Genomic DNA, 72,089 nt, shown 5'->3' with positions numbered 1-72,089 from the left:
ACTACACATCTCGTGGGGAGAGCTGAGTAATGTACAGAATGGAGCCACGAAGTTGTAGGCCTGAAACTAGTGTAACATTGTATGTTGACTATACTTCAATAAACATTAATAGGGATTAGTGATAGAAATCATGGTGGGTCCATGAAAGGCAATGACACAGCTGTTACACATATGAAGGCACCTCTGCAGAGATGATAAAGATTTCTCAAATATCTTCAATGATGATTATTAAAAGATTTGAGAGAGCGTATAGTGGAGGGGCAGAGGGCAAGGGAGACTCTGAAGTAGACTCCCCACCCAGCCAGGGCCGAACCCCACATGAGGCTGCACACCACAACCTCGAGATCCTGACCTGAACCAAAATCAAGTGTCGACGTTTAACCGACTGAACCTCTCAGGAGCCCCTCAAATGTTCTTAAGTGCAAAATCCAAGCTGTGAAACCTTGGGGTTGGTAGGACAGCTGGGACACAAGGCTACGTAGAAGGGTGGGAGGCCTGGAGGACCTGTGGGTGGGAACTAAGGACTTGGGGGGAGGGTACCTGCATACCCTTCCCACGCAGCGTGGTGACAGGACCTCCCCTCACAACCTTGGCCTTCAGGGTGCAGGCTTAAGTGCTTACACGACCCCGCCAACATACAGTGATGACACGTTAAGCCATTGTGGGCGGAACCCTGGCGCCCCAGGGTTCCACTGCTGCCTGGCGCTACTCTGCATTCCCAGGCAATAGGAGGCACTCGTGCTTTGGATCTGGCTCACAGTGCCCGAACTATCCCACTCTCCCCAGTACCCCAGTGTATAAAGTGTAGATGCTCACACAGCGACAGGTCACAGATGAGTGGGAGTTTCTCCCTGCTCACCTCGAGTCACTGTGGCTCCTGTGGGTACCGGTAGGGGTGCTGGCTTCCTGGGTTGGGGTGAGAATGCACCGACCCCCACGTGATGCCCATGAGGCAGCTCCTGCAGCCCTTCCCCAGGTCCACAAGGTCAGGTCTGCCTCCCTGTTCCCCAGTCCAAGAAGGAGTTTGTGGTGGAGACTCGGGCACTTCATCTCAGACACCCACTCCCTAGTAAGCCCTGTTCTTTGCAGGGAGACCCATGCCATGACCTTCCCAGCCCATGTTAGCTACATGGAACCCAACACCTGATGACCAATCCCCCCACACTGTGTCCAGGGTGGACAGAGCTTCTGGGAACTCCTGGCCCATGAGCAGGCTTGCTCTTCATGAACTAGAAAATAGAGGCCCTCGTGTTCCTCCCACAGGCCCCCTCAGGCTATTCACAAATCATTGCATTCAGTGTGGGTAGTTTGGTCACACTTTGGCTGGCATAAGTTTTTAGTTTTGATTAAGTCCAGTTCATTGTTTTTTCCCTTTGGTCATTGCGCTTGTGGAATCTAAGAGAAACATTCCGTCTGCTCCAAGCCCACAGGAACACTCGCTGGCAGGCCCACCACCACAATCTGCGCACCAGCCCTGGGCTGGGAGACGTCACCCCAAGCATCAGGTCAGTAGTTCCCCGCAGGCTCCTGGGCCTCCTTGTGTTTCTGATAAGGGGGTGGGAGAGCTCTGTCCTCTCATCATGATGGCATGTCCTGGGACAGTGGCTGGGAAGGTGGACTGCAGGTGGGTGAGCTACAGACTGTAAGTGCCCATGTGTGATCCTCCAGCCCAGCACATCCCCCTTGGATCTATGGGATTGTCTCCTCCCTCCTTTCAGACAGATGGGGACCTGCCCACAGGAAGCACACAGATGCATGTGTCCTCTGAAGCTTTTCACGTGGTGTCATCCTTGGATGTGTTTGGTTTACAAAACCATGGAAGAGGACATGGAGAACCTGCTGGTTGTGAAAGGGCTGATATCATAGGCAAATACCATCAGCTGAGGCCCAGCTAAGTACCATTGACACTAGAGCACCCTCGAGAGGTGGGGACCACATTTGCAAGAGCAGGAGAAGCCCAGGAGGGGATCAGAGCCAAGGATGAACCAGGTCAGCCCAGACAAGTACCATAGTCACCAGGAACAAGGGAGACTCTGGGGATGGACATGGGAATCAGTAGCAAGTAGATCCTGGATCTTAGTCATCAGTAGCCCATGAGCCCAGGTGGGGGTCATAGTCACCAGATCCTGATGAGGCCCAGGTGGTGCACATACTCAGGTATGTATAAGCAGCAAGGGCCCAAATGGTATCATAAGCAGCCTGAGCAATTATGTCCCATGTGAGGATCGTAGCAAAGTCCAGTCAATGAGACCCAAGTGGGTGTTGTTGCCAGTAGGAGCAGGTAAGGCCAGGTGGGGATCATAGTCCTCAGGAGCACGAGATATCTGACGGTGTGTTAGCCAGCAAGTAGAGGTGAGACCCAATCAGGGATCCGAATTTAATCTAGGCAGTGAGGGCCCAGGCAGAGATGAAAATCAGAGGAGCACTGAGGGGGGCACTTGATGGGATGAGCCCTGGGTGTGATTCTATATGTTGGCCTATTGAACACCAATAAAAATAAATTTAAAAAAATTAAAAAAAAGGAAATCAGAGGAACAGAGCATGAGTCAAAGTCTGGAGGCATTAGAGCCAGGTGAGGCCCAGCAGGGGATCAGAGACAAGGATGAGCCTGGTCAGCGCAGACGACCATAATCACCAGGAACAAGTGAGACCTTGGGGACAGACCCGGGCATCAGGTGAAGTCAGGGACCATCTTGGCTCCTAGTGATCGGTAGCCAATGAGCCCAGGTGGGGACCAAGGTCACAAGGTCCAGGTGAGGCTCAGGTGGGGACCAGAGTCACCAGGACAGGTCAGGCCCCAGTTGGGATCATCACTGGTAGAAGCATGTAAAGCTGTCAGGCTGCTCCCATTGGGCAGAGGGGCCCTTCCTCTCATGCCCGGCCAATCTCAGAGGGTCCTGATCTCCCTAAGGACTCAGTGGAGAGGAGCCATTCTGCCCCCTCCTTTCCCTATGTCCCTTTCACTGATCAGTCCCACCACGGGGTCCCCTCTGTTTCAGCATGCCAAGTATCATCTCCATGGGACCTTGAGATGATGCTGACCCATCACTGTGGAAGGTCACAGACAATGAGATCTTTCTGCAGTAAGTTCCCCGGACATCCCTTCATCCATCTCAGGAGGCGGTTTGCATTTGCAGGAATGTCACTCTAGAGGCTGGTCTATTCCCCTGGGTCAGGACCTGACCCCTGGTGTGCTTTGAGGGCCATGTCTGCCCTGGGCTGGAGCAGAGAGACTCAGGAGGCAAACCTGGGAAGTGGGTAGGAAGGGAGCTGGGTCTGGGGGCACAGCCCCTGGGCAGTCAGATATGTGGCATCCATGCCTGCTTTGGGGAGGGCCTGGTGTCTGCCTCCAGCATCAGTGCGGGGGGCGTCCTGTCTTCAGCAAGGGATCCAGAGTTGAGACGCTCTGGGACAATGGCCTGCTTTCTACAGGAGGATGGTCTGGTCTGTGACAAATCAGCTGGGGGTGCTCCTCACTCATACCCCCAGGCCAGGGCTTCCACAGTCCTGAAGGTTTCTTCGGAGATGCAGATAGATGCCAGGGACACAGCAACGTCAGGTAGGGAGGGTGGTCAGCAGAGGAAGGGGCCCACCAGCTTGGGCAGGAAGAGGGAAGAGGAGGGGGAGGAGGCCACCTTGGGTGGCAAATGAGGGAAGGATGACAGCCCAGTGGCCTTGGTCAGAGGGGAGTAGGATTCTGATTCCTGGGCCCCACAGTAAACTCAGGAGGCTGCAGACCATATGGGGCCAACAGGGCTGCCCCTGGCCCCCTCAGCCCTGTTCAATGCCCACTGGCTGCTTGGATGGATCAGAGGTGGGTCATGCTCAAGGCTGTGACAATAGGTTCAATGGGTCAGAGTAGCAGAGATGACAGCAAGTGGAGTGGAGTCAGTGGACAGCAGGTAGGACGGCCAGGGTGCAGGGGGAGGCCGGCTGGATGCCGGGCAGTCAGGCCCTGGGAAAACAGGGGGGCCTCTGCTGAACAGTCCCTGTGCAGCATCTTCCCACTCCTGGGTGCCCGCATCCTGAATCTACAACCCCAGCAATTACCGTGCACACCCATCATCCTCCTCGTGGCCAACACTCGCTGCCTCTCGGTGCTGGGTACCCGGCTTCCCCCTTGGTGGCCACTGCAGGAAAGAGGGTCCTGCATCAGGCGAGTTTGGTCCTCAATCCAGGGCTCCCACCCTGCGGGGTCTCTGAGAGGACAGGGGTCTCTGGACACTGCCGCACCTAGCCAGAACAGCAGTCCTGCTCTCTGGAAAGACCGGGTCCATTCAGGGCTTAGAAGGCTGTGGGCCCACTGGGGTCAGGGCATGGGGGAGGAGGCCCCTGCCAGGATGCCTCTCACTGCCCGCCTGGTGCATGAGGAGACCCTGATCTTTTGAGGTCTGGGGCCTTCTCAGACTTCTTCATTCCAGGATTCCCCAAACTGCTGAGTTTCTAGGCCCATCACGATCACATTCTAGACAGAGCTCATCCCAAGCTGAAGAAGCACATGGGGAGTAGATGCTCCCCAGGGGCTCTCTGCCCTTCGCCCCGGGGCAAGGGGTGACAGCACCGCCCTTATGAACTGGCCCAAGTTTCGTGTCAAGTTCCTCCTCGTGGGGGCCTGGGGTGCCCTCGAGGCAGGGAGGGGCCATGGGGAGTGTGTCCACCTGGATCCACGGGGCCGCAGCATGGGGCCTGAGCACCTCCTGCCCATCTGCCAGGATGAGGAACAGATGTTCACTGGCATTTACACCCCCAAGTGGTTCCTTCATTGTTTCATCACTCAGGTAAGGCCACCCCAGGACCCCTGCTCCGTCATCCTGGCCACTGACCCCAAGGAGGGCCCAGCCCAACCCCTCCCTCCAGACATGCCAGGCCCAACCCTGGGGCCCTAAGGCTGAGGCTCGCAGCCCAGACCCATCTGTAGAAGCCCAGAGGGTCCCTGTAGGAGGTTCCAGGGGACAGGCTGTCTCTGCCTCAGCTCCCCCAGGGAGGCCTGGTTAGCTTGGGTTTTGGATGAGCCCTTGGCCCATTTTGCAGTTAGCCTGGGGTCTCTCATGGCATGTTGGCAGAAATGGGGGCAGCATCTGTGCCCCCCAGGTCTGTGGGTAGTGCTGGCCAGGATCAGAACCTGGCCCAGTAAGATGACATTGTAGGGATCCAGATACCTTTCCTGCCCTATGGCTATAGAGCTCAAGTCCCTCGCTGGACAGGGATAGGCAGGGCCAGGCCAGAGTCAGGACAGCACTGTACCCGCAACCCCAAGACCCCACAGAGTCCCGGGGCCATCTGACCTCTGCCTCCACAGGGAAGCTTGATGCACCTGGGATTCTGCAGCAGAACGAAATGGTGAGGGTGTGGGCCCTGAGGCTCTGACCAGCTGACACCATGAGCTGCCTCATCTCACTGTCCTTCCTGAGGGCGCCCCCCACAAGGCAAAAGTCCCTGACCCAGAAGGCCCTTGGTTGGCCTCTCCCCAGGCTCTGGGAGGCAGCGTCGACATGAACCCCACTAGAGTCAGAATTCCAGAATGATGGGATTGAGCCCCCTGTGGCCCTGACCTGTTCTGGATTCTGCCCCAAAGCTGAGCGACCCTGCAGCAGGATGTGGCCTCCTGGGACCTGGGCAAGCCCCACAGATCCAGGTCGCTGACCTAGGAGAGCACTGAGAATAACAGGACACCTCAGGGCAGGGGTAGCAGGGGCAGGCCGCTGGGCCACACCCTCATCCACACTAGGATCTCCACATGCTGGGTGTCCAGCAGTCAGTCTCCTAGCACCAGTGGGCCAGAGTCCGGGGTCCAGCTGGCCTGCTGGGACCCAGCGAAGGAACCTCTAAGTTGCAGGTCCAGGTCAGGTCTACTGTCCTCAGAACTGCCTCTCAGGCCCCAACCTCAGGACATGTGCCCCGATTCAGGGTTGGCACAGCCTTCCAGCTGAGGGACTCTAGCACTCACTCTCCCATGTGATTTTGACTTTCCTATAAAGGACAAGATGGTCCCTCTCCCGAGGGGAAAGCGTGCACCCTGAGCAGACCTGAGCCCCTGTTTGCTGTAGAAAGTTCAATAAAGTGAGGTTGTGTTAAAATGCACAGCAAGCTCGTGTTTGCATCTGCCAGAGCTCTGTGCAAGAGGAGGGGATAGATCCCCAGAAAGGAGGAGGAGGCCCTGCCCAGTTCCCTGAGCTGCCCCTGCACAGGTGCCACCAGGCACACAAGGCCTACCTGCCCCCATGCCTTCCAAGGTCGGCCAGACGCCAGGGGCTGGACCATCACAGACTTACTGTGACTCAGCCCCTGCCCCACAGGCCAGGATGGGGCTGGGATAGAGTGTCAGATGGGGGCTGGTGGCCTCAGTTCATGACGGTCTCTGCAAAGTGCCCTGGGAGGTCTGTTTTGCGTCTGTCCAGGGAGCCTGGACTGGCCGGGCTCCCGGTGTGCTTCCATCCTTCTTCACCCCGAACCTGTTCTCCTGGGGCACACAGAGCCATTGGGGCGGGCAATGTGGCCCTGGAAGGGAGGTCAGGACAGCAGGCACTTGCAGCTCACGCTCCTGGGGCCCCCTCACCTGGCGGACTCAGTTTATGAACCTTGTGCTATGGCATCTCCTGCTCCAGAATGTGGAAGGATCCTCCACGTCCTAGGGAGTAGGGTCTAGGGGAGAAGGGGGCTCAGCCTGGGGGCCTGGAGCACAGGGGACTGAGGGACCCTGGCCCCAGCTGACCCCCAATGTCCTCTCACCACCAGGGCTCAACCCCTATGTCCTCTGTCCATACAGGGTTGAACCCCGTATCCCATCCACACTCAGGGACACCCACCATGTCCCTCCCGGCCCAGGGCTGACCCTCAGCCCCCTCCTCGACCAGGAGAGCTGAGCACAAGCCTTCATGCAGGCTCCACAGGCACGGTGGGCACCTGTGCTGTCCCTTGCCACACAGAGGAAGGAAGGAGGTTTCTGAAGGACACACTCACATAGTGCCTAGCAGTGCTCCTGCTTAGGATGGCTGTTGGTGACAGTGTTTTGTGTCCCTGATGTCCCTGTGTCATTTTAAATCAATCGTCAGTAAAATGACTACTGGTGAGGAAATTGTCAACTTTTAATGTATTGGCCCCACTCCCTGGATCCCAGGGAAGCTATGCTTTCTTTAACATTTATCAACATCCAAATGACTCTACCAAACCTCAAAATGTGAGCTCCATTTCTGCCCTGACACATGTTGTATGTTTGGTTCAATTAATAGATATGAATCCATCACAGGGAGCCTGGCCGGCTTAGTGTGGTTGGTAGAACAAGTGATGCCTGATCTCCCATTGGTGAGTTCAAGCCTCATGCAAAGTGAAGAGAATACAGAAAAAGAAAATCTAAAATCAATCAATCAGTTGACCTGGGGAGACACAGCTCCAGATCCCACAGGGGCAGGGAGCCACCTTACAGGTCTGCGCACAGGATCATAAGCAGCAGAGCACAAATTCAGAACTTTCAGTAGTTGGCCAGTGTGGGGGACACAGCAGCCTTAACGGTGCTCAGGTAGTGAAGTGAGAGTCAGCCCCAGGACCTATTGGGTGTGTTTAGAGTCCCTGGGGTCACAAGGACAGTGGCGCCAAGTGTGCCCAGGCCAGGAATGGGAAAACCAGCTGAGAGCAGTTGGTTTAGAGGACAGCTTTCTGCTGTGTGTGGCCATGAACTGCAAACCTCTGTGCAGTCATGGGACTGCTTTACTCGGACGGAAGAAGGAGGTGACCCTCCAGGGCAGAGAGAGCTGAGGTGTCCACCAGGGGAGGCCCTACATTTTGGAATTTTGAAACTCAGTCGCTCATCTGAAATTTAAGTTAAAAAAAAAAAAGCTCAAACACAGGCAGGGTGGACGCAGGGTTCTGACACAAACTGCAGAGACAAGAGGGCTTGATGGCTCTTCTGTGAAGCCTCACTGCAGACTGGGGGGCGGGATGTTCAGCTCCAGGGCAGGGAACCTAGGGCCCCCACCCTCATCCTTCCCATCAGCACTGAGAGTCCTCAGGGAACAGCACAACGCCGCCAGGTGGAGACCAGAGGCGCTTACACCGAGCCTGCCTCTGAGCCCTGCAGGTGCATCTCCACTAAGACAAGTGGGCACCTGACAATCATGGCAACGACCCCTTCCCAGAGGCCTGAACAGACCACTGCATCCCACCAAGAGAACTGATCACAGAGGCCTGCAAAGCTTCAGCTCAAAGGGGAAAGTAGGATCTGTCTTCCTTTGTACTTTTTTCATTATTTATTATTTTTCATTTATTATCTTCAATTATTTTTTGTTAATTTCTTAATTTTAATTGTCATGTACATACTTGTATATTTCTTATTTTGATTGCTTTCATTGTACTTTAATTTTCTTTTTATTTGGGACTAGATTCTTCTAATAATTAATTAATAATTACCAATCAGGCTAAAACACACCAGGGTCTTGTTTTGGGGGCATGTTTTCTGTTATTCTTGATTTCCCGGTTTTTTTCTTTTTCTCTCTACCTTCTTTTCTGGAAAAAATAATGAGGTGGAGAAATTCACCTCCCAGAATAACATAAGATAGTACTCACAGCCAGGGATTTAATCAATGCAGATAAAGGTAATATGTCTGAACTAGAATTTAAAACAATGATTATAAAGATAGTAACTGGGTTTGAAAAAGAGGTTAGAAGACACTACACAATCCCTCACTGTAGAGATAAATGAACTAACATGTAGTCAGTTCACATTTAAAATGCTATAACTGAGATGCAGTCCCAAGTGGGAGCCCTAAAAACAAGAAACGAAAAGGACCAGAGAGGCAGACTTAGGAACTCAGACTCTTATTAAAGCAATAACCTTCGTATCATAGTAGACTCGGAACATGAAGAGAGAGATAAAGGGGCAGAAGTTTTATTTGAACCAATTATATAAACTTGTCTCATGTGAGGAAGGACCCACACACTGAAACCAAGAGCACAGAGAGCTCCCATTAAATTCAACAAAAGCTGACCATTGCCAAGGAACATCGGACTCAAATTCACAAATACACAATCACAGTTAGAATCCTAAAAGCGGTGGAGGGTGGGGAGTGAGAGTCCTTAACCTACACGTGAGGATGAATCCAGTTTACAGATCTGTCCACACAAACATGAAAGTCCAGAAAGCAGGGGAAGGAAATATTCAATATTTTAAATGGGAAAAGTATGCAGCCGAGAATTCTTTATACAATAAGGCTATCATTCAGGATAGAAGGAGAGATTAAGAGTTTCCCAGAGAGACAACAAAGAAAGCAGTTCATGACCAGTAAACTAGTCCGGCAAGAAATTTTTAAGGGGGACTCTTCTAGTTGGGGAAAAAAAAAGACCAAAAGCAACAAAGACTAGAAAGGACCAGAGATCAACAGAAACACCAACTCTACTGGTAACACCAAGGCACTCAATTAATATCTTTCAATAATGAAACTGAATGTAGGTATACTCACTTTAGACCAATAGACACCAACATATTGAAAGTCAGGGGATGGGAAATCATGTATCATGCTAATGGACATCAAAAAAAAGCTTGAAGACACCTATTTATATCAGACAGACTGGATTTGAAACCAAACCTTGGGGACACATGGTGGCTCAGTGGTTGACCATCTAGTATTGGCTCAGTGTGTGATCCCAGGGTTCCAGGATCAAGTCCCACATTGGGCTCCCCTTGGGGAGCCTGCTTCTCCTGCTGCCTACGTATCTACCTCTGCTTCTCTCTGTGTGTTTCTCATGAATAAATAAATAAAACTCTTTTAAAAAAGAAAAAAATGAACAAATACTGGACCAAGAGAGCAGAAGGGCACTAATTCTTAATTAAGTAGGCTATCCCTCAAGAAGATCCAACAACTGTAAATACTTATGCCTCCAACATGGAAGTACCTAAACATATAAACCAATGAACAACAAACATCAGAAACTCACTGATAGTAATGCAATGACAGGGGATTTTAACACCCACTTATGGCATTGGACGGATAATCTAAGCATAAAATCAACAGGGGAGCAATGGTTTGACACACTTTACCAGGTGGACTCAACAGATATATTCAGAATATTTCATCCTACACAAGCAGAATACACATTCCTTTCAAGTGCACATGCGACATTCTCCAGAACAGATCACATCATGGGCCACAAGTCAGCCTCAACAGGTACAAGAAGATTGAGATCATACCAGTAACATTTTCAGACCACGACACTATGAAACTTGAAGTGAACCACAGACAAAATTTGGAAAGACCTCGAATATGTGGAGATTAAAGAACATCCTACTAGTGAATGAAGGAGGCAACCAGGAAATTAAAGAAGAAATTTTAAAAATATATGGAAACAAATGAACATGAAAACATATTTGTCCAAACAACTGGGATGCAGTAAAAGCAGTCCTAAGAGGGTAGTACATAGCAATACAGGCCTACATCAAGACACAAGAAAAGTCTCAAATACACAACCTAATCCTATACCTAAAGGAGCCAGAAAAGCAAAAGCAAACAAAGTGTAAAGCCTGCAGAAGAAAGGAAATAATAAACATGAGAGCACAAATAAGCAAAACAGAAACAACGAAACAGTAGAATGGAATAACGAACCTAAGAGCTGGGACTTCAAACTAATTAATAAAATGGATCAAACCCTAGCCATACTTATCAACAAGAAAAGAGTAATGACCTAAATAATAAAATCACAAATTAGAGAGGAGACATTTCCACCATAAACAAAACCATTATAAGAGAATACTATGAAAAACTATATGCCAAAAATTTGGGAGACATGAAAAAAAAGTATAAATCCCTAGAAATGTACAAACTATCAAAACTGCAACAGAAAAATAGAAGGGCAGCCAAGTGGCTCAGTGGCTTAGTGCCATCTTTGGCCCAGAGTGTGATCCTGGAGACCCGGGATGGAGTCCCAAGTTGGGTTCCCTAAATGGGGCCTGCTTCTCCTTCTGCCTGTGTCTATACCTCTGTCTCTCTGTTTCTCTCTCTCTGTCACATGAGTAAATAATATATAAAATCTTCTTTTTTTAAAAAAAAAAAGGAAGAAATAGAAAATGTGAACAGACCCATAACTGGCAAAGACATTGAATCAACAAGGCACCTGGTTGCCTCAGTGGTTGAGCATCTGCCTTTGGCTCAGGACATGATTTCAGGATGCTGGATAAATCCCACATCAGTCTCCCTGCAGGGAGCCTGCTTCTGCCTGTACCTTAGCCTCCCTCTCTGTGTCTCTCATGAATAAATAAATAAAATCTTTAATGAAATACCTATCAACATAGCAATAGCATTTTTTTTTTCACAAAGCTGGAACAAATAATCCTAAAATTTGTTTGGAAACACAAAAGGCTTAAAATAGCCAAAGCATGTTGGAAAAGAAAACCAAAGGTGGGCCATCACAATTCCAGACATCAAGTTATATTACAGAGCTCTAGTGATCAAAAAAGTATGGTGCAGGCACAAGAAGAAGACACGCAGATCAATAGAACAGAATGGAAAACCGAAACACCATACAAACCAGTAATTCTATGCTTAATTAATCTTCAACAAAGCAGGAAAGAAAAAGCAATGGCAAAAAGACAGTGTTTTCAACAAACGGTGTTGGGAAGATTAGACTGCCACATGCAGAAGACTGAAATTGGATCACTTTCTTACACCATATGCCAAAAATAAATTCAAATGGATTAAAGACCTAAATGTGAGACCTGAAACCATGAAAGACAAGAAACGATAGGCAGTAATGTGTTTAACATTGGCCATTGGATCTTTCTAGATATGCCTCTGAAGCAAGGGAAACAAAAGCAAAAATAAACTATTGGGACTTCATCAGGTTGAAAAGGTTCTGCACACTAAAGGAAACAACCAATGCTAAAAGGCAACAAAGAAAATGAGAGAAGATACTTGTAAACCACATATCTAGTAACGACCTAGTATCCAAAATATATAAAGCAAATATACATCTCAGCATCATAAACACAAATGATCTAATTGAAAATGGGCAGAACACGAATGGACATTTTCTCTAACAAGACATCCAGATGGCCACCACACACATGAAAAGACACACAACATCACCCATCATCAGGGAAATGCAAATCAAAACTACAATAAGGTATCACCTGACACTCATCATAATGGCTAAAATTAACAACACAGGAGACAACAGGTATCGTTGAGGATGGGGAGAAAGGGGAACCCTCTTACACTGATGGTGGGTATCAAAGAGGTGCAGCCTGTTGCATACTGTGGAAAAGAGTATGGCGATTCCTCTAGAAGTTCAAAATAGAACTACCCTACGATTCAGAAATTGCACAACTAGAAGATCAAAAGTACAGATTTGAGGGGGACATGCAGCCCAATGTTTATGGCAGCATTATCGACCATAGCTAGCTAAATTATGAACACAGCCCAGGTGTCCATCGACAGATGAAAGGGCAGAAAAGATATGGTAAATATACACACTGCGGTATCACTCAGTCATCAGAAAGGATGAAATGAAGCTATTTACAATGACGTAGAAAAAGCAACTAAAATTATGCTACCTGAAAGAAGTAAGAGAAAGACAAATACCATACGACTGCATTTATATGTGGAAACAAACTAGGGGTGGTGGAAGGGGAGGAGGGCGGAGGGTGGGGGTGAATGGGTGATGGGCACTGAGGGGGGCACTTGATGGGATGAGCACTGGGTGTTATTCTGTATGTTGGCAAATTGAACACCAATAAAAATAATTTTATTATAAAAAAATAAGAAACAAAACAAACTGGCAAAGGGGGGAGGGAATGAGAGAAGCAAACCAAGAAACACATTGTTAACCATAGAGAAGAAACTAACAAATACCAGAGGAAGGTGATGAGGGGATGGGTAAATGGGGGATTGGGTCGACGGAGGGCACCTGGGATGAGTACCAGGTATTGTATCCAAGGGTTGAATCACTATCTTGTACACCTGAAACTAATATTATACTGTGTTAACAAACATGAATTCAAGTAAAACTTTAAAATAACAATTGTTAGTATTGATGACACAGGTGCACACAAGAGATAAAATGAGTAAGGAAATTGAAAATCCAAATAACGTTTATTTAGAGCCATATACCCCTCCTTAGCTCAGCTCAGGAGATGCCTGTCATGTCTATACTACCCCAGAAGAAGCCTGGAGTTTGATTCTCTGGGGAGGCCTCTGAATGGATGGATGCCAAACACAAACACTAACCCCAAACCTAAACACAACACTTAAAACTAACCCATTGAAGATACTAGGAGTCCCAGTGCCAGACATTCCCAGATCCAATCTCTACCTGTGTACAGACAATAACCTTAACCCTAATCTTAATCCTAACTTTCATCTAGCCTCACACTGGACCTATCACTAACTGAAAACCAAATATGAATCACTAGCCCCTAAACTATATACCTAACCATGACTTCAACCATAACCCTAACCCCAACCCTAACGCCTAACCCCTAATCCTAAACACTGAAAGGTAACCCTAACCCTTTAACCCTAAACCGACCTCTATTGTTATCCCACCCCAAATATGGAGCCTAACCCAAACCCAAGCCGTACTCCCTAACACTACCCCAAACCACAATCCTAACCAAAAACCCTTAACCATAACGATTAACCGATAACCCTCATCCCTAAAACCAAACCCTCCCCCTAACCCAAACCTGTAACCCTAACCCCTAACACAAATGTAACACTAAGCCTAACCCCTAACTCTAAACACGAACCTTAACCCCTAACCCAAAACACTAACCCTAACCCTAACCCTCACCTGAACCCTACCGTTACCCTAATTGTTATCCTAACCCCTGACCCTACCCCTAACCCCTAACGCTAGCATTAACTCTAACGTATCCCTTACCTTCTGGTTTTCAAGAGTCCCTGCTCATGTCCATGTGGACCCGATCAATGCCGTCAGAAGCCTCCAAGGAGGTTCTGAAAGGCCAATTTCCGTAGGCATGTCGGGCCCTACATCAGCCCCCATACTCATCACCCCGGGTCCTGAGGAGGCCAGAGCTGCTGTCAGAGTGGCCGCGGCCCCACGCGCTCCCCAAGCCTCCCCAGCGGGGCGACTCCTGTTCCTGCAGGTGGACAAGGCCCCCTGCACCTGCCAGCCCCCTGGGGCAGCGCCTGCGCTCGTGCGCCCCCTGCAGGGTGTTCAGGCACCGCAGGAGTCCTGCAGGAGGCGGGGTCCTCACTGCCAGGGCCCCACCTACCTGCCTCCTTCCAGGTTCCAGTTGAGACCTAGAAGCTTTGCAATGGCTCACTGGCATGCGCTACAACATCCCGGCTTCTCCAGAAATACTTAAGGAACAACGAATTGGAACCCATAGGATATGAAATGAAATGTGGGCAAAACTTTTACAACTTCCACCAAAAGTCACTCAACATTGTATGTAAACTTAAAACACACAGCTATCAAAACAGCAAAAAGACGACATAAAATCTATGAGACCTTGAGTGTGGTGGTGCGTTTTGACACACAACACCAAACATGATCCAGAAAAGAAAAAAACATAATGTGAACTTTACAAACTTTAAAACTGCTACTCTGAAATCTCACAGAGGAAGACATAGACATGGCCAACACGCACATGAGAAAATGCTCTGCATCACTTGCCATCAGGGAAATACAAATCAAAACCACAATGAGATACCACCTCACACCAGTGAGAATGGGGAAAATTAACAAGGCAGGAAACAACAAATGTTGGAGAGGATGTGGAGAAAAGGGAACCCCCTTACACTGTTGGTGGTAATGTGAACTGGTGCAGCCACTCTGGAAAACTGTGTGGAGGTTCCTCAAAGAGTTAAAAATAGACCTGCCCTACGACTCAGCAATTGCACTGCTGGGGATTTACCCCAAAGATTCAGATGCAATGAAACGCCGGGACACCTGCACCCCGATGTTTCTAGCAGCAATGTCCACAATAGCCAAACTGTGGAAGGAGCCTCGGTGTCCATCGAAAGATGAGTGGATAAAGAAGACGTGGTTTATGTATACAATGGAATATTACTAAGCCGATAGAAATGACAAATACCCACCATTTGCTTCAACGTGGATGGAACTGGAGGGTATTATGCTGAGTGAAGTAAGTCAATCGGAGAAGGACAAACAGTGTATGTTCTCATTCATTTGGGGAATATAAATAATAGTGAAAGGGAATATAAGGGAAGGGAGAAGAAATGTGTGGGAAATATCAGAAAGGGAGACAGAACATGAAGACTCCTAACTCTGGGAAACGAACTAGGGGTGGTGGAAGGGGAGGAGGGCGGGGGGTGGGAGTGAATGGGTGACGAGCACTGAGGGGGGCACTTGACGGGATGAGCACTGAGTGTTGTTCTGTATGTTGGTAAATTGAACACCAATAAAAAATAAATTTATTATTTAAAAAAACTGCTACTCTGTGAAAGACATTGCTGAGAGAACCTAAAGACCACTCACAAACTGAAGAAAATATGTGTTCAAAACACATCGGATATTCAAAATTTTTAATTTTTATTCAATCTACACAAAAAAACCCTCATAACAATAAGAACACAGATAACTTAATTAACGATGGGTGACTATCTGAGCAGACACCTGGACAAAGATGGCACACAGAAAATAAGCAAGCCTACAAAAGTATGTTCTACATCCTCTAGCATTAGGAAGTTGCCAATGTGAATAACAGTGAGATGGTGCTACACACCTTTTAGAAATTTTACTTTTTTAAAAAAATTTTACTCATTTGACAGAGAGTGAGCAAGGAAGTAGGGGTAGAGGTAGGCAGAGGGAGAGAGAAGCAGGCTCCCCCCAAAGCAGGGATCCTGATGCAAGGCTCGATCCCAGGACCCAGGGATAATGACCTGAGCCGAAGCAGACGCTTAACCAGCTGAGCCACCCAGGCGCCCCTAGAAAGGCTAAAGTCCCAAAAAGGAGGATACTAGTTGCTTGAGGGTGATATATGACAGGAACGCTCCTTCATGCTGCGGATATAAATACGGTTGCTTTGGAAGAGAGTTTAGTAGTTTTTTCCAAGGCTCAATTAATCTCACCTGAGGCTCCAACAGTCACACTTCTAGAATCTAGACAACTGCTTTGAAAACAGGTTCCACACAGTTTTTGTAAAATCTAACAATCACTCATGGGAAAGAGTTTATCAGTTTTATCAAAAAAAATAGTTTGCATACAATTACCACATAATTCAGTAATAATTCACATAATTCACATAATTAACTACTGGGAATTTATTCCAGAGAAATGAAAATTAAAACAAAAAAAGCATTTACATAGCCATTACACATATGAAGGCACCTCTGCAGATATGATAAAGATTTCTCATATGTCTTCAATGTTGATTTTTAAAAGATTTGAGAGATCGTGCAGTGGGAGGAGCAGAGGTAAAGGGAGACTCTCATCACACTCCCCACCGGCCAGAACCCAAACCCACGTGAGGCTCCACACTACAACCTCGAGATCATGACCTGAGCCAAAATCGAGTCGATGTTTCACTGACTGAACCACCTAAGAGCCCTTCAAATGTTCTTAAGTGCAAAATCCACGCTGTGAACCCTTGGGGGTGGGAGGACAGCTGGGACACCAGTCTACCTAGAAGGGTGTGAGGCCTGGAGGGCCTGAAGGCGGGAACTAAGGATGTGGGAGGGTGCTTGCATCCCCTTCCCACCTGGCGTGGAGACAGGGCCTCCCCTCACCTTCAGAGTGCAGGGCTAAGTGCTAACTGGACCCCAGACCTACAGTGATGACACGGGGCTCCATTGTGGGCGGAACTGTGGTGCCCCAGGGTTCCAATGCCTGGCGCTACTCTGTGTCCGCAGGCTCTTGGAGGCACCCGTGCTCCGGATCTGGCTCAGTGCCCGACTATCCCACTCTCCCCAGTACCTCAGTGTATAAAGTGTAGGCACTCACAAGGTGACAGTTCACAGGTGACTGGGAGCTGCTCCTGGCCCCCGCTCTGGCCACTGTAGGTCCTGTGGGTCTTGCTGCAGGTGTTGGCCTCCTGGGCTGGGGTGAGAACACACCGACCCCCATGTCATGCCCATGAGGCAGGTCCTGGAGCCCTTCCACAACTCCGCAGGGTGAGGGCTGCCTCCCTGCTGCCCCAGGCCAGGGAAGGAGCCTGTGTTCAGGGCTCGGGCGGCTCATCCTGGACCCCCGCTCCCCTCAAGCCCTGTTCTGTGCAGGAGGCAACAGGTCAAGCCATGACCTTTCCAGTCCGTCTTAGGTGCATGGACCCCAACATGTGATGACCAATCCCCCCACGCTGTGGTCCGGGGTGGATGGTCAGGGCTCTCTTGGTCCTTCTGGCTCATGAGCAGGCTTGATCTTCACAAACTGGAACATGGAGTCCCTCGTGCTCCCGCATAACCCTCCTCAAGCTATTCACAAATCATTGCATTCAAGGTGGGTAGTTTGGTCACACATTTGCTGGCATAAGTTTTTAATTTTGATGAAGTCCAGTTCATTGCTTTTTCCCTTTGGTCTTTCTGCTTGTGGAATCTAAGAGAAACCTTCGGTCTGCCCCAAGCCCGCAGGAATACTCTCTGGCAGGCACATCCATCTCGGGGCCAGCCCTGGGCTGGGAAACATCACCCCAAGGATCAGGTCAGCAGCTCCCCGCAGCCTCATGGGCCCCCTTGTGCTACTGATAAGGGGGGTGGGAGAGCTCTGTCCTCTCAGCATGACGGCATGTCCTGGGACAGTGGCTGGGAAGGTGGACTGCAGGTGGGCCAGCTACAGACAGTGAGTGTCCCTGAGTGATCCTCCAGTCCAGCACGTCCCCCTCAGAGCTACTGTGTTGTCTCCACCCTCCAGTCAGACAGATGGGGACCTGCCCACAGGGAGCACACAGACGCATGTGTCCTCTGAAGGTTTTCATGCGGTGTCATCCTTGGATGTGTGTGGTTTGCAGCACCAGGCAAGAGGACCTGGAGACCCTGCTGGCCTTGGAAAGGGCTGATATCAGAGCCGAATACCATCAGCTGAAGCCCAGACAAATACCATAGACACTAGAGCACCCACTAGATGTGGGGACCACATCTGCAAGAACAGGTGAGGCCCAGGAGGGGATCAGAGCCAAGCATGAGCCAAGCATGAGTTAGTTCAGCCGAGACAAGGACCACAGTCACCAAGAACAAATGAGATCCTGGGGACGGGCCTCGGGTATCAGTAGAAGTGAGAGTCAATCTTGGCTCATAGTCATCAGTTGCCAATGAGCCCATGTGGTGACCACGGTCACCAGGTCAGGTCAGACCCAGGTGGGAATCATCTCGCGGAGAAGCAGGTAAGGCTGTCAGGCTGCTCCCATTGGGCAGAAAGGCCCTTCCCCTCATTCCCGGCCAATCTCAGAGGGTCCTGATCTCCCTCAGGATTCAGGGGAGAGGAGCCATTTTGCTCCCTCCTTTCCCCATGTCCCTAGCGCTGATCGGTCCCCTCTGTTTCAGGCATGCCGGGTATGGTCTCCATAGGACCCTTGGGATGATGCTGTCCCGTCACTGTGGAAGGTCACGGACAATCAGAGTTTTCTGCATTGAGTTCCCTGGACACCCCTTCATCCATCTCAGGAGGCGTTGCAAAACGCCTCTCTTGAGGCTGGCACATCCCCCCAGATCAGGACCTCTTCCCCTTGGGCCCTCTGAGGGCCATGTCTGCCCTAGGCTAGAGCTGAGAGACCCAAGAGAAAAACCCTGGAAGTGGGTAGGAAGGGATCTGGGCCTGGGGTACGGCCCCTGGGCACCCAGAGGAGGGGCCTCCATGCCTGCTTTGTGGAGGACAAGGTGTCTGACACCTGCATCGGGGTGGGTGGTCAGGGCGTGGGGGAGGAGGCCCTTGCCAGGATGGCCCCCCTGCCTGCCTGTTGCAGGAGGAGACCCTGATCTTTGGGGATCTGGGGCCTTCTCAGGCTTCTTGATTCCAGGGTTCACCAAATTGCTTAGGTCCTAGGCGAGCACGTTCTAGACAGAGCTCACCCCAAGCTGAAGAAGCACATGGCGAGTAGATGCTCCCCAGGGGCTCCGACCCCTTGGCCCCAGGGCAGGGGTTGCCAGCACAGCCTATCTGAACTGCCCCAATTTGGTGTCAAGTTCCTCCTCCTGGGGAGCCTGGGGCACCATTGAGGCTGTGCGGGGCTATTGGAACTGTGTCCACCTGGCTCACGGGGCCGCAGCGTGGGGCCTGAGCACCTCCTGCCCTTCTGCCAGGGCGAGGAACTGACGTGCACTGGCATTTACATCCTAAGTGGTTCCTTCAGTGTTTCATCAGTTAGGTAAGAGAACCCGAGGAACCCTGCTGCCTCATTCTGTCCCCTGACTCCAGGGAAGGCCGAGTTCAACCCTACTCTCCAGACAATCCAGTCCAGACCTTGGGCCCGAAGGCTGAGGCTGGCAGCCCAGAGCCACCTAGAGAAGCCCAGAGTGTCCCTGGAGGAGTTTTGAGAAACGGGCTGTCTCTGCCTCAGCTCCCCCAGGGAGGCCTGGTCAGCCTGGGGTGTGGATGAGCCCTCGGCCCATTCTGCAGTTAGCCTGGGGTCCTCTTGTGGCCTATTGGCAGAAATGGGGGCAGAGTCTGTGCCCCCATGTCTGTGGGTAGTGCTGGCCAGGATTAGAACCCAGAGTGACCTGGTGCCCTGATCTCCCTGGGAGGAGTGCATGCACAGGAGGGGCTGTGGTGTCTCCTCGGATGTAGCCCGGCAGGGTGGCAGAGGCTATGGGCAGATGGGAAACCCCAAGGGGCTTTGCTCAGGCCGCTCCTCTCAACCCCCGCTCCCCAAAACCCCTTATCCCTACCCTGAAGCACTGGGACGCGTATATCCTGGACATGGAGCCTGTGCTCACAGCCATGGCTTACATGATCCTCAAAGTGCACAGGACAAAGTGGTCCCCTGGGTGCCCAGGTGTGCCCGAGGCTGGGGGTGAGGGGACAGGGGTGTTGACCCCCTGCTCTGAGCAGCACCCAGGCCTGGGGACGGGGGGACGGCTGAGCAGGCGAGTAGATCAGGACTCCCTGAATGAGCAGCAGGCAGGGCCCTCCCTCGGTCATAGCACTGCCCACGGTGATCCTGCACAGCTGGATCCTCAGCTGCTACCCTTGGGAGGCACCTGGAGGCCACAGAGCAGGGAGCCTCTGGGTCTCACTCACACCCACTGCCCAGAGAGCCTCCTGAAGCTGCCCCTGGAAGGTCCTCAGGAGTTTCTGCAGGACGTGATGGTCCAGCCCTGGGCCCTGGAGGATGAGGTGGTGCTCAGACAACTTTGGGCCTCCACGACCCAGCTCCGAAAGATGAAGTGTGACCTGCCCCCACCCAGGTGTACCTAGGTCCCCATCCCCTCCCGATTCTGCTTGCTGGGGCTGCTCACGTGGATAGGGCCCCTGGGTTTTCCTCCTCATCTCTGGCCCAGACCTTCGGTCTGCCCCAAGCCCGCAGGAACACTCTCTGGCAGACACATCCCCGCCATCTCGGGGCCAGCCCTGGGCTGGGAAATGTCACTCCAAGCATTAGGTCAGCAGTTCCCTGCAGCCTCTTTCCAACAGGAACTGGAGAGTTACCTCAGGAGGCCCCTGGGCCTGGAGTGAGTGTCCCGGCAATTGAGCCTCTCCTCCCTTCTATTACCAAGACGCTGCCCAGAGTGGACGAGCAGGCTTCCCCAGGCCCAGCCACACAACCTGAGCAGTCTGGACCCCCTCCTGGCAGGGCCATCCTCAAGGCCAAGGAGCTGCTGCAGGAGGGAAGCTCCCCAGAGCCCACAGCTGTACACCTGTGTCTGGGAACACTGGGGGCTCTGCTTCTGTCTCAGCTGCCCCCAGCCCAGGACACCTCACTGACCCGGAGGCCCCGTAGCGATAATACCCCCCTCCTCATGCTCCCAGAGAACCAGTACAGTGCAGGCAGGTGGCACCCAAACAAGGACCTGAAGCCAGAACACTGGGTCCCATTCATTTTGGCACCTGCCTGGGCCACACCACAGGCCACACAGCAAACCAGACAATAGAATCCCCCTTGGACGCCCCTCACAGGGTCCACCCAGCCCACTAAGATGACACTATAGGGATCCAGATACCCTTCCTGTCCTGTGGCCACAGCAGCTCAAGTCCCTCACTGGGCAGTGATAGGCAGGGCCAGCCCGTGCCAGGACAGCGCTGAGCCATCTGACCTCTGCCTCCTTGCTCCTGGGCCTCTGGAGGAGCGAAATGGTGAGGATGGGGGTCCTGAGGCCATGGCCAGCTGACACCATGCCCTGCCTCATCTCATTGTCCTTCCTGGAGGGCGCCCCCTCAATAGGAAGAGTCCCCGACCCAGAGGGACCTGAGCTGGCCTCTCCCTAGGCTCTGGGAGAGAGGGTCGACATGAGCCCCAAAAGGGACAGAATGAAGACTGATGAGATTGAGACCCCTGTGGCCCTGACCAGTTCTGGATTCTGCCCCAAGGCTCAGTGACCCACTCAGAGCAGGATGTGGGACCTGTTGTGCCCCACAAATCCAGGTCGCTGACCTAGGACAGCATTGGGAATAACAGGGCACCCAGGGCAGGGGCAGGAGGGGCAGGCTGCTGGGCCATACCCTCATCCACAGTAGGAGGCAGACTCACCCACATGCTGGGTCTCCAGCAGTCAGTCCCCTGGCACGTGAGCCAGAAACTAGGGTCCAGATGACCTGCTGGGATCCAGCGCAAGAACCCTGAAGTTGCAGGTCCAGGTCTGGTCCGCTGTCCTCAGAACTGCCTCTCAGGCCCCAACCTCAGGACACGTGCCCCCATTTGGGGTCAGCACAGCTTTCAAGCTGGGGGACTCTGGCACCAACACCCCCATGTGACTTTGGCTTTCTCCTAAAAGAAAGGAAGGTCCCCCTCGAGGGGAAGGCGCGCACCCTCGGCCCTGAGCTCCTGTTTGCTGTTGAAAGTTCAATAAAGTGTGGTTGTGTTAAAATGCACGGCCACCTCATTTCTGCATCTGCCAGAGCTCTGTACAAAAGGAGGGTACAGAACCCCAGAAGGGAGGAGGGGGCCCTGCCCAGGCCCCTAATAGCTCTTGCACAGGGGCCAGCAGGAACACAAAGCTGACCTGCCCTCCTGTCTTCCAAGGTCAGCCAGATGTCAGGGGCAGGTCATTCAAAGACTTACTGTGACTCAGCCTGTGCCCCACAGGTCAGGACAGGGCTGAGAGAGAGTGACAGCCGGGGGCCAGTGGCCTCAGTTCACGACGGTCTGTGCAAAGTGCCCTGGGAGATCTGCGCTGCCTCTGTCCAGGGAGCCTGGACTGGCTGGCCTCTGGGGCGCTTCCAACCTTCTTTGCCCTGAAACTCTGATCCTGGGTCATAGAGAGCCATCGGGGCGGGCAATGTGGCCCTGGTAGTGACGTCAGGACAGCAGGCACTTGCAGCTCATGCTCCCAGGCCCCCTCACCGGGCGGGCTCAGCTTGCACACCTTGTGCTACCGCATCTCCTGCACCAGCGTGTGGAAGGATCCTCCACGCCCTAGTGTGTAGGGGATGGAGGAGATTGGGGCTCAGCCTGGGTGTCTGGAGCACAAGGAACCGAGGGACCCCAGCCCCAGCTGACCCCCAAAGTCCTCTCACCACCAGGGCTGACCCCCATGTCCTCTGTCCGCACGGGGTTCACCCCCAGTGTCCCCTCCCCCCCAGGGATACCCGCCATGTCCCTCCCGGCATAGGGCTGACCCTCAGTCCCCTCTGCATCCACAACAGCTCAGCACAAGCCCTCATGTAGGCCCCACAGGCACGGTGGGCACCTGTGCTGTCCCTGGCCTCACAGGGGAAGGAAGGAGTTTTCTGCAGGACACACTCACATGGTGACCAGCAGAGCTCCTGCTTAGGATGACAGTTGGTGACAGTTAGTGTTCTGTGTCCCTGATGCTGGCTCCTACTACCCGGTTCTCGCCACAGGAAATGAAGGAGGAAGCCCAGGTCTCCTCCCAAGACATCAAACAGATAGTTCTAGATATCAGCAGAAGCTTCCCCAACCAAATCATGGTCATGTTCTGGGACTACTTTGGGGTCGGGTGAGGCTGCTGGGCCAGCGGGCTTCTGGGGACCCCAGGGCAGGCCCAAGGGCTTCTGGGTAAAGAACACAGGGTGTCTGCAGCCAGGTGGATCTGCGCTAGCAAACAAAACACTGCCATGTGGTAAAGTGCTCGGGATGACCCATGTGTTCCCCCCTGGGTCTCTGGGATGGGGAGGCCACCAGGACAGGGCCTCCAGATGTCACTGTGTGAACTGAACCACAAGCGGGTTTGGAGATGCTCCGTTAAGAGCAGGGCACAGGGGCAGGGGCCGTGTGGGGGCAGGAAGGGGACCTGGGGGCGGGGCAGCACCGCCACAGCTGGACCAGGACACACGGACCCAATGAGGGTCAGACAGGTGAAAGGGACACCCGGCCTCAGTGTTTTTATGTATTTCTGAATGTTGTGCATTGAATTTTAGACAATTTGCACTGCTTATAAACATATCTAGTATGATGAGCCCCCAAATGCCGTCCCCTATCCATCCAGGGTTCTGCGCCGACCACACAGGTCCGCGGCAAGAAGTGTGTCACAGCAAACCCCAGACCTGTGGTCGAATTTATCTATAGCTCATTTGTGTGGCCTTGCACCCTGCTGTCCTTGCCATCTGGGAGCATCCTATGGGAGCCTGGGCAGTGAGGGAGCCATGGGAGCCTGACGTCCAAGAGGGGAGGGCTCTGAGGGGCCTCAGGAGTAGACACCCTCCATCAGGCAATGGCTCTTGCAGGAAGTGGGCTACTGCCAGGGCACGAACCAGATCGTGGCCATCCTGCTGATATTCCTGACTGAGGAGGATGTCTTCTGGGCGCTGGCCCAGCTGATGACCTACGGGAAGCACACCATGCAAGTTAGGGGCTGGATGGGCCGCTGGTCCGGACTACAGCTCAGAAGAGCCTCCTTGCAGGGCCACTCCAGCCATGGGGCAGTAGGGGACCCCCACTCAGCCTGCCTCCCCACTGGCATGGGCACCGCTTCCCCAGGTGGCCCTTGGTTTCCTGGAGCAACGGCCACCTGCACCACCATTTGCAGGCTAGTCTTGCACTCCCGCTGCTCCCTCAGCCCTGTCTTTGGTTGCCTTCTTGCTCCCAGGCCCCCCTTCAGCCCACAGACGACCAAACCCAAGTGCAGCATCTCCCCGCTCCCAGGAGACCCCATCAGGACTCCAAAGCCCCAGAGATGACCATGCCCACCCATTAGTCTCCCTGTGGCCTATACTCCCGGCCCCCTGGTGCTGGGGACCCCAGACTCCTCCCCATGCTGACCACCACAAACAGGCATCCCCAGGGCTCCCTCCATCGGGCAGTTTCCTCCTAAGGATCTCCCCGACAGGGCCGCCCCTACATGTGGCTCCCAGCTTGAGAGGCATCGAGGAAGGAGAGGCAGCCGGCACTCAGCTGGGACCCACTGTCAGACACATGAATATGGCCCAGTTGGACCTTCAACCTGAGCTGACCCTCCAACAGAAATTCACTGCACGAACAAGACCAGGGTTGATCAGTAGATACCAACTATCCACCTAATGCCAGCACCTACAGTGATAAAGATTGTGGATTCAAGCCAGTTAGGTGTTAGGATGGCACAGCCCAAAGTCACATAGCTGCACAGTGAGAGATACACACACACTCCAAAATGAACAAAAATCGGAATCCCCCGCGATGTTGTCAAAGGGCAGCAGAATGGTTACATACTCGATGCTCAGGTCACTGGGGAGAATAGATTGAAGATCCTACAAATTATGACTGCACAGTGGTGTGGGAGGCATGGAGATATGTCTGCTGGGTTCTGATAGTGAGCAAGGAACGGTAGGAAACATCTTAGAGAGGGTGGACTCCCTCTTAGCAAAGGACACCAGATCCCTTCGAAGACGATACATGGTGAAATCTGTCCTCCTCTCTTTCTATTTTTGGTTTTCCCACTATTTGGTTCTTCATAATTCTATTTCAGCCTCCACCTTTCATCCAAGCCAATGACCATACAGGCTTTTTTAGGACATTGGGTCCCACAAGGAGGCACATCTTTCCCTACCAGGTTCAGAAATGATTATTGCCCAGGTTTGTGCTGATCCACCTAACTCGTGCCTTCACAGCTCTTCTCTCCTTGCAGAAGGAGAGGAAACACAGGTCTTACAATGAAAGAAGCCACTCCCACTCGGGTGGGACTGTCACTTGTGGGGAAAGTCATCTGGGCAAAGTAGTGAAAGCAGGAGTACGTAAGAATAGGTTGTAGGTTATCCATAGTCTGGTTCGAGTATTTCCTGATGTAAGCACTTACCTTCAGTATCATGTTTTATATCTTCATCTATTTATTATTTTTAAATATTTTATTTTTATGTAGTCTCTATACACAACATGAAGTTTAAACACACAGTGCTGAGATCACATCCACCGACCAAGGCAGCCAGGCACCCCAGTGCCATGTTTTATATCGCTTTGCTTGCTTGCCTATCTCTGCATCCTCTGGAACCTTGAGTCCATGACGGGGGAGCTTTAGCTACCTCCAAATCCCGGAACCTCCTGCTACACGTCAATCCTAGTATGATGTGTGCCATTGAATAGCATTTTAATTTATTGATTTTTTTATTGGTGTTCAATTTGACAACATATATAATAACACCCAGTGCTCATCCCATCAAGTGCCCCCCTCAGTGTCCGTCACCCAGTCACCCCCAGCCCCCGCCCACCTCCCTTTCTACCACCCGTGGTTCGTTTCCCATAGTTAGGAGTCTCTCATGTTCTGTCTCCCTTTCTGGTATTCCCCACTCATTTTTTTCCCTTTCCCCTTTATTCCCTTTCTCTATTTTTTTATATTCCCCAAATGAATGAGACCCTACTGGCACAAAAACAGACCCATAAATCAGTGGAATAGAATAGAGAATCCAGGAGTGGACCCTCAACTTTATGGTCAACTAATATTCGGCAAGGAAAGACTATCCACTGGAAAAAAGACAGTCTCTTCAATAAATGGTGCTGGGAAAATTGGACATCTACATGCAGAAGAATGAAACAGGACCACTCTCTTACACCATACACAAAGATAAACTCAAAATGGATGAAAGATCTAAACGTGAGACAAGATTCCATCTAATTCCTAGAGGAGAACCCAGGCAACACCCTTTTTGAACTTGGCCAGAGTAACTTCTTGCAAGATACATCCATGAAGGCAAGAGAAACAAAAGCAAAAATGAACTATTGGGACTTCATCAAGATAAGAAGCTTCTGCACAGCAAAGGATACAGTCAAAAAAACTAAAAGACAACCTACAGAATGGGAGAAGATATTTGCAAATGAAGTATCAGATAAAGGGCTACTTTCCAAGATCTTTAAAGAACTTATTCAACTCAACAGCAAAGAAACAAACAATCCAATCATGAAATGGGCAAAAGACATGAACAAAAATCTCACAGAGGAAGACATAGACATGGCCAACACGCACATGAGAAAATGCTCTACATCACTTGCCATCAGGGAAATACAAATCAAAACCACAATGAGATACCATCTCACATCAGTGAGAATGGGGAACATTAACAAGGCAGGAAACCACAAATGTTGGAGAGGATGCGGAGAAAAGGGTACCCTCTTGCACTGTTGGTGGGAATATGAAATGGTGCAGCCACTCGGAAAATTGTGAGGAGGTTCCTCAAAGATTTAAAAATATATCTGCCCCACGACCCAGCAATTGCACTGCTGGGGATTTACCCCAAAGATACAGATGCAATGAAACACTGGGACACCTGCACCCCGATGTTTCTAGCAGCAATGTCCACAATAGCCAAACTGTGGAAGGAGTCTTGGTGTCCATCGAAAGATGAATGGATAAAGAAAATGTGGTTTATGTATACAATGGAATATTACTCAGCCATTAGAAACAACAAATACCCACCATTTGCTTCGACATGGATGGAACTGGAGGGTATTATGCTGAGTGAAATAAGTCAATCAGAGAAGGACAAACATTATATGGTCTCATTCCTTTGGAGAATGTAAATAACAGTGAAAGGGAATAGAGGGGAAGGGAGAAGAAATGGGTAGGAAATATCAGAAAGGGAGACAGAACATGGAAGACTCCTAACTCTGAGAAACGAACTAGGGGTGGTTGAAGGGGAGGAGGACGGGGATGGGGGTTAGTGGTGGCAGGCACTGAGGAGGGCACTTGACGGGATGAGCACTGGTGTTATTCTGTATGTTGGCAAATTGAACGGCAATAAAAAATAAATTTATTATTAAAAAATAAATATTTAAGGAAAAAAATTCTGGAAAGACCACAAATATGTGGAGATTAAATAATATCCTAATAGAGAGTGAATGAGGCTACCAGGAAATTAAAGGAGAAATTTTAAAAAATGTTTGGAAGCAAATGAAAATGAAAACATATTTGTTCAAACCTCTGGGATGCATCAAAGGCAGTCCTAAGAAGGAATTACATAGCAATAAAGGCCTACCTCAAGACATAAGAAAAGTCTCAAATACACAACCTCATCCTATAAATAAAGGAGCTAGAAAAGGACAAGCTAACAAAGCATAAAGCCTGCAGGAGAAGAGAAATAATAAAGTTGAGAGCACAAATACACAATTAGAAACAACAAAACAGTAGAATGGAAAAACGAAACGAAGAGCTAGTACTTCAAACTAAGTAATAAAATGGATCAAGCCTGAGCCAGACTTATCAACAAAAAGATAAAGGTCCTAAATAAATAAAATCCCAAATGCGAGAGGGGATAGCTACACCACAAAGGAAAACAATTAAAAGAGAATACGATGAAAAACTATAAGCCAACACACTGGGAGACCTGAAAGCCATGGACAAATCCATAGAATGTACAAACTACCAAAACTTAAATAGGAAGAAATAGAAATGTGAACAGACCCATAACTAGCAAAGACATTGGATCAGCAAGGCACCTGGGTGGCTTAGTGGGTGAGCATCTGCCTTTAGCTCAGGTCATGATCCCGGGATCCTGGATCAAGTCCCACATCAGGTTCTCCCGCAGGAGCCTGCTTCTGCATGTACCTCTGCCTCCTTCTCTGTGTTTCTCATGAATAAATAAATGAAATCTTTTAATGCAATCCCTATCAACATAGCAATAGCATTTTTTTTTCACAGAGCTGGAACAAAAAATCCTAAAATTTGTATAGAACCACAAAAGGTTGAAAAAAGCCAAAGCGGTGTTAGAAAAGAAAACCAAAGCTGGGCCATCACAATTTTAGACTTCAAAAAAAAATGTTTAGACTTCAAGTTATATACAGAGCTCTAATGATCAAAAAAGTATGGTGCAGGCACAAGAAGATGACACGCAGATCAATAGAACAGAATGGAAAACCGAAACACGATACAAACCTGTAACTCTATGCTCAATTAATCTTCAACAAAGCAGGAAAGAATATGCATTGGCAGAAAGACAGTCTCTTCAACAAGGAGTGTTGGGAAACCTAGACAGCCACATGCAGAAAACTGAAATTGGATCACTTTCGTACACCGTATGCCAAAAATAAATTCAAAATGGATTAAAGACCTAAATGTGAGATTTGAAACCATAAAAAGAAGAAATGATAGGCAGTAATGTGTTTAACATTGGCCATTGGATCTTTCTAGATATGCCTCTGAGGCAAGGAAAACAAAAGCAAAAATAAACTATTGGGTCTTCATCAAGTCGAACGGTTCTGTACAATGAAGGAAACAACCAAAGCTACAAGGCAACATACAAAATGAGAAAAGATATTTGTAAACGACATATCCACTAAAGACTTAGTATCCAAAACATATAAAGCAAATATAAATCTCAGCATCCTAAACGCAAGTGACCGAATTAAAAATGGGCAGAAGACACGAAACGACATGTTCTCTAAAAGACATCCAGATGGCCACCAGACACAGGAAAAGACACTCAACATCACCCATCATCAGGGAAATGCAAATCAAAACCACAATGAGATATCACCTGACTCTTGTTATAATGGGTAAAATTAACAGCACAAGAAAGAACAGGTATTGGTGAGGATGGGGAGAAAGGAGAACCCTTTTACTTGCTGGTAGGAATTCAAACAGGTGCAGCCTGTTGCATACTGTGGAAAACACTATGGGGATTCCTCTAGAAGTTAAAAATAGAACTACCCTACGATTCAGACATTGCACAACTAGGTATTTAACCATAGGATACAAAAGTACAGATTCGAATGGGGACATGCAGCCCAATGTTTACAGCAGCATTATCAACAAGAGCTAGCCAAATTATGAACACAGCCCAGGTGTCCATCGACAGGTGAATGGGCAGAAAAGATGTGGTCAATATACACACTGCGGTATCACTCAGTCATCAGAAAGGATGAAATGAAGCCATTTACAATGATGTGGAAAAAGCGACTAAAATTATGCTAACTGAAATAAGTCAGAGAAAGACAAATACCATACAACTGCATTCATATGTGGATTTTAAGAAACAAAACAAACTGGCAAAGGGGAGGGATGAGAGAAGCAAACCAAGAAACACATTCTTAACCACAGAGGAGAAACTAATAAATACCAGAGGAAGGTTAGCGGGGGATGGGGAAATGGGGGATGGGATGACGGAGGGCACCGGAGATGAGTACCAGGCATTGTATCCAAGGGTTGAATCACTCTCTTGTACACCTCAAACTAATATTATACTGTGTTAACAAACAGGAAAACCCAATAGAGCATATTTAGAGCCATATATCCCCTCCTTATCTCAGCTCAGGAGATGCCGGCCAGGTCATCTGGGGAGGCCTCTGAATGGATGGATGCCAAGGACAAACCCTAAAGAAAAACTTTAACCCATTGAAGATACTAGGAGTTCCAGTGCCAGACACATGCCCCATGCCCAGATCCAATCTCTACCTGTGTACAGACACGAATCCTACCCTAACATTAATTCTAATTTTCACCTAGCCTAACACTGGACTTATCACTAACTGAAAACAAAACACCAATCACTAGCCCCGAATCCATACACCTAATCATGACTCCAACCATAACCCTAACCCCAACCCTAATCCTAACCCCTATCCCCTAACCCTAAACACTGAAACGCAACCCTAACCCTTAACCCTAGCCCTACCTGTGTTGTAACCCTACCCGAAATCCGGAACCTAACCCAAACACTAGCCTAAGCCCCTAACGCAAACCCCTAACCTTAACCCTGCCCAAATGCCCCTCACCATAATCCTAACCATTAAACCTTAACCCCACTCCTAAACTCATACCCTACCCCAACCCAAACCTCTAACCTTAACCCCTATCCCAAATGTAACACTAGCTCTAAACTAACACCTAACTCCTAAACCAACCCCAACCCTAAACCTAACGCTAACCCTAAACACTAACCCTAACCCTCACCTTAACCCTACCATTATCCTAACCCCTACCCCTAACTCTAACATTAACTCTAACTTATCCCTTACCTTGTGATTTTGAAGAGTCCCTGCTGATGTCGGCATGGACCCGACCAATGCCTCCAGAAGCCTCCACAGCGGGTCCTGAAATGCCAATTTCTGTAGGCTTGTCAGGCCCTACATCAGCCCCCATACTCAGGACCCCAGGGCCTGCAGATGCCGGGGCTGCTGTCACAGTGGCCGCGGCCCCACATGCTCCCCAAGCCTCCCCAGCGCGGGGGCTCCTGTTCCTGCAGGTGGACAAGGGCCCCTGCATCTGCCAGCCCCCTGGGGCAGCGCCTGCGCTCGGGCGCCCCCTGCAGGTGGTCAGGCACCGCAGGAGTCCTGCAGGAGCGGGGTCCTCACTGCCAGGGCCCCACCTGCCTCCTTCCAAGCTCCAGCTGAATCCTAGAAGCTTCGCAATGGTTCACTGACATGTGCTACAATATCTGGGCTCCTCCCGAAATACTTAAGGAACAAGGAATTGGAACCCATAGGATATGAAATGAAATATGTGGCAAAACTTTTACAACTTCCACCCAAAGTCACTCAACATTGTATGTAAACTTAAAACCACAGCTGTCAAACATCAAAAAGATAGCATAAAAGAAAATCTACGTGACCTTGAGTTTGGTGGTGCATTTTAACACACAACACCAAACATGATCCAGAAAAGAAAAAAACATAATGTGAACTTTACAAATTTAAAACTGCTACTCTGTGAAAGGCATTGCCCAGGGAACCTAGGGACCTCTCACAAACTGAATATTTGTTCAAATATTTGAAAATATTTGTTCAAAACACACATCTCATATTAAAATTCTTAATTTTTTCAATCTACACAAAACGAACTTCATAACAGTGAGAACACAGATAATTTAATTAACAATGGGTGAATATCTGAGTAGACACCTGGACAAAGATGATAGGCAGATAATAAGCAAGCCTGCTATGTTCTACATCCTCTAGCATTAGGAAGTTCCCAATGTGAACAACAGTGAGATGGTGCTACAAACCTTTTAGAAATGCTATATTTCTATTTTTTATTTTTATTCTTTTATATCTTTTCTTTTTCTATTATAAATTTTTTTTACTGGTGATCAATTTACTAACATACAGAATGACACCCAGTGCTCATCCCATCAAGTGCCCCCCTCAGTGCCCATCAGCCAGTCACCCCCAGCCCCACCACCTCCCCTTCCACCACCCCTGGTTCGTTTCCCAGAGTTAGGAGTCTTTCATGTTCTGTCTCCCTTTCTGATATTTCCCACTCCTTTTTTCTCCTTTCCCCTTTATTCCCTTTCACTATTTTTTATATTCTCCAAATAAATGAGACCATATAATGTTTGTCCTCCAATTGACTTATTTTTTCAATTTTACTTATTTGACAGAGAGTGAGCAAGCAAGTAGGGGTAGAGGTAGGCAGAGGGAGAGAGAAGCAGCCTCCCCCAGAGCAGGGAGCCCTATGGTGGCTCCATCCCAGGACCCAGGGATCATGACCTGAGCCAAAGGTAGGCACTTAAGCAACTGAGCCACCCAAGCATCGCAGCAGCTGAGCCACCCAGGGGCCCCTAGAAATGCTAAACTCCCAAAAACGAGGATACTAGTTGCTGGAGGTTGGCATATGACGGAACGCTCCTTCATGCTGCGAATAAAAATATGGTTGCTTTGGAAGATAGTTTAACAACTTTTTCCGAGGCTAAATGAATCTCACCTGAAGTTCTGGCAGGCACACTTCTAGTATCTAGACAACTGCCTGGAAAAAACAGTTTCCACACAGTTTTTCTAGAATCTTACAATCACTCCTGAGAAAGAGTTTAGCAGTTTTGTCCAAAAAATATTTTGCATACAATTAACACATAATTCAGCAGTAGCACTCCTGGGAAATTATTCCAGAGAAATGAAAATTTAAAAAAAAAAGCATTTACACAGCTATTACACATGTGAAGGCACCTCTGCAGAGATGATAAAGATTTCTCAAATGTCTTCAATGTTGATTTTTAAAAGATTTGAGAGAGCGTGCAGTGGGAGGGGCAGAGGGTAAGGGAGACTCTGAAGCAGATTCCCCCCGCCGCCGGGGCCGAGCCCCACCTGAGGCTCCACACCACAACCTCAGTTCCTGAACTGAGCCAAAATCAAGAGTAGATGTTGAGCTGACTGAACCACCCAGAGCCTCTCAAATGTTCTTAAGTGCAAAATCCATGCTGTGAACCCTTGGGGATGGAAGGACAGCTGGGACACCCAGTCTACCTAGAAGGGTGGGAGGCCTGGAGGGACTGAGGAGAGGAACTAAGGATGTGGGAGGGTGCCTGCAACCCCTTCCCATCTGGCATGAGACAGGACCTCCCAGAGAACCCTTGGCCTTCAGGGTGCCAGGCTATGTGCTGATTGGACCCCCGACCTACAGTGATGACACGGGATCCCATTATGGGCAGAACTGTGGTGCCCCAGGGTTCCACTGCTGCCTGGCACTACTCTGCGACCCCAGGCAGTTGGAGGCACCTGTGCTCCGGATTTGCTCACAGCACCCAAACTATTCCACTCTCCCTAGTACACCAGTGTATAAAGCGTAGGTGCTCACACAGCGACAGGTCACAGCTGAGTGGCAGCTGCTCCCTGCACACTTCGGGTCACTGTGGTGCCTGTGGGTCCCAGCACAGGATGCCAGGGGTGCTGGCATCCTGGGTTGGGGTTAGAATGCACCAAACCCTGTGTGATGCCCAGGAGGCATCTCCTGCAGCCCTTCCACAGCTCCACGGGATCAGAGCTGCCTCCCTCCTACCCCAGGCCAGGGAAGGAGGCTGCGGTCAGGGCTAGGGCAGCTCATTTGGGACCCTTACTACTTTGTAAGCCCTATTCTGTGCAGGGGAGACCCAAGCCATGACATTTCCAGCCAGTCCTAGGTACATGGACCCCGACATGTGATGACCAATCCCGCCACCCTGTGGTCCGGGGTGGGCGATCAGGGCTCTCTGGGTCCTTCTGGTCCATGAGCAGGCTTGCTCTTCACAAACTAGAACATGGAGGCCCTCGTGATCCCCCCCGCAGATCCTCCCTCAGGCTATTTACAAAACACTGTATACAGGGTGTGTAGTTTGTTCACACTTTTGCTGGCATAAGTTGTTAATTTTGATTAAGTACAGTTGATTGCTTTTTCCCTTTGGTTGTTGTGCTTGTCGAATCTAAAAGAAACCTCATCTACCCCAAGCCCGCAGGAACACTCACCTGAAGCCATCCATAGCCATCTTCGCGTCATCCCTGAGTTGGGACACGTCACCCCAAGTATCAGGTCAGCAGTTTCCCTAGCCTCCTGGGCTCCCTTGTGCTCCTGGTAAGGGATTGGGAGAGCTCTGTCCTCTGAGCGTGATGGCATGTCCTGGGACAGTGGCTGGGAATGTGGACTGTAGGTGGGCGAGCTACAGACAGTCAGTACCCATGAATGATCTTCTAGCCCAGCATGTCCCCTGGGAGCTATGGTGTTGTCTCCACACTCCAGTCAGACAGATGGGGACCTGCTAACAGGGAGCACACAGACGCTTGTGTTCTCTGAAGGTTTTCATACGGTGTCATCCTTGGATGTGTTTGGTTTGTAGCACCAGGCAAGAGGACCTAGAGACCCTGCTAGCCTTGGAAAGGGCTGACATCATAGCCGAATACCATCAGCTGAGGCCCAGACAAGTACCATAGATGCTAGAGAACCCACTAGAGGTGGGGACTCCTCCTGCAAGGGCAGGTGAATCCCAGGAATGGATCAGAGGCAAGCATGACAGGTCAGTCCATTGAAGAACCATAGTCACCAGGAACATATGAGATGCTGGGGACGGACTCAGGCATCAGCAAGTGAGGGTCCATCCTGGATCCTAGACATCAGTAGCCGATGAATCCAGGTGTGGATCACAGTCACCAGTTCCCCATGAGGCCCAGGTGGTTGTATACTTAGGTATGTGGCAGTGGGTATGGTCCAAATGGTATCAAAAGCAGTAACAGCAATGGTATGTACTGTGTGAGGATCATAGCAGAGTCCAGGCAATGAGAACCAAGTGGGTGTTGTTGCCAGTAGGAGCAGGTAAGGCCAGGTGGGGATCAAGTCCTCAGGTGCTCCAGATGTCCAGATGCATAGCTAGCCAATGGAGGTGAGACCCAATCAGGGATCTGAATCTAAGCTGAGAAGTGAGGGCCCAGGCAGAGATGAAAATCAGAGGAGCAGAGCCTGATGGCCAGGGGCATCAGAACCAGGTGAGGCCCAGGAGGGGATCAGAGCCAAGGATGAGCCTGGTCAGCCCAGACAAGGACCATAGTCACTAGGAACATGTGAGGCCCTGGGGACTGACCAGGGCATAAGTAGAAGTGAGGGTCTATCTTGGCTCCTAGTGATTGGTAGCAATGAGCCCAGGTGTGGACCACGGTCACCAGGTCTAGGTGATGCTCATGTGGGGATCAGGTGATCTGGGTCACCAGATCAGGTCAGGCTCAGGTGGGGATCATCTCTGTTAAAGCAGATAAGGCTGTCAGGCTGCTCCCATTGGGCAAACAGGCCCTTCTTCTCATGCTCGGAGAATCTGAGAGGGTCCTGATCTCCCTCAGGATTCCGGGGAGAGGAGATATTCTGTTCCCTCCTTTCCCCATGTCCCTGGCACAGATCAGTCCCCACCATGTGTTCCGCTCTGTATCAGGCATTCCAAGTAGGGTCCCCAAGAGATCCTTGGGATGATGCTGACCTGTCACCGTGGAATGTCATGGACAGTCAGAGCTTTCTGCCCCCCTTCATCCATCTCAGGTAGGGGTTTGCATTTGTAGGAATGCCTCTCTGGAGGCTGGCACATCCCCCCTGGTCAGGACCTCATCCCCTGGAGCCCTCTGAACACCATGACTTCACTGGGCTGGAGCTGAGTGACCCGGGAGGCAAACGCGGGTTGTGGGTTGGAAGGGAGCTGGGCCTGGGGGCTGGCCCCTGAGCACTCAGAGAAGTGGTCTCCATACCTGCTGTGGGGAGGGCCAGGTGTGTGTCTCCTGAATTGGGTTGGGGGGTGTCCTGTCCTTCAGCAAGGACTCCAGAGGTGAGGAGCTCTGGGACGATAGCCTGCTTTCTATAGGAGGATGGTCTGATCTGGAGCGAATTGGAGGGGTGCTCCTCACTCACACCCCCAGGCCAGGGCTCCGACAGTCCTGAAGGTTTCTGCGGGGCTGCAGGTAGTTGCTGGGGACAAAGCAAGGTCAGGGAGGGAGTTTGGGCAGCAGAGGAAGGGGTTGACCAAATTAAGCAGGAAGAGGGAAGAGGAGGAGGAGGAGGAGGCCACCATGGGTTGAAAACAAGGGAGGGAGAAGAGCCCAGTGGCCTTGGCCGGAGGGGAGGAGGCTGCTGGGTCGACGGCACCACAGCAACCTCATGAATGCTGGAGACTCCATTTTGGGGCCAACGGGGCTGCCCCTGGTCCTCTCAGCCCTGCTCTCTGCCCAGTGGCTGCTTGGAGGGGTCAGGCATGTGTCGTGCTCAGCGGCTCTGACAAGACAAGAGGTACAATGAATGGGGACAGTAGTGGAGGTGACAGTAAGAGGGTTGGATTCAGGGGACAGCAAGGAAGACACCCAGGGTGCAGGGGGAGGCGGGCTGGAACCCGGGTAGTCAGTCCCTGGGAAGGCAGGGGCCTCTGCCGAACAGTCAAGTGGGCACCTAGGCCATGCTGACAGCTCTCAGGCTGGTCCATCTCAGTGACAGGGCACCTCCTGGGGGCTCCGAAGGGGTCCCACCTAGCCTACCACCAGCAACAACCCTTCTCGGACCCCCCAGAACCCTGTCCCAGACCGACCACAGGCAGCGTGCAGCCCCTGCCTTCCCTAGTGGACCCTCACCTCCGAGTGCCGTGGCCTCATATGTTGGGGACTCTGGGGCCAAGCCTGGAGCTCAGGGATCTGTGCCTCTGCCTTCCCGGAAGAAGGACCTGCCTGGCCCCAGGCCCCGAGGCCAAGGTGGGAGCCAGTCCTGGGCACTGGGCAGGATTGGGAGTGGGCGTGGGGCCAGCTGTCCACAGACCCCGTCCTGCAGGACATCCCCAGGGGTGTCTCCCCAAACGCCCTGTCCCAGCGCTGCTCAGGCTGCGAGGAACGCACTGCAGACCCCGAGCCACGGTCAGCGGGAAGGTCTCTGTGCCTTCCTGGGTCACTCCTCTGAGTCCCCGCAGGGTGACTGGATGAAGCAATGTACGCCCATCTCCCAGGGCTAGAGGCTCATCTGCTGCCCCTGTATGTCCTTTTCCAGAAACAACGCCAGCAAACCTGGCGAGCCACCAAGTGGCTAACCATGCTCAGGAAATGGGGCCAGTACCAGCAAGCAAGAAGGTGGGGGCACTGCGTGTCCCCCAAGGGCACTCTGTCTTTAGGAAGCTGGGGGCCGCCCAGAGCCACCTCCTGCCCTGTCCATGGGAGATTTCCCTGTCTGGGAAGAGTCTGCTGCCAGAGACAAAGCCTCCACAGGCCCAAGGTTTGTGGTGAGGGTAGCGTCAGTTCAAGGCCACGAAACCCTGCTACTTGTGGAGGACGCGCCCAGCTCTAGGGAGGCTCAGCCTCTCTGGAGACAACGAGCAGCTGAAACCACAATCTTCTCGATGCCTCCCTTTCTCTGAGCTCCAAGGTGCCGCCCTGGGCCCAACTCCCCGACACTGCCTTCCCTTCTGCTGCTGTGTAGTCAAGTTTTCAAGGGGGTCCCGCCCTAGCTGCATGTACAGGTGTGGTTGCGTTTGCTGGAGATCGAGAATGTTAAATCTCCAGGGACCGAGACTCAGCAGACGGCCTGCCCCACTTTACCCACTGTACTCCACGTCCTGAGGTCTGCTCCCAGCTGCCCTCAACACCTCTGTCCCCATCTACTCTTGGGTGTGAATGTGTGGAAAACCACATCCTTTGCCTCAGAGGCTGGCCTCACTGCTACCTGGTTGGACTACAGGCACATCTGTGCTGGGCCGAGGGCAAGGCGTGGGCAGCCAGTCATTCACATGGAGAACAGCTACGTAGCATCTGACCTCCCTCCCCTCCTGGCTGGAGGAAAAGAGGAGCTCAGGCTAGCACCTTGAGGTTCTCCTCTGACCCCTGACGAGACGCGTCAGAGGACCCCTGAGGAGTGCCACCTGAAGCAACCTCCACAGGCTCTTGCACCAACCGAGAGTCTTTCAGAGACTCTTCCTATATCTCCCTGAAGGCTACCTTACACCTCCCATCCCAGCAAGCGCTTTGTGCAGAACTAAGGCAGAAGAGCCGCACACAGCTGGGTTCCCTGACACCTCTCCCTCACCTGGATTAGGGCCAGGATTTAGGTTATCCGCACAAGGTGTGTGGCTCCTCGGCAGGATCCGTTGTAGCCCCACGGTCCAGATGCCCAGGGCACCATCACATCTGTCTCCAAACACAGGACAGGACAGCAAGCCCACACCCAGTAATGGCATCTCGTGGACCTACTCAATGGATAATAGGGCTGAGCTCTTGAAGCCCTGACACTTTGGCTTCTCTGTAGAGAGGGCAACTTGGACATATTCCCTCGCTGGTCTGGTTACCATGTCTACAAGCATGTGTGTTAACCACCCATTGAGTTTGGAAATTCTTCCTTTGGACGGGTTCTCACTGGCATGGTCAACACTATGCCCCTGGTGCCTCTGCTCCACACTCCGTGGTTAACCCCCCAAGAAGTTCACATCTCTCCGGCAAAATCTAGGGGCTACCGTCCCTTCCACAGGGAACAACGCCCATGACACAAGGTAAAAAACTTGCCTGAATTCTGGCTTCTGGAATGCCTGTTCTTATGGCCAGGAAACCGCTCCTCCTCAAAGGCTTGAAGGAAGATACTGGTTTGGGATGCAGAAATGGATGTTCGTTTCCTCTGCATTCCTTCGGGACTCGACCTAAAGAGAAAACAGCATTGGAGAGGAGGGCTTGGACGCCAGTAGCACAGCCAGTGCGGAGATAGAAGTGTGTGTCAGGGTGTGTGTGGTGGTGTGTGAGTGCATGTGACTGTGTGTGTGTGTGTGTGTGTGTGAGAGAGAGAGAGAGAGAGAGAACTTTTCTCTATGTTCTCTGTCTTCACAGCCTCCCTTCCCTGAGACCAAGAGCTAGAGCCTGAACCCACCCCTGGAGCCAGCCTTTGGATAACAATGGTGAGTTGATGGAAGAAGAGGCCTTCTTCCTGGCTGCCAGGTTCAGGACAGGAAGACGCAGATCCTTCCTGGCCCAGAAACAGCCTGCCTGCTGCCTGCCCAACAATGGCAGGTGGGGTGTCGCCATCCTCGATCACAGGGTGGCTGGAGCCTGAGAGCAGAGATGATGCCCTTCCTGAGGCTTTTGCTACTCCTCGGTAAGCACACAGAGACACATTCCTGTGTCAAGGAGTGGCTCAGGAGGGGACCCTTCTTGGATGCTGGGGAGTCACCTGGAGGTTCTTCCTGTCCACGCAGTGGCCTTTCTCCTTGGCGGATTGTGGAGCCCAGTCAGCGGCTCTGCCTTCGCTGTCTCGTTCGCTGGTTTTGGCACCAGACCTAAGGGGCAAAAGAAGAAGCAACGGTCAGGTAACACGCGAAGGCAGCTTATCCCACACATGGCAGGGACTCGAGGACCCAAGACCAACTAACACCCCACTGAAAGCCAGAGCTGGCTTGTTGCCTACACTGTTACATGTATTTGCATGGCCCTTTGGTGTACAAGGAAGAAGGCGTTGGTCTCCCCTGAGGAGCATGAACTGTAGGTAAACACACAATGGATGGTGTTGGTAGAAAAGTCATTTCTTCTTTGGTCATCTGCATGGACAGATGATGGGGTTCCTGCTGCAGTCCCCTGTAGGGAGCTGAGGAGACGTTGACTGACCCAAGAAGACACTGGAAATGGGTGTCATTCTCGTCACAATTGGACCCTTGTGCAGGCTTCCTCTCTGCTGGTGGCAAAAGACAAAATGGTCGTCATGGATTGGCACCTATTCCTCTCTATGTGTCTCTTCCCCTCCCGTGTAGGAGGACTCACGGTGTTTCATGTGGTAAAAGCGATTGGCCATGGCACAGGATCTCTGGGGACAGTCAGCCCATGGGCATGAACCCGTCATCAGGCCTCAGGCCTTGGACCCCAGTGTTCCCTCATCCAGTGAACGAAGGTCTCAGAAGGACCTCCAAGGGCAAGGGCTCCTAGAGCCCGCACATCCCCATGCCATAGGTTCTCAGCTCCCCAGCTGAGCACGCAGAAGGACAGGCAATGGCCTAGCCCCATGTGTTTGCATGCCTCCTCCCCCAGAGACTATGAGAAAAGCACTGGGTCTGCCTAGCTGGATTCTAGATTCGGGGATGGTCAGCTCTCGGGCCAGGTGTTCTCTGGCAGCGATGCCAGGGTAAGGGTCTCCTGGAAGAATGCCTGCAGGGCCCCCATCTGCCTCACCATCAATACGAGCCTCGTTTGTCGGGGTCCTCATGGGAGTGGGACTGTGTGGGGAAGAGGGCAGCCACAGGAGGAAGACATTCAGAGGAGCATTGACCAGCAATGTGCTCTCAGCACTCCCCTTTCTGGGATGTCGAAAACATCCCCGTCCAGGAATGACCTCCCCTTTGCCACTTATGGTCCCACCTAAGCCTGAGGGGGCTGTTCCACAGGACATAGGCAGTTCCCCATCTGCCCTTGGGAATGGGTGTTCGTCAGGGATCTAGGGAAAGGGCAGCCTTGAGCTACCTATGTGATTCCAGGCCAAGGCTTGGAGAAGACCCTGAGTGGAGATACTGGTGGGGGTCAGGGTCGAGGAGGGGGCGGGGGAAGGGTGAAAAGCCCTTTGGGAAAACCAAAGAGGACCACATGTCCACGAGGAAACCTGAAGGGAATATGTGAAAACCCATGCCCATAGTGGGTCCATTGACGTGAAAGTTCTACAGTCGTCAACCCATCAAAGGAAGTGATCCACCTTGACTTGCTCTCTGTGCCCCGAGATCCAGCTGGCGGCCTTACAGAAGGGGGACTCTTGCTGCGAATCTCGGCCCAGTCCAGGGTTTCCCTCCTCCCGCAGCCCTATGCAAGCCCCACTCCTGCCCCTTCACCCAGACACCAGGGGAGCCCAGCTGTCCCATGAGCGTCCCACCCATTAAGGCAGTCACTTCTCCTTTCCTGAAGCCCGGTATGTCCTCTGAGCCCTTGGGGCATCTCGGCAGGTGCGGATCCTGTGATGGCCACTCACAGCCAGGGGTGCTCCTGGAAGCCATGCTGCAGGCGGCCCTTGGCTTGAGTGGCGCCGGCAGGTCAACTGGACAGGACACAGCACGCGGGACGTACTCCGGCCTGGGAGGGCCCAACCCAGGATGGCCCACCCCTTGGTCTTCCCTCAGCTCCCTGGGTGGCCCCACCCCCAGTGGGGCTGACCATCGGTGGACAAGGGAGGTCTCCCTGGACCGGACCTTGGGACCACCAGAAGCAACAGTTGGAGCTGGGCCTGTGTCTGATGGGCCTGCACCCTTCCCTTAGATGACCAGCGCCTTCCTGGCACCCACAAGCCTCTCGGGATCTCAGACCTGAAATAGAACCGTGCCCTGGAGCCCCTGTGCACCGTGTCTTTGGCCGGACTCCTTCGTGGCCCTCGTACAGTCGCTCAGGATTCTGGACCAATGTTGTGGAACTCTGGCCACCTCTGGCCTCCCAGCACGAGCCTCCTGCTTCACCTTCCTAGAAAGTCATTTTAATTTTTTTCTTTATTTTTATAATTGTTTTAATTAAAGTTTTGTGGTTTATTTCTTTTCACTCTGGTCATTTTTCATTGGGAGTGTTCTGCTGTGTTTCTTTACGTGTATTTGTTGCAATGACTTTGTAATTTGGAGATTTTATATATTTCCAAAATATATGTATGAACACATAATATAAGGATGTGGGGTTTTTTTTATAGTGTGTACTTTGAGGTCTCTTTGGGTTTTGAACCCTTAGCCTGCCAATCTGGATCGGTCAGCCTCTCAGTTTGGTCTGGAGGCAGCCTCTGGATCTGGGGAAGCAGTTTCCAATGACACCTGGGCAGCTCCTGTGAAGCCCCACTTGACAGCCAGGCAGGAGCTGGGAATCAGACCCCTTAGATAGGAGGCCTATGAGGGACGTTGGGCGCCAGCTGTCGCCCTCAGTGTGGGGATGGGTGGAACCACGATGGATTGCCTGTGGGCACGAGGGAGCAACAGCCTTGAAGAAAAGAACAAAGAGGGATCCCTGGGTGGCGCAGCGGTTTGGCGCCTGCCTTTGGCCCAGGGTGCGATCCTGGAGACCTGGGATCGAGTCCCACATCGGGCTCCCAGTGCATGGAGCCTGCTTCTCCCTCTGCCTGTGTCTCTGCCTCTCTCTCTGTGTGTGACTATCATAAATAAATAAAAAATTAAAAAGAAAAGAAAAGAACAAAGAGCACCCGTGATCGTGGACAATTCGGGGCACATGCGCGTCTTACCACGTCCTGGGTCCACGGAGGCAATGCCCTCCGCAGGCTCATACGGTTTCAGGCCTCCCCTGTGTGCCCAGAGAAAAGAGTGTGGGCTCCGTCAGTGCCCGTCATTTTGTGGTCAGACAGGCTCCAGCTGATTCTCCTCGCTCTTGACCACTCTCTGCTGGTCATGTCCACAGGGACATGAGGTGTCCAAGGAGAGTGTGGCTTAGTGACCTGGGAGACCCGGGATGACACGTCCAAATACCTGCAAAGCACATGAAGAAAATCATCTCCCCCGTCGAATCTGTACTTTTGTATCCATCGGGTAAGTACCGAGTTGTGCATTTCTGGTCATAGGGTAGTTCTCTCACTGGGACACCTGCACCCCGATGTTTCTAGCAGCAATATCCACAATAGCCAAACTGTGGAAGGAGGCTTGGTGTCCATCAAAAGATGAATGGATAAAGAAGATGTGGTTTATGTATACAATGGGATATTACTCAGCCATTAGAAACGACAAATACCCACCATTTGCTTCAACGTGGATGGAACTGGAGGGTATTATGCTGAGTGAAGTAAGTCAATCGGAGAAGGACAAACAGTGTATGTTCTCATTCATTTGGGGAATATAAATAATAGTGAAAGGGAATATAAGGGAAGGGAGAAGAAATGGGTAGGAAATATTAGAAAGGGAGACAGAACATAAAGACTCCTAACTCTGGGAAACAAACTAGGGGTGGTGGAAGGGGAGGAGAGTGGGGGGTGGGGGTGAATGGGTGACGGGCACTGAGGGGGGGCACTTGAAGGGATGAGCACTGGGTGTTATTCTGTATGTTGGTAAATTGAACACCAATAAAAAATTAGTTTATTGAAAAAATAATAAATAAATATAAAAGCATAACTTGCTTAAAAAAATAAGGTAGTTCTCTTTTTAACCTAAGGAACCTCCACACTGTTTTCCACCGTGGCTGCCACTGTTTGCTTCCCCCTATCAGTGTAAGAGGGTTCTCCTTTCTCCTCATCCTCACCAATACCTGTTGTCTCCTGTGTTCTTAATTTTAGGCATTATGACAAGTGTCAGGTATTTTCTCATGTGGTTTTGATTTGCATTTCCCTGATGATGGGTGATGTTGAGTGTCTTTCCTTGTGTCTGGCAGCCATCTGGATATTACAGAAAATGTCCATTCATGTCTTCTGCCCATTTTCAGTTGGATGATTCATGTTTTGAATGTTGAGATTTATATTTGGATATTATGTCTTTACTGGATCTGTCGCTTAGAAATATCTCGTCTCATTTTCTAAGGTGCCTTTTAGCCTTGGCTGTTTCCTTCACTGTGCAGAGCTTTTTATCTTGATGAAGTCCCAATAATTTATTTTTGGATTTGTTTCCCTTGTCTCAGAGGCATATGTAGAAAGAAGATCCTATGGCCAAGTCAAAGACGTTACTGCCTATCTTTTCTTCTTTTTATGGTTTCAGGTCTCACATTTAGGTCTTCAATTCCTTTTGAATTTTTATACATGGTGTAGGAAACTGTTCCAATTCCATTCTTCTGCATGTGGCTGTCTAGTTTTCGCAACATTATTTGCTGAAGAGAGAGTCTTTTATTTATTTTAAAGATTCTCTTTATTTATTCATCACACACACACACACACACACACACACACACACACAGAGGCAGAGGCAGAGGCAGAGGGAGAAGCAGGCTCCATGCGGCGAGCCTGACACAGGACTCTATCCTAGGTCTCCAGGATCACACCCTGGGCTGCAGTGGCCGCTAAACTGCTGCGCCACCAGGGCTGCCTGAGACTGTCTTTTAACCATTGGGTATTCTTTCCTGCTTTGTCGAGGATTAATTCAGCTTAGAGTTTCGGGTTTGTGTCTGGTTTCGGTATTCCATTCTGTTCTATTGATCTATGCGTCTTCTTGTTGTGCCCGCACTATCCTCTTTGGATCACTAGAAATCTGTAATATAACTTGGAGTCTGAAATTGTGGTGCCCCAGCTGGATTTTCTTTTTTAATACTGCTTTGTCTATTTTCAATCTTTTGTGGCTCCATACAAATTTTAGGGTTATTTGTTCCAGTTCTGTGAAAAATGTTAGTGCTATGTTGATAGGGATTGCATTGAATAAACAGATAGCTTAGAGTAGTATAATCTTATTTGCAATATTTGTTCTTCCAGTCTTTGGGCATGAAATATTTTTTCATTTCGTGTCATCTTCAATTTCTTTCATCATTATTTTTATAGTATTTCCAGTACAGGGCATTCACCTCTTTGGTTAGCTTGCACCCTACATATCTTATTGGTTTTGTTGCTAATTAGAAATAGGATTGAGTCCTCAATTTCTCTTTCTGTTGCCTCATTATTGTTGCATTGAAATACGACACATTTCCACATATTAATTTTATATCCTGCTACTGTTCCAAATTCATGTTTGATTTCTAGCAATTTTTTTTGGTGATGTCTTTTGGGTTTTCTAAATAAAGCATCATGTTTATGCAAATAATGAAAGGTTGACTTCATCTCTGACAATTTGGATCCCTTTTATATTTTGTTGTTGTTGTTGTCAGATTACTGAGGCCCAGACATGCAGTACTATGTAAATAGGAATGGTGAGCGTGGACATCCTTGTCTCATTTCTGAGTGTAGGGGAAAGACTCTCAGTTTTTCTCCCCTGAGCATGATATTAGCTGTGGATCTTTGGTATATGGCTTTATGATGCTGAGGTATGTCCCTTCTATCCCTACCTTGCTGAAAGTTTTTTTTTTTTTCAAGAAAAAGTGCTGTATGTTGTCGAATGTTTTTTCCACATTTATTGACAGATCATAAGGATAAGCTTCTTATCCTTTCTTTTATTAATGCAGTGTATCATGTTGATTGATTTGTGAATATTGTACCACCCTTGCAACCGGGGAATAAGTCCCACTAGATTGAGGTGAATAATTCTCTTAATATCCTGGGAATATGATTTGCTAGTATTTTACTGAGAATTTTTGCTTCCATGTTTCTTTAAGCGTATTGGTCTCTAAATCTCCTTTTTAGTGGGTTTTTTTTCTGGTTTTGGTATCAAGGTAATGCTGGCCTCATAGAAAGAGTTTGGAAGTTTTCCTTCCATTTCTATGTTTTGGAAACGTTTGAGAAGAATAGGTATTAACTCTTTTTTAAATATCCAGTAGAATTGCTCTGGGAAACAAGCCAGGCCTGGACCTCCATTTAGGGAGGGTTTTTTTTCTTAAGATTTTATTTGCTTATTCATGAAAGACACAGAGAGAGAGGCAGAGACAGAGGGAGAGGCACACTCCATGTGCGGAGCCCGATGTGGGACTCAATCCTAGGTTCCCGGGATCACGACCTGAGCTCAACCCAGACACTGAACTCCCGAGCCACACAGGTGTCCTATTGGGAGGGGGTGATTGCTGATTGAACTTATGGGCTAGTTCTGGGTTTGTTCACATTTTCTATGTCTTCATGGGTTAGTTTTGGTAGTTTGTACATTTCTTGAGGTCTGTCCATTTCTTTCAGGTCTCCCAGGTTGTCGGCATAGAATTTTTCATAATATTCTCTTATATTTTTCTTAAGCAGAAAATAAACCTTTATTTCTATCAAATTAAAAAGTAGGAATCAAGCTTCAAGCAAGATAACCAAAGTAGTCAATAACACAATTTAACAGTTAGGAGAGCATGTACGGATTAGAATACAAGTTTAGATACTTTTAAGCATGTACACCCAAAACAAAAGGGCTGACAACTTTCACACTGAGGAGAAGCAATGACTCATCATAAACACACAACTTCTGGGAAACTGGAGCTGACTTTTCACAGGACAGTAATCTGAAGTGACAAGCTGTCACTGGCTTAGAGAACAGATTTGAGCTTGATAGGGGTCACAGTGAAACACCATTGTAATGCAACAATTGTACTTGTTTTATTTTTGTAGTGCTGTATGTGATCTCTCCCCTTTCATTTGTGATTTTATTTATTTGGGTCCTTTCTCTTTTTGATAAGTCTGGGTAGAGGTTGATGAATTTTATTAACTGTATTTTAGAACTAGCTCTGAGTTTCATTGTTCGATTCTACTGTTTTCTTGTTGTTGTTGTTTCTGTATCATTTATTTCTGCTCTAATCTTTATTATTTCCCTTCTTCTGCAGGCTTTACGCTTTGTTTCCTGTACCTTTTTTAGTTCCTTTAGGTGGAAACTTAGGTTGGGTATTTGAGGCTTCTCTTGTGTCTTGAGGTAGGCCTGTATTTCTATGTACTTCCCTCCTAGGGCTGCCTTTGCTACATGCCAGAGGTTTGGACACACATGTTTTCATTTTCATTTACTTATATATATTTTTATAATTTCTTTAATTGCCTGGTCACCTCATTCATTCTCCAGTAGGGTGTCCTTTAATCTCCAGGTATTTGTGGTGTTTCCAAAGTTTTTTCTTTAGTTGACTTCAAGTTTCATAGTGCTGTGGTCTGAAAATGTACGTGGTATGATCTCAGTGTTCTTGTACCTGTTGAGGGCTGATTTGTGGCTCATCATGTGATCTATTCTGGAGAATGTGTCATGTGTATTTGAAAGGAATGTGTATTCTGCTGGTGTAGGATGAAATATTCTGAATACGTCTGTTGAGTCCTTCTGGTCCAGAGTGTCAATCAAAGCCCTTGTTCCCTGTTGATCTTCTGCTTAGATGATCTGTCCTGTTTGTCAGTGGGCATGAAAATCCCCTGTCATTGTATTAATATCTGTGAGTTTCAGTATGTTTGTTGTTCATTGGTTTCTATATTTAGCTACTTCCACATTGGGTGCATAAATATTTACCATTGTTTGATTTTCTTGATGGATAACCTCTAATTATGAAATAATGTCCTTCTTCATCTCTTATTACTGTCTTTGGTTTCAAATCTAGTTTTTCTAAGTGTGGCTCTTCCAACTTTTTATTGATGTCCATTACCATGATAGATGATTGTAAATCCCCTGACTTTCAATATACATGTTTCTGTAGGTCTAAAGTTAGGCCTTTGTAGGAAGCATATTGATGGATTTTTTAAAGATTTTATTTATTCATTCATGGGACAGAGAGAGAGAGAGAGAGAGAGAGAGAGAGAGAGAAAGGCAGAGACATAGGCAGACGGAGAAGCAGGTTCCACAAAAGGAGCCCGATGTGGGACTAGGTCCCTGACACTGGGATGATGCCCTGAACTAAGGCCAGACACTCAATCTCTGAACCACCCAGACATCCCATATTTGCTTTTTAATCCACTCTGATACCTTATATCATTTGAATGTGACTTTTAGTCCATCTACATTCAGAGTGATTTTTGAAAGTTATGAATTCAGTGCTTTGGTATTACCAGTAGAGTCAGTGTTTCTGGTGATGTTCTCTGGTCCTTTCTAGTCTTTGTTGTTTCTGGTGTCTTTTTTTTTCCTCACTAAAAAAATCCCCTTTAAAAAGTTCTTGCTGGACTGGTTTAGTGGTCATGAACTCCTTTATTTGTTGTCTGCCTGAGAAACTCTTAATCCCTCTTTCTATCCTGAATGACAGCCTTATTGTATAAAGAAATCGTGGCTGCATACTTTTCCCATTCAGTATACTGAATATTTCCTTCCACTACTTTCTGGCCTGAGAGGTGTGTGTGGGCAGATCTGTTGTCTGGATTTGTCTTCCCTTGTAGGTTAAGGACTGTCACCACCCCCACCGCTTTCAGGATTCTAACCTTGCGTGTGTATTTTGTGAATTTGATTCTGATGTGCCTTGGCGATGGTCCGCTTTTGTTGAATTTCGTGGGAGTTCTCTGTGCTCCTGGTTTCAGTGTCTGGGTCCTTCCTCACAATAGAAAAGTTCATATACTTTGTTCGAATAATACTTGTGCCCCTTTTCTCTCTCTTCATCTTCTGAGTCTCCTGTGATATGAACGTTATTGTTTCAATCAGTGGCTGTGTTCCCTAAGTCTGCCTCTGTGGTCCATTACTTTTCTTGTGTTTAGGGTTTCCATTTCGGACTGCATCTCAGTTATAGCATTTTTAATGTCGGCCTGACTACATGTTAGTTCTTTTATATCGACAGTAAGGGAATGCGTAGTATCTTCTAAGCTCTTTTTCCAACCCACCTACTATCTTTATAATCATTGTTTTAAATTCTAGTTCAGACATCTTACTTATATCTAAATTGACTAAGTCCCTGGATGTGAGTACTACCTCCTCTGCTTTTTGGAGGCAAATTTCATCATATCATTGTGTTTCCCAGAATACACGGAAGAAAGAAAAAGAAAAACAGGAAAAACAACAATAACCAAAATCCCCCCAAAAATCTTAGATATTGTGTTTTTTATGCTGCTTTTTAATTATTAATTAATTATTAAGAGAATCTAGATCGCAAAATAATAAAGAAAATTTAAATACAAAGAAAGTAATAAAAATAATAAATATATGTCTGTAATAAATACAATTAACACTTAATAAAAAAAAATTGACCAAAATAAATGAAACATAATTATACAGAACAAAGTACAAAGGAAGCTAGATCCTACTTCTCCCGTTGATCTGAAGCCTTGCAGGCCTCTGTGATCAGTACTCTTGGTGGGAGCCAGTGGTCTGTGCAGGTCGTCTGGGGGAGGGGCAATTGCCCTGAGTGTCAGGTGCCACTTGCCTTAGTGGAGATGCACCTGCAGGGCTCAGAGGCAGGGCTCTGTGAAGGCTCATCTGGCCTCCACCAGGTGGCGCTGTGCTGCTCCCTGAGCTCTCTGAGTGCTGATGGACAGGATGAGAGAGGGGGCATTGGGTTCCCTGGCTCTGGATCTGAACATCCCAACCCCCTGTCTGCAGTGAGCCTTCACAGAAGAGCCATCGAGCCTTCTTGTCTCCGCAGTTTGTGTCAGAACCCTGCGTCCACCCTGCCTGTGTCCGAGCTTGCATAGCATGCCACCTATAGGTCATCAGCTGGGCCAGTGCCCAGAAGGCATCCTCCTTATTTTGGGACATCAGCAGGATGGCCACGATCTGGCTCATGCCCCAGCATTGGCCCACCTCCTGCAAGAGCCAGAGCCCGACAGAGGGTGTCCACTGCCGATGCCCCCCTGAGCCCTCCCCGCTTGGACATCAGGCTCCCACGGCTCCCTCACAGCCGAGGTTCCCAGAGGGTGCTCCCAGAGGGCGAGGAGAGCAGGGTGGAGGGCCACCAGGATGAGCTATAGATCAATTCAACCCCAGGTCTGGGGTTTGCTGTGACACACTTGCTACTGAGCCCTTGTGGTTAGGGTGGGCCCTCGCTGGACAGGGGACGGCATCTGGGGGCTCATCATACTAGGTTTGTTAACAAGCAGTGAAAATTGTCTAAAATTAAATGCATGACATTCAGAAATACATAAAAACACTGAGGGTGGGTGTCACTTTGACCCATCCGACTCTCATTGGGTCCATGTGTGTCCTGGTTCAGCGGTGGCAGTGCTGGCCAGCTCCCAGATCACTTTCCTGCCCCCACTTTCCGGCCTCCACCCTGTACCCTGCCCTTCACAGGGTAGCCTCACATGTGAGTGTGTCCTGCAGAAACCTCCTTCCTTCCCCGGTGAGGCCAGGCCAGGGATGGCACAGGTGCCCACCATGCGTTCTGGCCTGTGTGAGGGCTTGTGCTCAGCTGTTGATGGGGATGGGACTGAGGTCAGTCCTGTGCCAGGAGCAGGATGGCAGGTAACCCTGGGTGGGGAGGGGACACGGAGGGTCAACCCTGTGCAGACAGAGGACATTGGCGTTAAGCTCTGGTGGTGAGAGGACATTGGGTGTCAGCTGGGTCTGGAGTCCCTCGGTCCCCTGGGCTCCAGGCCCCCGGGCTGAGCCCCACTCTCCCCCAGATCCTACCCGCTAGGGCGTCGAGAATCCTTCACATGCTGGTGCAGGAGACAAGGCAGCACAAGGTGTGCCAGCTGAGCCCGCCTGCTGAGGGGGCCCAGGTACATGAGCTGCAAGTACCTGCTGTCCTGACGTCCCATCCAGGGCCACACTGACCGCCCTGCTGGCCTGCTGTGCTCCACAAGCACAGGTTCAAGGCGAAGAAGGTTAGAAGCATCCCCAGAGCCCAGCCAGTCCAGGTTCCGTGGACAGAGGGAGCACAGATCTCCCAGGGCGCTTTGCACAGTCCAACATGAACTCAGGCCACCAGTCCCCAGCTGTCACTCTCTCCCAGCCCCGTCCTGGCCCACGGGGAATGGGCTGAGTCCCAGTAAGTCTGTGAGGGTCCTGACCTGGAATTGGCCGAACTTGGAAGTCATAGGGGCAGGTCAGTTTGTGTGCCTGGTGGCACCTGTGCAGGGGCTGGTAGGGGCTGGGTAGGGCTCCCTCCTCCTTTCTGGGGGTCTGTCCCCACTGCTTGCACAGAGCTCTGGGAGACGCAGAAATGGGCTGGCCATGCATTTTAACTCTCAAGACTTTATTGAACTTTCAACAACAAACAGGGGCTCCGACATTAGGGTGCGCACCTTCCCCGGGGGAGCGGGACCATCCTGTCCTTTAGGGAAACCCGAAGTCACATGGGGGTGTGGGTGCTAGAGTCCCCTAACTTGGAGCCTGGGAAGATTCTGAGTGTGGGCACATTTCCTGAAGTTGGAGCCTGAGAGGCAGTATTGTGGACAGCAGACCTGACCTATACCTGCAGCTTAGGGGTCCCTGCTCTGGGCCCCTACAGCTTAGGGGTCCCTGTGCTGGGTCCCTGCATGTCAGCTGGACCCCGGCTTCTGGACCACTGGTTCCAGGGGACTGACTCCCAGAGACCAGGATGTGGAGGAACCTGCCTCCTAGTGTGGGTGAGGATATGGCCCAGTGGCCTGCCCCTGCTGCCCCTGCCCTGGAGTATCCTGTAATTCCCAGCATTGTCCTAGGTCAGCGACCTGGATCTGTGGGGCCCACCCAGAACTGAGGAAGACACATCCTGCTCTGAGAGGGTCGCCGAGCCTTGGGGCAGAATCCAGAACTGGTCAGGGCCACGGCGGGGCTCAATCTATCAATCTGCATTCTGACCTTGGGGAGGCTCAATTCGAACCTGCCTCCCCAGTACCCTGGGAGAGGCCAGCCCAGGTACCTCTGGCTCAGGGACTCTTTTCCTGTTGTGGGGGCGCCCTTTATGAAGATATGTGAGAAGAAGCAGGGCATGGTGTCTGCTGGCCAGAGCCTCGGGGCCCATATCCTTACCATCACGCTCTGTTCCAGAGGCCCAGGTGCATGGAGCTTCCCTGTGGAGGCAGAGGTCAGATGGTTCCAGGATTGTGAGGGGCCTTGGGGTAGTGGGTTCAGCACTGCCCTGGCTCTGGTCTGGCCCTGCCTATCACTCCCCAGAGAGTGGCTTGAGCTGCTGTGGCCTCAGGGCAGGAAGGGTATCTGGATCCCTACAGTGTCATCTTGGTGGGCTGGGTGGACCGCGTGATGGGAGTCCCAGGGGGAATCTGTTGTCTGGTTTGCTCTCTGGCCTGTGATGTGGCCCAGGCAGGTGCCAAAGGGAAGGAGACCCAATGTTCTGGCTTCAGGTCCCTGTTCGGGTGCCACCTGCCTGCACTCTCCTGGTTCCCTGGGAGCATGAGGAGGGAGTTCCCTGTGGGGCATCTGGGCCGGCCAGGGGTCCTGGGCTGAGGGCCCAAAAGAGTTAAAAATAGATCTGCCCTATGACCCAGCAATTGCAGAGCTGGGGATTTACCCCAAAGATACAGATTCAGTGAAACGCTGGGACACCTGCACCCCGATGTTTCTCGCAGCAATGTCCACAATAGCCAAACTGTGGAAGGAGACTCGGTGTCCATTGAAAGATGAATGGATAAAGAAGATGTGGTCTATGTATACAATGGAATATTCCTCAGCCATTAGAAATGACAAATACCCACCATTTGCTTCAACGTGGATGGAACTGGAGGGTATTATGCTGAGTGAAATAAGTCAATCGGAGAAGGACAAACATTTTATGTTCTAATTCATTTGGGGAATATAAAAAATAGTAAAGGAGGAAAGGAGAAAAAAATGAGTGGGAAATATAAGAAAGGGAGACAGAACATGAGAAACTCCTAACTCTGGGAAATGAGCTAGGAGTGATGGAAGGCAAGGTGGGAGAAGAGTGGGGGTGACTGGGTGGCGGGTACCTCGGGGGGCACTTGACGGGATGAGCACTGAGTGTTGTTCTATATGTTGGCAAATTGAACACCAATAAAAAATAATTTAAAAAAAAAAGAAAGCTCTGATGGTCAATGACCTTCCACAGTGATGGGTCAGCATCATCCCAGGTCCCGTGGACACTGTACTTGGCATGCTGAAACAATGGGACCCCGTGGTGGGGACCGATGAGCGCCAGTGACATGGGGAAAGAAGGGAGCAGAATGGCTCCTCTCCCCTGAATCCTGAGGGAGATCAGGACCCTCGGAGATTGGCCGGGCATGAGATGATGGGCCCCTCTGCCAAGTGGGAACAGCCTGACAACCTTACCTGCTCCTACCAGCGATGATCCCAACCTGGGCCTGACCTGACCTGGTGACTCTGGTCCCCACCAGAGCCTCACATGGACCTGGTGACCTTGGTCCTCACCTGGGCTCTTTGGCTACCGATCACTACGAGCTAAGATGGACCCTCACTTCTACTGATGCCTGGGAATGTTCCCAGGGTCTCACATGTTCCTGGTGACTATAGTCCTTGTCTGTGCTGACCTGGCTCATTCTTGGCTCTGACCCCTATTGGGCCTCACCTGGCTCTGATGCCTCCAGCCTTTGACTCGTGCTCTGCTCCTCTGATTTTCATGTCTGCCTGGGCCCTCTCTGATCAGCTTAGACTTGGATCCATGAACTGGTCTCACCTCTACTTCCTGGCTAACACACCATCTGGAAATCTGGTGCACCTGAGGACAATGATCCCCACCTGTCCTTACCTGCTCGTCTTGGCAACAACACCCACTTGGTTGTCATTTGCTGGACTCTGCTATGATCCTCACCCGGGAAATAATTGCTCTTACTCCTTATGATACCATTTGGGCCATACCATTTCCTACATACCTGAGTATATGCTCACTACCTGGGCCCCATCGGGACCTGGTGACTATGATCCCCACCTGGGCTCATCGGCTACTGATGACTAGGATCCCGGATCGACCCTCACTTGCTACTGATGCCTTGTCCATCCCCAGAGTCTCACTTGTTCCTGGTGACTATGGTCCTTGTCTGGACTGACCTGGCTCATGCTTGGCTCTGAGCCCCTCCTGGCCTGCACCTGCTCTTACAGATGTGGTCCCCACCTCTAGGGGGTGTCTAGTGCCTATGGTACTTATCTGGGCCTCAGCTGATGGTATTTGGCTATGATATCAGCCCTTTCCAAGCCCTTTCCCTTTCCTTTCTTTCCAGTGTCTCCAGGGCCTCTTGCCTGGTGATTTAAAACAAACACATCCAAGGATGACACTGAATGAAAACCTTCAGAAGACACATGTGTCTGTGTGCACCCTGTGGGCAGGTCCGCATCCGTCTGACTGGAGGGTGAAGACAACACCATACTTCCGAGGGGGACATGCTGGGTAGGAGGATCACTCACGGGAAGTCACTGTCTTTGGCTCGCTGACCTACAGTCCACCTTCCCAGCCACTGTCCCAGTAAATGCTGTCATTAGAGGACACAGGTCTCCACACCTTTATCAGTTACACAAGGGGGACCAGGAACCTGCTGGCAACTGCTGACCTCATGCTTGGGGTGACATCTCCCAGCCAAGGACTGGAGCTGCCATGGCACTGGAGGGGCCTGTCAGAGAGTGTTCCTGCAGGCTTGGGGCAGACAGGAGGTTCGGTTTCTCTTAGGTTCCACAAGCACAACAACCAAAGGGAAAAGCAATGAACTGGGAATCATCCAAATTAAAAACTTGTGGAAGCAAAAGTGTGACCAAACACCCCATCCTGAATACAAGGATTTGTGAATAGTCTGAATGGGGCACTGGGCGGGAGCACGAGGGCCTCCATGATCCAATACATGAAAAGCAAGCCTTCTCAAGGGCCAGGAGGACCCAGAAGCCCTGACCGTCCACTCCGGACCAGAGTGTCGGGCCTTGGTCATCACATGCTGGGGTCCATGCACCTAGATTGCACTGGAATGTCATGGTTTGGGTATGCCTTGTATACAACAGGGCTTACAGGGGAGCGTGGGTCCCAGATGAGCAGCCAGAGCCCTGCCATAGACTCCTTCCCTGGCCTGGGGCAGCAAGGAGGCAGCCCTTACCCCGTGGAGCTGCGGAAGGGTACAGGAGCTGCCTCATGGTCATCACATGGGGTTTGGTGTGTTTTCACCCAAGCCAGGAAGCCAGAGCGCCCACTGGGAACCACAGGCCCCATCCTGGCCCAAGGGGGGCAGGGATCAGCTCCCACTCACATGTGACCTGTCGCTGTGTGAGCACCTACACTTTATACACTGGGGTACTGGGGAGAGTGGGATAGTTCTGGCTCTGTGAGCCACATCAGGAACACAAGGGCCTCCAACTCCTGAGGATGCAGAGTAGCGCCAGGCAACGGTGGAACCCTGGGGTGCCACAGTTCTGCCCACAATACTGTCCCGTGTCATCACTGTAGGTAGATGGTCCAGTCAGCACTTAGCTCTTCACCCGGAAGGCAAAGGGTGTGAGGGGAGTTCCTGTCACCACGCTGCATGAGAAGGTATGCAGGCACCCTCCCACGTCCTTAGTTCCCACCCTCCAGGCCTCCCACCCTTCTCAGTAGACTAGTGTCCCAGCTGTCCTACCACCTCCAAGGGTTCACAGCATGGATTTTGCACTTAAGAACATTCGAGGGGCTCCTGTGTGGTTCAGTCGGTTAAACGTTGACTCGATTTTGGCTCAGGTCAGGATCTCGAGGTTGTGATGTGGAGCCTCACATGGGGTCTGGACCCAGCTGTGTGGGTAGTGTACTTGAGAGTCTCCCTTTCCCTCTGCCCCTCTCAATGCAAGCTTTGTCAAATCTTTTAATAATCAATATTGAAGATATTTGAGAAATCTTTATCATCTCTGCAGAGGTGCCTTCATATGTATAACAATTGTATAAAAGTCTTTCAGGGATCCACTGTGATTTCTATCAGAAACCCCTAATAATATTTATTGAAGTATAGTCAACATGTAATGGTACACTAGTTTCAGGGCCACAGTTTAGTGGCTCCATTCCGTACATTACTCAGCTCTCCCCACAAGAACTGTAGTCAGCATCAGTCCCTGTACAAAGTTAGTACAGTAGTACTGACTCCATTGCCTAGGCTGTACTTTTTAATTTCTGTGGCTTATATATTTTAGAACCAGATTTTTATAGCTCTTAGTATTCATCTATTTTGCCCATCTCCAACCTACTTCCTTTCTGGCAAGCAGTCAAAGTGATCCACCACATTAACGAGAAAAGGACAAAAACCATACAGTCATCTCAATAGTTGCAGAAAAAGCATTTGACAAAATACAACATAATCTTAGTGGGTTAACAAGCAAGGGGTGGTGGTAAAGGAGGTGGGCGGGGGGTCGGGCTGACTAGGTGACGGGCATTGAGGGGGGCACTTGATGGGATGAGCACTCGGTGTTGTGCTATATGTTGGCAAATTGAACTCCAACTAAAAAATATGTAAAAAACAAAGGGGAGGTGTGCGGGGGGGATAGGGTATCGGTGATGGGCAGTGAGTGGTCACTTGATGGGATGAGCATTGGGGGTTATACTATGTGTTGCCAAATAGAACATAAATAAAAACAAATGTAAAAAAAAATCATAGTGGGTTTTGAAGATATTTCCATCAACAGAAAAAAGGCCGTTAGGTAGGCCCGGAGCTGACATCACACTCTATGATGAAGACCTGAAATCGTCTCCCCTAAGAGCAGGAACAAGACAGGGAAGTCCCCTCTTAGCCCTGGCAGTCCTACCATAGAAAGATACAAGGGAAAGAAACAGCATCCACACCTGTAAGGGGAAGTCAAACTGTCCCTATTGGCAGAAGACACAGTAGTAGAAACAGGAAACCCCGAGTCTCCACCAGAAAAGTTAGACTTAATGAGTGATTTCACTTGGGGGACACAAAATGAACATAGAAAGTTGGTAGCCTTTCTATACCAACAATGAACACTCAGAAAGGAAATTAAGAAAATAACTCCATTCTCAGTAGCAACAAAAAGAACAAAATATTAGATTGAACCAAGGCAATGAAAGGCTGTACACTGAAACCTGGAAGACTTTGGGAAGACATCCTGTGCTCATGGGGTGAGAGCCTTCATCCTGTTAAAATGTCGATAGTACCTGGAGCGACCCTCATTTTCAACGGAATTCTTATCAAAATCATGGTGACAGATTTTAGAAATAGGAAAAAAAAAAAACCCTAACAAGTGATTTTGTTCAGGATTACATCATCAAAATAAAAAAAAAAAGGATTACATCATCATGAATGGTATTGATATGTCTTAGTATTTTCTGTTTCTGGTCTTATTTTAAAGTTATTAGGATAATAAACTGAATTTTGGAATGCTTGTAACTTTCAATATTTCCCAAAATGTAAGTGTGGAATTAATCTACTTTGACCGTTTATAATAGAGTTCACCATGGTGTTTTCTGGTTCTGCAGTTTCCTCCTGGAAGCGTTTTGGCGACTGTGCTGTAGCGGGTGCTTCATAGGAATCCAACTTAGGACATTGGTCCTTCAGAGGTAACTTTTCTTCTGCTTGAGAAACATTCTTTAGAATTTCCATTTGTGGGATCCCTGGGTGGCACAGCGGTTTGGCGCCTGCCTTTGGCCCAGGGCGCGATCCTGGAGACCTAGGATCAAATCCCATGTCAGGCTCCCGGTGCATGGAGCCTGCTTCTCCCTCTGCCTATGTCTCTGCCTCTCTCTCTCTCTCTCTCTCTCTCTCTGTATGACTATCATAAATAAAAAAAAAAGTTTAGAATTTCCATTTGTGTTGACAACAGTAGCTTTGGTGTGTGTGGTTATGTTTTAGCATATGTTTCTGAAAATATCTTCCGTGTACCTTTACTCCTAGGAAATATTTTCACTGGTATTTAATTTCTAGGATAGGTATTTTTTTAGATCACATTAAATATACCAATCTAGTCTTTGTGATTTCCTTTGGAAGTGTTGAAATATTCTCAAGAATGATAATATGTCTCAACTTTGAGCTAAATAATATTTTGTCTTCATATTTTTTCTGTTAAAATACACATAAAATAAAATTTACCTTTTGACCATTTTAAGGTCTACGATTCAGTGGCTTTACGTACATTCACAATATCAGGGGACTGTCACCACTCTCTAGTTTGGGAACATTTTCATTATTCCAAAATAAAACGCTATGCCATGTAGGTGGTTCCTCCTCATTCCCTCCCCACCCCAGTCTCTGGCAACCACTCCTCTGCTCTTCATCACTGTGGATTTACCTCTTCTGGGTATTTATATTTATATATGTTTATATTTCATGGAAATAGAATCCTACAACATGGACGCTTTTTGTTTGGCTCCTTTTGCTCGGCATAATGCTTGCAAAGCTTGCCTATGTTGCAGTGCGTATCAGCTCTTTGTTCCTATTTATAGCTGAATAATATTCCATCACATGAGTGCGCTACATTTTCTAATATTATACTATGTTAACAAACAGGAACTCAAGTAAAACTTTAAAATAACAATTGTTAGTATTGATGACACCAGTGCACACAAGAGATAAAATGAGTATGGAAATTGATTTCCAAATAAATCGTATTTAGAGCCATATATCCCCTCATTATCTCAGCTCAGGAGATGCCGGCCATGTCTATTCTCGCCCCAGCAGAAGCCTAGAGTTTGATTCTCTAGGGAGGCCTCTGAATGGATGGATGCCAAGCAGAAACCCTAACCCAAAATCTAAATAAAACACTTAAAACTAACCCATTGAAGACACTAGGAGTCCCAGTGACAGGAAGATGCCCAGATCCAAACTCTACCTGTGTATAGACAATAACCCTAACCTAATCTTTATCCTAACTTTCATCTAGCCTATCCCTGGACCTATCACTAACTGAAAACTAAACACGAATCACTAGCCCCTATTCCACACACCTAACCATGACTCCAACCATAACCCTAAACCTAAACCCTAATCCTAATCCTTAACCTAACCTCTGACCTCTCATATCTAACCCTAACCCTGACACCAACCATAATCCTAACCCTAATTCTACCCCTAACCTCTAACCCAAACTCTACCCCTAAACCCTAACTGTGACCAATACCCCTGACCATACCCCCTAGGGCTAAACCCTAACTCTACCCAATACCCTAACCCTAGCCCCTAACACCCAATCCAAACCCTAAAACCTAAGCTTAACGTTCTAAACCTAACCCTAACTGTAACCCTAACCCAAAACTCTAACCCTAACCATTAACCCCTCACACCCATCCCTAAACCCACACTGTAACCCCTACCCCTAAAAATAATCCTAATCCTAAACTCTAACCCTAAACCTCACCTTAACCCTACCCTTACTTACCCTAACTCCTAATCCTAAACTCTAAAACCTAACCCAACCTCTACCTGTAACCCTGCCTCGAACCCAGAACCTATCCTAAATCCTAGTCATAGTCCCTAACCATTAACCCCTAACACCCATCCCTAAACAAAACCCGAACTCCTGACCAAACGTAACACTCAATGAAACCCTAACCAAAAGACGTTAGTCAACTAACCTTCCCCCAAGAGGAAAGAATATCCAATGGAAAAATACAGTCTCTTCAAAAGTGGTGTTGGAAAAATAGGGCAGCACATGCAGAAGAATGAAACCAGACCACTCTCATAAACCATACTCAAAGATCAATTCAAAATGGATGAGAGACCTAAAGGTGAGATAGGAACCCATCGAAATCCTAGAGAACACAGGTAGCAACGTTTTGCCCTTGGCCACAAAAACTTCTTGCAAGACACGTCTCTAAAGGCAACAGAAACAAGCAAAAATAACTGTTGGGACCTTCCTCAAGATAAAAATCTTCTGCACAGCAAAGGAAACAGTCAACAAAACTAAAAGGCAACCTACATAATAGAAGAAGATATTTGCAAATGACATAATGATAAAGGGCAGGTGTCCAAGATCTCTAAAGAACTTGTCAAACTCAACACTCAAAAACAAAAAATCCAATGAATAATGGGCAGAAGATATGAATGGACTTTTCTCCAAGGAAGACCTACAAAAGGCCAACAGGCATGTGAAAAAAGCTCCACATCACCTGTCATCAGGAAATGCAAATGAAAACCACAATGATATGCTGCCTCACACCAGTGAGAATGGCTAAAATTAAAAGATAGGAGACAACAGATGTTGGCAAGGAAATGGCCAAGGGGGAAATTCTTGCACTGTTGGTGGGAATGCAAGCTGGTACAGCCTCTCTGGAAAACAGTATGGAGGTTCCTCAAAGCGTTAAAATAGAGCTACCCTATGACACAGCAATTGCACTACTGAGTGTTTCCCCCGAGATACAGATGCAGTGAAACGCCGGAACACCTGAACTCCAATGTTCACAGGAGCAGTATCCACAACAGCCAACTGCAGGAGGAGCCACGATGTCCTTGGACAGATGGATGGAAAAAGAATATGTTATATATTATATATAATAATAATATAATAATATAATAATTATAATATAAATATAAATATATAAATATAATAATATAATATATATTATATTTAAATATAACGATTATATATATTATGAATGTAACTCAGCAATTAAAAAGAATGAAATCTTGCTATTTGCAAAGACATGGATAGAACTAAAGTGTATTATGTTAATTGAAATAAGTCAGTCAGGAAAGAAAATAATGATATGGTTGCACTTCTATGTGGAATTAAAGAAGCAAAACAGATGGACATCTGTGAAGGGAAGGGAAAAAAGAGGATGAAAACAGAAAGGAAGGAAAAAGAGTCTCTTAATCATAGGAAACAAACTGAGGGTCGCTGGAGAGCTGGGGGTTGGGGAAACAGGGTAACAGGGGGATGGGCATGAAGGAGGGAAGGTGATGTCATGAGCACTGGGTGTTATATCCAACCCTTCTTGAATTCTACCTCTGAAACTAGTAATACACTATATGTTAATTAATTGGATTTAAAATAAAATTTTCAAAAAACATCAGTTGACGATATCAGAGTGCATTTCCTTCCAGGCTCTATATTCTGCTCAATCTGATTATGCCAGGACCACACCACTGTGGGTTTGATTTTTGTTAAGTAGGCTCCTTCCCCCATTCATAGCCCAGCTCAGGGCTTGACCTCATGACCCTGAGATCAATACCTGAGGTGAGACTGAGAGTCCTATTCTTAACTGACTAAGCCAGACAGGACCCTAGAGTCACACAGTTTTAATTCTGTGGCTCTGTGACATAGTTTGAAATAGAAAAATGCTGCATCCAGCTCTGTTCTGCTTCTCAGTAGTTTTTGCTGTCCAGGGTCATTTGTAGGGGCAGACGAAAGTTAGGGTTCTTTTCCTATGTCTAAAATCTGCCACCATGATTTTGATAGGAAGTCCATTGAAAGTGAGGGTTGTATCAGCGACTGTCGACATTTTCACAAGAGGAAGGCTCCCACCCCAGGAGCCCCAATGTCTTCCCAAAGTCTTCCGGTTTTCAGTGTACAAGCCTTTCACTGCCTTGGTTCAGACTCATTGTTTTGTTCTTTTTGATGCTACTGAGAATGGAATCATTTTCTTAATTTCCTTTCTGAGTGTTCATTGTTGGTACACAGAAAGGCTACCAATCTTTCTACGTTCATTTTGTGTCCCCAAGTGATGTCACTCATTAGGTCTAACAATTCTGGTTTTCCTGTTTCTAGTACTGTGTCTTCTGCAAATAGGGACATTTTGACTTCCCCCTTACAGCTGTGGATGCCTTTTCTTTTCCTTGTCTGTTTCCTATGGTAGGACTTCCAGGGCTAAGAGGGGACTTCCTTGTCTTTTTCCTGCTCTTAGGGGAGACGATTTCAGGTTTCATCATAGAGTACGATGCCAGCTACAGGCCTTCCTACATGGCCTTTTTTCTGTAGATGGAAATGTCCTCAAAACCCTTTATGCTTTTTATGTTGTATTTTGTCAAATGCTTTTTCTGCCACTATTGAGATGACCGTATGCTTTTTGTCCTTTCTCTTGTTAATGTGATGGATCACGTTGACTGATTGCCAGAGAGGAAGTGGGTGTGAGATGGGCAAAATAGATGAATATTAGGAGCTATAAGCATTTGGTTCTCAAATATATAAGCCACAGAAATTTAGAAAGTACAGCCTAGGCAATGGAGTCAGTACTATTGTAACTTTGTATGAGGACAGATGGAGACTACACTTGTCATGGGGAGAGCTTAGTAATGTACAGAATGGAGTCACCAAGTTGTAGCACTGAAACTACTGTAACATTGTATGGTGACTATACTTCAATAAATATTAATAGGGGTTTCTGATAGAAATCACGGTTTGTCCCTAAAAGGCATTTACAGCGGTTACACATATGAAGGCACCTCTGCAGAGATGATAAGATTTCCCAAATGTCTTCAATGTTGATTTTTAAAAGATTTGAGAGAGCATGCAGTAGGAGGGGCAGAGGGAAAGGGAGATTCTGAAGTAGACTCCCACCAGCCGGGGCCCGATCCCCACGTGAGGCTCCACACCACAACCTCGAGATCCTGACCTTAGCCAATATCAAGAGTCAACGTTTAACCAACTGCAGCACCCAGGAGCCCCTCAAATGTTCTTAAGTGCAAAATCCATGCTGTGAACTCTTGAGGTTGGGAGGACAGCTGGGACACCAGTCTACTGAGAAGGGTGGGAGGCCTGGAGGGCCAGAGGTTAGGAACTAAGGATGTGGAAGGGTGCCTGCATCCCCTCCCACCCGGCATGGTGACAGGACCTCCCCTCACACCCTTGGCCTTCAGGGTGAAGGGCTAAGTGCTGACTGGACCACCTACCTACAGTGATGACACGGGACACTATTGTGTTTAGGGAGCCTATGGTATTTTGGATATAGAGGAGTGCTACTAGGAGGGGTAAGGATCCTATTAAAGTATAAAATAGGAAGTATAGTCCTGTTTTTAGTCGTTCGGTTTGATTTCCCCATCGGGTAATAATAATAAGGGTTGGAATTAGTGTAGCTTCAAATAGGATGTAAAAGAGGATTAGTTCTGTGGTGGTGTATGTTATGACTAGAAATAATTGAAGTATAATTAGTATCGAGATATATAGTTTTTTTCCGGGCTAGGGGTTCTTTTGATAGATGGAATTGACTTGCTATGAGGGGTAAGAGTCATGTTGTAAGTGCTAGTAGGGGTGCTGATAGGGAGTCAGAGAAAAATAGTAATGAGGAATTGAGGGTGTTGTCATTAGGCTGATTGAGATAGGATAGACTGATTAAACTGATTAATAGACTATATATTGTTGTGTTTTTTTTTTTTTTTTTTTTTTTTTTTTTTTTTTTTTTTTTTTTTTTTTTTAAATTTTTATTTATTTATGATAGTCACAGAGAGAGAGAGAGAGAGGCAGAGACACAGGCAGAGGGAGAAGCAGGCTCCATGCACCAGGAGCCCGATGTGGGATTCGATCCCGGGTCTCCAGGATCGCGCCCTAGGCCAAAGGCAGGCGCCAAACCGCTGCGCCACCCAGGGATCCCTATATTGTTGTGTTAATTCAGATTATATTAGGTTTTGATATTCATGCTAGTGGAATAAGTATTGTAGTAGGGATGATAACTTTTAGCATTGTAGAAGGTTCAGATTTTGTATGTAATTGGTGCCATAGGTATTAGATACTATAACTAGTAAAGACAATCCTCACGCTGCTTCGCAGGCAGCGAATACTAGTAATACAATTGGTATCATGCTGGCTAATGTGAGGTGATTATTTAAGATGGTTACAGATATTATTATGAATAGTTGTAGTATCATACCCTCTAAACATAATAGGATGATATTAGATGGGATCTAATATCATCAATATTAGATAATTATCATCAATATCAGTAAATGAGTATGCCTAGTAGGGAGAGGATAAATGCCAGGAAGATGTTAATGTATACTATGGACATATGATAATTATGAGTTAAATCATAATTTAATGAGTCGAAATCATTTGTTTTTGGCTTAAACTAATTATCATATTCGGTTCATTCTAGCCCCTTTTCGGTCCATTCATACGCTAGGCTCGCAGCTAGGAGGGAGATTAGTAGGAGTGCTATGATAAGTATTGTTGTTAGCTTGTTGGTTTGTGACGCTCAGGGAAGTGGGAGTAGGAGTGCAATTTCTAGGTCGAAAAGCAGAAATGTGATGGCAACTAGGAAAAATTTTATAGAGAAAGGTAGGCGAGCAGATCCCATGGGGTCAAAACCACATTCGTAGGGGCTTGTCTTGTCTGTATAGATATTTAGCTGGGGAAGTCAGAATGCGATTAGTACAAGTAAGGATGCTAGGGTTACATTAGTTATCAAAGTTAATATAACGTTTATTACTTCTTTCCAGGTTGATCTGGAGCTAACTGATTGGAAGTCAATTGTACTAGTTATACTAAAGAAATAGGATCCTCATCAATAAATAGATACATACAAGAATAGCCAGACTACATCAACAAAGTGTCAATATCATGCAGCGGCTTCAAATCCGAAGTGGTGGTTTGATGTGAAGTGGTAGTATAGCTGTCGGAGGAAGCACACGATGAGGAATGTAGAGCCAATAATTACGTGTAATCCGTGAAATCCAGTGGCTATAAAAAAGGTAGATCCGTATACCCCATCGGAGATTGTAAAAGATGTCTCATAGTATTCGGAGGCCTGTAATAGCGTAAAATATACGCCTAAGGAGATTGTAATGAATAAGGCTTGAAGTATATGTTTGCGATTACCTTCTATTAAACTATGATGGGCTCAAGTAATAGATACTCCGGAGGCTAGGAGGACTGAGGTGTTGAGTAGAGGCACTTCTAATGGGTTAAGAGGAATAATGCCGGTAGGAGGTCAGCAACCCCCAAGTTCAGGAGTAGGGGCTAGGCTGGAGTGGTAAAAGGCTCAGAAGAAGCCTGCAAAGAAAAATACTTCTGATACGATAAAAAGAACTATTCCGTATCGTAGTCCTTTTTGTACAATAGGGGTATGATGTCCTTGGAATGTGCCTTCTCGGATCACATCTCGTCATCACTGGTATATGGTTAACAGGTTGGTTGTGAATCCTAATGTAAGTAGGGATATTGAGTTATAGTGAAATCATATGATAAGACCCGATGTTATAAGGAGGGCAGAAAGGGCTCCTGTCAGCGGTCATGGGCTTGGGTTGACTATGTGGTAAGCGTGAGTTTGGTGGGTCATTAGGTGTTGTCATGTAAGTATAGACTCACTAGTAAGGTAAAAACATAGGCTTGAATTAAGGCAACAGCAAATTCTAGGATCGTAAGTAGGATTAGAATAATAAAAGTGATAAAAGCTGTGGTCGCGCTAATATTGATAAGAGCTAAGGTAGCCCCTCCAATCAAATGGATTAGGAGGTGTCCTGCAGTAATATTGGCGGTTAATCGAACGGCTAGAGCCATGGGTTGAATAAGTAGACTAATAGTTTCGATGACTACTAGTATTGGAATTAGGGGAAGAGGGGTGCCTTGGGGTAGAAAGTGTGCTAAGGATGCTTTGGTCTTATAGCGGAAACCGGTAATTACTGTCCCTGCTCATAGGGGGATTGCTATTCCGAGGTTTATAGAGAGTTGCGTTGTGGGCGTAAATGAGTGAGGTAATAGTCCAAGTAGATTAGTTGAGCCAATAAATAGAATTAGTGATATAAGTATGAGAGCTCAGGTTCGTCCCTTTTGGTTATGAATTGCTAGTATTTGTTTTGATGTTAGTTGAATTAGTCATTGCTGAATGGAGATTAACCGATTATTGATTAGGCGACTGGGTGTTGGGAATAAAACGGAAGGGAATATGACGATCAGTACCACAATAGGGAGACCTATTATTGAGGGGGCAGCGAAAGAAGCGAATAGATTTTCGTTCATTTGTTTTCTCAAGGATTATGTTGACCAGCAATTTTAGCAGATTTGGTTACCGGGTTTTCTGGGTAGTAGTGATTTGAAATTTTTAGTTGAAATAGGATGAAGAGGGTGAGAAATATTGAAAAGATTATAATAAATCAGGTGGATGTATCTAGCTGTGGCATTTCATTAAGGAGAGGTTAAAACTCCCAGTCTTTAACTTAAAAGGTTAATGCTTTATAGCTTCTTAATGAGTAGATCTAGTCTAGGTTATACTATTAAGGCAGATCAGGTCTCAAAGTAAGATAGGGGGACTATTTCAAGAACAATGGGTATAAAGCTGTGGTTAGATCCGCAGATTTCAGAGCACTGGCCATAGTACAGTCCTGGTCGTATGGCTATAAGGGTGGTTTGGTTTAGTCGTCCTGGAATAGCGTCAGTTTTTAGACCTAGTGATGGAACGGCTCATGAATGCAAAACGTCTTCTGAAGAGATAAGTATTCGGATGGTTATTTCTATTGGGAGGACAACTCGGTTGTCTACTTCTAATAGTCGGAGTTCTCCTGGCTTTAATTCTTGTGTTGGGATTATGTAGGAGTCAAAGTTTAAGTCTTCATAGTCAGTATATTCATAGCTTCAGTATCATTGGTGGCCTATTGTTTTCACGGTTAAAGAGGGGTTATTAATTTCGTCCATTATATAAAGGATTCGGAGGGAAGGTAGAGCGATTAGGATTAGGATAATGGCGGGTAGAATGGTTCATACTGTTTCCACTTCTTGTGCGTCTATTGTGCTTGTATGGGTTAATTTTGTAGTCAATATTAGTGAAATGATATAGAGAACTAAAGAACTGATTAAGAATACAATTATTAGTGTATGGTCATGAAAATGAAGTAGCTCCTCTATAATAGGGGAGGTTGCGTCCTGTAATCCGAGTTGAAATGGGTACGCCATAGAGATATATAGGGGTTTCACCTATAATTTAACTTTGACAAAGTCATGTAATGTTTTACTAATATCTCCTGATTGAGAAAGACATAATGGTTATGACATTGGCTTGAAACCAATTTTAGGGGGTTCGATTCCTTCCTTTCTTATTTTTGGATCACATATGTAGGTTCTTCGAACGTGTGGTATGGAGGGGGACATCCATGTAGTCACTCAATGTTAGTTGTAGTAAGTTCTACTATAGCAACTTCTCGTTTGGATGCAAAGGCTTCCCAGATCATAAAAATTATAAGCATCACCGCTGTAAGCGAGATAAACGATCCTATAGAGGAGACGGTATTTCAGGTAGTATATGCATCTGGGTAGTCAGAGTATCGACGAGGTATTCCAGATAAACCTAGGAAATGTTGAGGGAAGAAAGTTATATTTACTCCCACAAACATAATTGTAAAGTGAATCTTTGCTCAAGTATCGTTAAGAGTATAACCTGAGAATAAAGGGAATCAGTGGGCAAATCCTCCCATAATGGCAAAAACTGCTCCTATTGAAAGCACATAGTGAAAATGAGCCACAACATAATATGTATCATGAAGAACGATGTCTAAGGACGAATTAGCTAGGACAATACCTGTTAACCCGCCTACTGTAAATAAGAAAATAAACCCTAAAGCTCATAGCATAGCTGGAGATCATTTAATATTGCCTCCATGAAGTGTTGCCAGTCAACTAAATACTTTTACTCCCGTTGGAATAGCGATAATTATAGTGGCGGACGTAAAGTACGCTCGTGTGTCTACATCTATTCCTACGGTAAACATATGGTGAGCTCATACGATAAAGCCTAAAAACCCAATAGATATTATTGCTCATACTATTCCTATATAACCGAAAGGCTCTTTTTTCCCTGAGTAGTAAGTGACAATGTGAGAAATTATTCCGAATCCGGGCAGGATAAGAATGTAAACTTCAGGATGCCCGAAGAATCAGAATAGGTGTTGATATAGGATAGGGTCTCCTCCTCCAGCGGGATCAAAAAATGTTGTATTAAGATTCCGGTCTGTTAAAAGTATTGTAATTCCAGCAGCCAGTACAGGCAGGGATAGTAAGAGTAGAACTGCTGTAATTAGTACTGATCATACAAACAGGGGAGTTTGATACTGGGATATTGCAGGGGGTTTTATGTTGATAATAGTAGTGATGAAATTAATTGCCCCTAAAATAGAAGAGACTCCGGCTAAGTGTAAGGAGAAAATTGTAAGGTCAACGGATGCTCCTGCATGGGCCAGATTGCCAGCCAGTGGGGGGTATACGGTTCATCCCGTTCCTGCACCTGCTTCTACCATAGAAGATGCTAATAGTAGAAGAAAGGATGGAGGAAGGAGTCAGAAGCTCATGTTATTTATTCGGGGGAATGCCATGTCCGGAGCACCAATTATTAACGGCACTAGTCAGTTTCCAAAGCCCCCAATTATGATGGGCATGACTATGAAGAAGATTATTACGAAAGCATGGGCGGTTACGATGACATTATAAATTTGATCGTCACCTAGTAAAGTACCGGGCTGACCTAGTTCGGCTCGGATGAGGAGGCTCAAGGCAGTGCCTACTATACCGGCTCATGCTCCAAATAGTAAGTATAAAGTACCAATATCCTTGTGATTAGTGGAGAACAATCATCGGTTAATGAACATAGGTAAAATGGCTGATAAAAGCACTAGACTGTAAATCTAAAGATAGGGGTTTAAGTCCTCTTTTTGCCATGTCCTGTGGTGAATTACTCATTTTTTTATAATAAATTTATTTTTTATTTGTGTTCAATTTACCAACATACAGAATAACACCCAGTGCTCATCCCGTCAAGTGCCCCTGAATTGCAAATTCAAAGAAGCTGTCTAGCCGCTGCCAGGGCTTCTCCACCTTTTTTTTTCTACACAGCGGGAGAAGATAGATTGAAGCCAGCTGTTAGTGTATTTAGCTGTTAAGTAAAATTTCGTGGGGTAGAAGCTCACCAATCTAGTAAGGGCTTAGCTTAATTAAAGTGTTTGATTTGCATTAAATTGACGCAGGATAGAGTTGCATTTTTAAAAATATTTTATTTCTTTATTCATGAGAGACACACAGAGAGAGGCAGAGGCATACACGTAGGCATATGGAGAAGCAGGCTTCCCAAGGGGATCCCAATGTGGGACTCGATCCTGGAACCCCGGGATCACAACCTGAGCCAATACTAGATGGTAAACCACTGAGCCACCAGGTACCCAACGTTTGGTTTCAAATCTAATTTGTCTGATATAAATATGTGTCCTCCAGCTTTCTTTTGAAGTCCATTAGCATGATACATGATTTCCCATCCCCTGACTTTCAATCTGTTGGTGTCTATAGGTCTAAAGTGAGCATCTAGAAGGCAGAATATAGACGGGTCTTGTCTTTTCATCCACTCTGATACCCTCTATCTTTTGATTGTGGCCGTTAGTCCATGTAAATTCAGAGCGATAATTGAAAGATAAGAATTGAGTGCCTTGGTGTTACCTGTAGAGTCGGTGTTTCTGGTGATGTTCTCTGGTCCCTTTTAGTCTTTGTTGCTTTTGGTGTCTTTTTTTCCCCCACTAGAAGAGTCCCCCTTAAAAATTGCTTGCCGGACTGGTTTAGTGGTCATGAACTCCTTTCTTTGTTGTCTCTCTGGGAAACTCTTAATGTCTCCTTCTATTCTGAATGACAGCCTTGTTGTATAAAGAATTCTCGGCTGCATACTTTTCCCATTTAACATATTGAATATTTCCTTCCACTGTTTCTGGCCTTTCATGTTTGTGTGGACAGATCTGCTGTGAACTGAATTAGTCTTCCCATGTAGGTTAAGGACTCTCACCAGCCCACCGCTTTTAGGATTCTAACCATGATTGTGTATGTTGTGAATATGACTCCGATGTTCTTGGCGATTGTCAGCTTTTGCTGTATTTATTGGGAGTTCTCTGTGCTCTTGGTTTCTGTGTGGGGGGCTTCCACACATTAGAGAGGTTTATATAATTTGTTCAAATAAAACTTGTGCCCCTTTATCTCTTTCTTCATGTTCTGAGTCTCCTATGATGTGGATGTTATTGTTTTAATACAAGCCTGAGTTCCCTAAGTCTGTCTCTCTGGTCCATTTCATTTCTTGTTTTTAGGGCTTCCACCTTGGACTGCGTCTCAGTTATAGCATTTTCTATGTCAGCCTGACTAGATGTTAGTTCTTTTATCTCTACAGAAAAGGATTGTGTATTGTCTTTTCCAAACCAGCTCTATCTTTTTCCAAAGCTCTTTTTCCAAACCAGCTACTATCTTTATATTAGTTGTTTTAAATTCTAGTTCAGACATCTTACTCTGCATTGATTAAATCCCGGGCTGTGAGTACTACCTCGTGTTCTTTTTGGAGGTAATTTCTCCACTCTATTATTTTCCCCAGAAAAGAAGGAAGAGAGAAAAAGAAAAAACAGGGAAAACAACAATAACAACAAAAACGCCCCTAAACAAGATCCTGGGTGTGTTTTAGCCTGGTTGTTAATTATTAATTATTAGAAGAATCTAGACCAAAATAAGAAAGAAAATTAACGTACAATTAAAGTAATCAAAAATAATAATTATATGAGTATGTACATAACAATTAAAATTAAGAAATTAATAAAAAATAATTGACGATAATAAATGAAAAATAATAAATAAGGAAAAGTACAAAGGAAGCCAGATCCTACTTTCTCCTTAGAGGTGAAGCTTTGCAGGCCGCTGTGATCAGTACTTGGTGGGAGCCAGTGGTCTGTGCGGGTCTTCTGGGGGAGGGGCCGTCCCCCTGATTGTCAGGTGCCCACTTGCCTTAGTGAAGATGCACCTGCAGGCTTTTGAGGCGGGGCTCGGTGTAAGCGTCTCTGGCCTCCACCAGGCGGCGCTGTGCTGCTCCCTGAGGACTCCGTGCTGTTGGGCAGGATGAGTGTGGCGGCCCTGGGTTCCCTGCCCTGGAGCCCCCAGGTCTGCAGTGAGCCTTCACAGAAGACATCAAGCCCTCTTGTCTCTGCAGTTTTTGTCAGAACCCCGCGTTCACCCTCCCTGTGTCTGAGCTTTTTTATTTTATTTAAATTTCAGATGAGTGACTAAGTTTCAAAAATCCAAAATTTAGGGCCTCCCCTGGAGCTGAACTCTGCTCTCCCTGCCCCGGAGGGACACCTGCTTCTTCAGTCCGAGTAAAGCAGTCCCATGACTGCACAGGTGTTTGCAGTTCTTGACCGCACAGTACAGAAAGCTGGCCTCTGGACCCACTGCTCTCAGCCGGTTTCCGCATTCCTGCTCCTGGGAACAGTTGGTGCCACTGTCCTTATGACCCCAGGACACTAAACATACCCAATGGGTCTTGGGGCTGCCCCTCACTTCGCCACGTGAGCACCCTTAATGCTGGTGTGTCCCCTACACTAGCCGACTACTGAAAGTTCTGAATTTGTGCTCTGCTGCTTATGATCCTGTGTATAGACCTGTAAACTAGCTCCCTGCCCCTGTGGGATCTGGAACTGTGTCTCCCCAGATCAACTGATTGATTGATTTTTTTTAATAGTTTCTTTTCCTGTAATCTCTACACTTAACATGGGGCTTGAAATCAGTAACGGGAGATCAAGAATCGCTGCTTCTTACCAAACACACTGAGCCGGCCAGGCCCCCTGTGATGGATTGATACCTATTAATTGAACCAGACATACAACGTGTGTCAGGGCAGAAATTGAGCCCACACTCTCAGGTTTGGTGGAGTCCTTTGGATCTTGATAAATGTTAAAGAAAGCATAGCTTCCCTGGGATCGAGGGAGCAGGGCCAGCACATTAAAAGTTGACAATTTCCTCACCAGTGGTCATTTTACTGAAGATTGATTTAAAATGCTATTCAATGGCAAACATCATAATAGGATTTGGATAAAGCAGGTGGTTCTGGGATTTGGAGGAAGCTAAAGCTCCACCATTATGGACTCAATGTTCCAGTTGGATGCAGAGATAGGCAATCAAGCAAAGAGTTATAAAACATGGCACAGGGGTGCCTGGCAGCCTTGGTCAGTGGATCCTCATGTCAGGGTTGTGAGTGTGAATTCCATGTTGGATGTAGGGGTTACATAAAAATACAATATTTTAAAACTAATAAACTGATGAAGATATAAAACATGATATCGAAAGTAAGTGCTTGCTTCAGGAAAATACTCGAACCAGACTATGGATAACCTACAACCTATTCTTACGCACTCCCACTTTCACTACTTTGCCCAGATGACTTTCCCCACAAGTGACAGTCCCACCCGAGTGGGAGTGGGCTTCTTTCATTGTAAGACCTGTGTTTCCTCTCCTTCTGTAAGGAGAGAAGAGCTGTGAAGGCACGAGTTAGGTGGATCAGCACAAACCTGGGCAATAATCATTTCTGAACCTGGTAGGGAAAGATGTGCCTCCTTGTGGGACCCAATGTCCTAAAAAAGCCTGTATGGTCATTGGCTTGGATGAAGGGTGGAGGCTGAAATAGAGTTATGAAGAACCAAATAGTGGGAAAACCAAAAATAGAAAGAGAGGATAGATTTCACCATGTATCGTCTTCGAAGGGTTCTGGTGTCCTTTGCTAAGAGGGAGCCCACCGTCTGTAAGATGTTTCCTACCGCTCCTTGCTCACTGTCAGAACCCAGCAGACATATCTCCATGCCTCCTACACCTCTGTGCAGTCGTGATTTGCAGGATCTTCAATGTATTCTCCCGAGTGACCTGAGCATCGAGTATGTAACCATTCTGCTGCCCTTTGACAACATCGCGGGGGATTCCGATTTTTGTTCATTTTGGAGTGTGTGTGTATCTCTCACTGTGCAGCTTGTGACTTTGGGCTGTGCCATCCTAACACCTAACTGGCTGGAATCCACAATCTTTATCACTGTAGGTGCTGGCATCAGGTGGATAGTTGGTACCTCCTCGTCAAACCTGGTCTTGTTCATTGCAGTGAATTTCTGTTGGAGGGTCAGCTCAGTTTGAAAGTCCAACTGGGCCACATTTACATGTCTGACAGTGGGTCCCAGCTGAGTGCCGGCTGCCTCTCCTTCCTCGATGCCTCTCAAGCTGGGAGCCACACGTATGGACGGCCCTCTCGGGGAGCTCCTGAGGAGGAAGCTGCTCGATGGAGGGAGCCCTGGGGATGCCTGTTTGTGGTAGTCAGCATGGGGAGGGGCCTGGGGTTCCCAGCACCAAGGGACCGGGAGTATAGGCCACGGGGAGACTTATGGGTGGGCATGGCCATCTCTGGGACTTTGGAATCAGGATGGGGTCTCCTGGGAGCGGGGAGATGCTGCACTTGGTTTGGTCGGCTTTGGGTTAGAGGGGGGTCCTGGGGGCAAGAAGGCAACCAGAGACAGGGCTGA

The 72,089-nt window shown here is 48.2% G+C and overlaps 1 long non-coding RNA gene across 2 annotated transcripts; it reads left to right on the top strand.

Annotated features, from left to right (window-relative positions):
• Nucleotides 1–33,613: 33,613 nt before the first annotated feature.
• Nucleotides 33,614–41,139, top strand: LOC112662831 (uncharacterized). 2 transcript variants are annotated; one of them, XR_003138869.3, is made up of 3 exons: nucleotides 33,614–33,695; nucleotides 34,000–34,176; nucleotides 38,480–41,139. It is a non-coding gene; the product is annotated as an uncharacterized LOC112662831 (long non-coding RNA). The 2 variants fall into 2 exon arrangements; XR_003138870.3 differs by lacking the exon at nucleotides 34,000–34,176.
• Nucleotides 41,140–72,089: the final 30,950 nt, after the last annotated feature.

The sequence above is a fragment of the Canis lupus genome, chromosome 34 (genome assembly GCF_003254725.2).
Source record: "Canis lupus dingo isolate Sandy chromosome 34, ASM325472v2, whole genome shotgun sequence".
In the NCBI taxonomy this organism is placed as follows: domain Eukaryota; kingdom Metazoa; phylum Chordata; class Mammalia; order Carnivora; family Canidae; genus Canis; species Canis lupus.
The sequence above is the reverse complement of the archived record's forward strand: the minus strand, read 5'-3'. Positions and strand labels throughout refer to the sequence as shown.